The sequence below is a fragment of the Blennius ocellaris genome, assembly GCF_963422515.1.
Source record: "Blennius ocellaris genome assembly, chromosome: 6".
In the NCBI taxonomy this organism is placed as follows: domain Eukaryota; kingdom Metazoa; phylum Chordata; class Actinopteri; order Blenniiformes; family Blenniidae; genus Blennius; species Blennius ocellaris.
The window spans coordinates 12282279-12354367 of NC_137655.1; the positions used below are offsets into that span (position 1 = coordinate 12282279).

At 39.7% G+C, this 72089-nt stretch overlaps 4 protein-coding genes across 4 annotated transcripts; 1 reads left to right on the forward strand and 3 right to left on the reverse strand.

Annotated features, from left to right (window-relative positions):
• Positions 1 to 7897: 7897 nt before the first annotated feature.
• On the reverse strand, positions 7898 to 11249 carry cUnh3orf38 (chromosome Un C3orf38 homolog). Its single transcript, XM_080497599.1, has 4 exons — positions 11113 to 11249; positions 10848 to 11023; positions 9937 to 10163; positions 7898 to 8951 (listed from the first exon to the last, which is right to left on the reverse strand). The coding sequence occupies exons 1-4, from the start codon at positions 11237 to 11239 to the stop codon at positions 8588 to 8590; spliced, it is 894 nt and encodes a 297-aa protein (XP_080353725.1). The 5' UTR covers positions 11240 to 11249; the 3' UTR covers positions 7898 to 8587.
• Positions 11250 to 11916: 667 nt separating this feature from the next.
• LOC308131141 (uncharacterized protein) lies at positions 11917 to 17826 on the forward strand. The gene is made up of 11 exons (XM_080497748.1): positions 11917 to 12038; positions 12789 to 13028; positions 13123 to 13240; positions 14348 to 14500; positions 14604 to 14798; positions 16085 to 16158; positions 16316 to 16513; positions 16610 to 16747; positions 16837 to 16926; positions 17050 to 17193; positions 17283 to 17826. Exons 2-11 carry the CDS (start codon positions 12789 to 12791, stop codon positions 17409 to 17411), a joined length of 1479 nt encoding a protein of 492 aa, XP_080353874.1. The 5' UTR covers positions 11917 to 12038; the 3' UTR covers positions 17412 to 17826.
• Positions 17827 to 20015: 2189 nt separating this feature from the next.
• Positions 20016 to 28916, reverse strand: LOC308131785 (zinc finger protein 654-like). Its single transcript, XM_080498625.1, has 12 exons — positions 28758 to 28916; positions 28051 to 28196; positions 27847 to 27928; positions 27322 to 27457; positions 26773 to 26975; positions 26500 to 26636; positions 26126 to 26267; positions 25047 to 25331; positions 23854 to 24939; positions 22982 to 23736; positions 21669 to 22834; positions 20016 to 21578 (listed from the first exon to the last, which is right to left on the reverse strand). Exons 1-12 carry the CDS (start codon positions 28881 to 28883, stop codon positions 21574 to 21576), a joined length of 4269 nt encoding a protein of 1422 aa, XP_080354751.1. The 5' UTR covers positions 28884 to 28916; the 3' UTR covers positions 20016 to 21573.
• Positions 28917 to 33916: 5000 nt separating this feature from the next.
• htr1fa (5-hydroxytryptamine (serotonin) receptor 1Fa) lies at positions 33917 to 35107 on the reverse strand (the record flags this gene model as incomplete). The annotated part of the gene is made up of 1 exon (XM_080498358.1): positions 33917 to 35107. The coding sequence occupies one exon, from the start codon at positions 35105 to 35107 to the stop codon at positions 33917 to 33919; it is 1191 nt and encodes a 396-aa protein (XP_080354484.1).
• Positions 35108 to 72089: the final 36982 nt, after the last annotated feature.

Consider the following 72089-nt stretch of genomic DNA (forward strand, 5'->3'; position numbering starts at 1 on the left):
GGGGATTGAGTGAGCCAACGCCCAATCCACTGGGTGCTTTATCAATCAATATGACCTTCTAAAGGAATAATTCTTCTCATAACTTTTTACCCTCCAGCGTATTCAGCCTCAAACTGCCCACAGGGTAATGTAGCCCTTCAGCACCCACAGAGCTGATGCAATCTGCACTCATTATCTGGGTGTCCTTTAGAAAGATAGCAGCAGGTTAACATAATGATGTAAAGTAGCCTGGCCTGTCTGCAGGATTCAGCGCAGTCAGGAGTAGAGTACATTTGCAACCCACTGGCATGACATTGAGTTGTTGAGTTGCTCCTTGGTGAACCATTAAAATCAGTCCTCGAAAAATCGCAGGAAAAGGGTTGAAACGAGAAATGGATTTAATAAACGAATACAGCTGTCTTGGGAATTTGACTCCGGAATGTTTTCATTTTCTCCGACTGAGGACTGCTTCACTAATTGGGTTACGTCGGCTCAGCAAGGAAGTTGTCAAGCTTGAGGGGTTTTTATTTGTGCCTGGCCGTCAAATCACAGACCAGGGTAGTGACCCTTGTGGTGATGCCCCCATGAGGCCCTTTAAGGTACAGCTGTGTGAGGAGTCAGTCCAGAAGCCCCACTTTCCCAGGAAACCCTCGGTTCTGAGGTGAGAGGGTGACAGAAGGCAAAGGGCCACACAACATGGCATTATTTGACTGCTCCTTATTGTGATGGTTGACTCGCTCACTGTGTTTTTCTTTCTCAGGACGTGCCATGCATCAAATCTACTGACATATGAGAACAGAGACGCCTACACATGCAGGTATTCACACATTTTCAAACTGTAGGTGACTTATGAGTCTCAGAAAAAACGGTTTTCTCTCTGAAATACTTCTTAAGACTGTATAATAATTTTATGAAATTCATAGCCTTCATCCTGGATAGGCAATTTCCTCTAAAAAAAACTTCACTTAGTGATTTTACATTACTATGATGGAAAATGTTGGCATATGAACTCACCCATTTAATGACAGAGCGGTAATAATGAGGTTTGGCATTGACTATTTGGAGCACTTTTAAACCAAGCCTACAGCTCTTTCAGGCCACTCTACCAGCCCAGATGTAGGGATTTTAGCAGATGTGGTCCACCTGCTGGGATGAGGACACCGATTTATGACCAAGAGGTCAGAGTGACTCTTTGTCCTCACAAAAAGAGTGGTTAATGTAAAAAAAAAAAAAAAACAGACAGCTGCTAATGAGATACAAATGGATAGCCACTGATGACAAAGGGCGATATACTGGATGTGTTAGTGCATGTGACCTCTATGAAATTACCACAAACAAGTGTGTCAGCAGCGTCTAAAAGAGTTATGAGGTCTGCTTACTATTAGTCTGTAATTTACACAACTAAATGGTGGGAAAAAAAACATTAACTAAATGTTTGTACAAACTCTTTGTTATCCTACAAATTTCACAATCCTAAGCAGACTTCCAGCGGCAGGTGAAAGTTAACATCGAGTTGCCACAACATATAAAACCCAGGTATGTGTGATGAGTTTGTGTGCGTGTGCGTGTGTGCGTCTGGGAGCACCAATGGTGGTAGTGGCTTCCAGGGGAATTGAAATTAATGAGTGTAATCAGAAGCAAACAGCGAGTCAGGCAAGGGCAATTAATACAAGCAAAGCGAGCAGAGCTGCTGGTTTGCTTGGCCAGGCATGGATGGAGCTGAAGAGATGAAGGATTAAGATGCAACCACAGACAAACTCCACAGCTTTTCCACTCGCAGCAGATGTCCGCGGAGGGAAGGCACTGGGAGCCTGGCATCGACACGCATCCGCCAACCGGCCACTTGGTCAGCCCGGCCCAATGCAGGCTGACAACCTCCTGGCAGCATTCAGATAACACCATCTTCTCTGTTTAGTTTGAGAGCCAAGGGAAGGAACTCACAGGGGCCCCTGCACTGCATACGAAAGGGACTCATTGCAAAGCTGCACAGTGGAGCTACTATGTGTGAAAGAGAGAGATAGAGGAACATAAAGAGATAAATGGAGGGAGGGAGACATAGAAATGGTGAAAGAGAGAGACGAGGCGAGGGCATTGTTTTCAAGCTCAACTCAAGTACATCTCAATGCGTGGGACGTTTTGGTTACCCCTATGGTTGCCTCCTTGTTTTTCCTGATTGAAACATCCTTGAATGCATGCCTTCCATCAAGCATACATATTTTGTTACAGTCTAAATAAACACATCGGATCCAACTGCCCTCAAAAACATCTCTGCTTGTTGTTTTCTTTAATTGACACTAAACGAGAGTGTCACTGCCCAGGATCTTTTCACTCAGCCCTTGCCTTGTTTTCCTGAATTACGTTTGTCCCCCCCCCCCCCGACCCAACAGTCTCATGTTTCCAGTGTTTACGTGAGATAATGATGCATGTGTAAGGATACACTGCCAGGCCAAGAGAGGGCCCGATATGAACTGTGGCGGCTGCCTCGTCAGTCCAACACAATTTGTGTTGAATTGGGGCAATGATGTCAGCTTAAACATTGAGGAAAGATACAAGGACAGATGCTACAGGGGGTGAATTCGCAATCTGCAGAGGCTCGTACAAGTTAACAACATGGGCTTAAAGGTCAAAAGGTCAAAGGAAATTTAGAGACATCGCTGTGTATTTAAATGCATGCCAGCATTGAATATGTTCTTCAAAAGGAGTTCTTGATATTTTTATGAATTTTGAAAGGTCCGCATGTCAGAAAATACTGTTGAAGGATTTTTATTTTAATTGGCAAAAATTCAACAGAATGCAATGTTGTGCAAATCCTTTACAAAATTACACTTGCAACGTACAATTTCTGCATGTCTATCACTGTAGAAAAAACTGAAGTGAATGTTACACTATATGAAGTGACAATTATTAAATATTGAGCTTCTTTTTCACTACTGAAGACACTTGCCTAGCTTATTAACTTTACTGATGAAAAACAGGGGAACAGTGTAATCAGACACGTACAAATGAACATTAGTGTTATTAGTAGGATATGTGGAAGTCACGTGCGCCTTTCTTTTACAGAAATTATGAACACAACCAACAAAAACCACTTCCGGGTCTCCCTTAGTGTAACTCTTGGTAACTCACCTGCCTCTCTTAACTTTATTGGCGCCACCCCTGGCCTGGTACACTTATGTGTAAAAAAAAAAAAAAAAAAAAAGTTTTTACATCTCATAGATAATTAGACTTAAAGTCAATAACATGTCAACGCATTTGAAATAAACTCGAAAAACCCAATGTGACGATTTAAATAAAAACCTTAAAATAGACCAACAGCCTCTGTCACGCCCATAAACACAATCTACAAGTAAATAATTTATTTAGAAAGTATGTAAAAGGCACGTGAAGAAACAAAGTATTCGAGGTTGGAGAAATGGGTGCCGCAGTTTTAACACTCGGCTGTGCTGACCTCGTTTCCGCCTCTACCAGTCCCGTGGTTGTTGCAGGGTAGTTTTACTGTGTACTGGTTTATGAAACACTAGTGGGTTGGAGGGCAAGTTCAACAACATGACAAAACAACTCTGGCAGATTTTGATTGAATTCCCCTCCAACATGTTTTGTCAGCAGGAGAAATAGCATTGCCTATAGACTCATTCGATGCCTTTCATATTGCCTGTTTGCCGTTGTCTTCAGAATGCAGACTGCAGAGGATATTGAGTTAAAGCCGTCTCGGACACCTTCAGCAGTGGAGATAAATTACTCACACTTCAGGAAATTGTGAAATATGTGTTCTTGTTCCAATGAAAGCCAACAGTTGGACGCGTCTCTCTTTCAGAGCCCCATTACTTTAATGGAGGACAATTCAAACTTGAGAAATTTACAGTTTTCCTCATGATGTAGATGGATAAAAATTGCCTGGTAACATCAGCTCACTCAGCTTGCTCTTAGGAATTGATGAGTTTTCGCAATAAGTGTTAAAAGCTTTTTTTCTTCTTCTCATGAACCTGCATCAAAGTCTTTATTCTTTGTGATGTAGCTTGCCTGCCCTCTTCTGGTGTCATGCTGTCATAAGGTTAAGTCATACTGACTCATCACCAAAAACCTCTACTTACATAACAAGTAATATAGTATTTTTTTCCCATCAAAATACAAATGCCAACACAAACTCTAAAGTGGGGGTGTCACACGTAAGGCCTGTGGGCCAAAACTGGCGTGCCAAACAACCCAACGATCATCAGATGATCTTACAAAGTGTATAAATTACAAATAAAATGTAACTTTGAATCATAAAAGAGGAGAAAGTCTCGCCTTTTGTTACATTTTTAGTTACACCAAAATTTAAAGAGATTATAGTACATTTCATTTTCACTACAGTTTGCACCAGGCAGAAACATTCAAAATGACAATATGTTAAAATGTTACATTTGGTCTCTAAACTTTTTTCAGCTTTAGTAAAAAAATAAAACAATAAAAAAAACACTGAATTAAATTGCCATGTACTGTCATTTCTTTGATCTAAAAGTGAAAACATTTAGATGTGTGGTTGTTTATAAATCATTCATTCATTGTGTTATCATACCAGTCAAAAGGAAGACAATTATAAAGTCACCAGAACAAACAAGCGCACTCGTGTAAAATACTGAAATAATACCAGGCTATCACCAACTACAAGTGAAAAATATATATTGTTGGTATATTTTTTCATTAAATAAAAAAATAATTTAAAAAAAGCTTACAATAACTGATATCATATGAAAGGTTTGAATCATGACATGGACTTGGTAAAGTGCAGGGGGAGACTTGATTATAAGCACTAAGCAGTTAAAGAAGTCATTTCACTGTCAAAGTGCAAAAATGAACAGAAGTAAATGAGCAGTTTCTCCGGTTCACTGCTTGTTGTTCACTTCAAATACAGATGAATCAAGGCTTTCGCATGTTGCTTTATGAGTGCCACCCGTCCCCATTAGAAGAGGGGCAAAGAAAAAAGAAAGAGAGCTCTCTTGAGTGGAGGCCATCACCAGACGCCACTGCAGCGGTATTTTAGAACCCGTGCGTCACAACTGAGGCCTTCGCCAAACCACTTATTAAAACACTGAGAAGCCAAGTGCCATAAAGACAGAAGGCAAGCAGCTTGTTATTATTCTTTCTGCGAGGTGACCGGGCTGAGATCAATGGCTTCAGTGGTTTCTGAGCTCACCACAACTATGGCCCTGGAAAGCACAAAGGGCCATGTGGCTCAGACCCATGCAGTCACAGATATTAACTATTCCAGGGGCCTTTGAAAAAGGCTGCCAAGAATAATTTCCCACATGTAACATTTCCCACCAAAGCCACAGAGTCATACTGGCATACCCTGTACACCGCCATGCCCAACATGCCCTGCCTAGGATGACAAAGTGGAATTAACAGAAAACCAAGATTGAACCATTAACATAAAGTTTGTGAAAAGTACCTAATTCTTTTTAGCCCCATCACTACAAGGAGGCCAATATCTGGCAGCAAATTAGTAATAATCTTTGTTGGGCAAGTTACTGACTTTTATTAATTTGGACTTGATTGTAGATTTTTATTTTAAATAGCAGAGCTACTCCAGTCAGTAATTTTAAAAAATAACTATGAAAGTAACTTCAAAGTAAATTTCAAAGGTGACTATAGGGACTTAACGTAGTTTCTCTCTGATTAGGCCAGTTTTAATTTTGTAGTAATAATAATATTTGTGGTGTATCATTGCTGTGGCTGGGCTGTCTGCACTAAATTGAAAATGTGAAAAAGAAATCGATGTAACACACCTCAGTTTTTCTCAAGGTAATCTATGGAAAAGTTTGGGATTTCTTTAAGTGAAAATTGTGCCAGTGTTGGTAAGAGGATACCTTTCGGTGGACTTTTGAGAACAAGCTTCTCTTACTTGCTTTTTATCTTAACTTCAGATTGTTGCATGCTTTAACAAAATATAAATGAGCACATCATTTTGCAATCAACACAGTTCTTCTGACATACAAAAGTTTGATAATATGTAGGAAATTGTATGAATAAATGTGAAACTGACATGTTTGGTATACATCTTTTAATATTTTGCATTTGTGTTTCTCTTTATTCTATATTTCCTCCAGGACGACAGCTGATACTGGCGTCGTCAAATGTCACAAATATTAAAATATGAATTAAGCTATGCACAAGTTGGCAGGCTGTAAGTTAAAGTCTTTAGCTGCACGTTCAGTAAACAGGAGTAAGAGAATACAATAACTACTGAACCAAAAGCTCAGTTAACACCAACTGAAAAGAGAGAGGGGATCGCAGTCTCATTCCAGCAATTTTCATTTCTTACAAAATTAACTAAGGTGCAGCTGAAATCCTGAATGATTCGAAGTATAAAATAACTGTGATCACTAGTAACGGCTTGTATTTAACACGTAAGCAACTGTGGGTGTTGGAGTGAATCTCAGACACCCAATCAAACCCAATTGAAGAAAACATACATCTCTAACAGAAGCAACAATATAAAGACAAAATCAAAAAATACGATTAAAATGCGTTTTACTCACCGAAAACTTGACCATTTGTCCTTAAAATGCATCTTCTTTGCCTTTCTAGTCACTCTGTGGCGTAAGTCTTCTGTGCATACCAGATCCAGCAATAGATGAGTGTTGATTGTCATGTTTTGACAATATGACACGTGACCACGTGTCCGTCCATCATCCACTAGATGGTAAGAAAGTTGGATGAAAATCATTTATCAGACTCTGAACTGACATCTCAATGTTCATTGCCACTACAAAAGGTGACTCCCATTTTTCCCCAAATGTTTTCTAAATGATAATGGTTTAAATGTGTCATGCTGTTTTTTAGTGTAATGGCGCGTCAATTCGTGAAGGAATCCAGCGTGGCGCAACATACCGACTCATTTCCAGTAGATTCATATTATCTCTCTAAATCCAGCTTTACTTAGAAAGTCAATCGTGAAAATGTTATTGAGTAATCCACGAACAGCGTGTTAAAGCAAAATCCCCACACGCGGTTCTGCGAGAGCGCGAATTCACTCAGGTGTGCCCATACTTTTGTTTTGATTGGTTCTCGCCCCCTCGGACCAGCCAATCACAGAACGCCATTATATGAGCGCGCGTGGCCCCAACTCAATATCCGATTGGATAAATAGTGTAGCTGATAGAGAGTACTTTATTTGTGCCACAAGGAATTTCTTCACAGCACTTAAAACAAAATAATATAATTCGGATAAAATGTAAAATAAATACAAGGCCAACGGGGACTAATAGTAGCATGGAAAAACTGAAATTGTTATATTCTCTATTAAGAATGGCCTTCACATAGAAAGTAAATAATACTGATAAATGAATTTAGCAGAGTTGAAAGTACAGTATTTTCTACATACATATCCATCAAATGGTAATGAAAACCCCTTATTCGTAGAGCTTATTCAAAAAAGAAATAGCCTTATGAACGGTCACAACTCCTTGTCTGCTTTAGTAAAATGATTCCAGTGTTTGGCATCTGCTCAAATCTATATTCAAACACATGAGAGCGTAGGCCAGAGATGGTAGGCGCCTATGCACTCACTGACACCGAGCCATTTCTGACTGGGTGGCTGGTTTCCCGATGGTGGCAACCAAAGTGTGGAAATCCCAGGGAATCAAATATAAACCATATTTACCGCAACAGCCGATTTGCAGCCATGACGTTTCCCTGACTGAACAGAATGCAGGAAACAAACAGTGCATGCACTGAACAACCAGTGTGCCAAGATTTACCACAGTGCAACTATTGAATCATATTGTGAAATGTTATAAAAACATTTTTATGGTACAGAGTAGCAGCTATTTTAGAGAATTGCTGAGAATCAAGGAAGAACCATAAAATCTAGCCATGATATTTTACCCACAAAATATAAATAGGATAAATGCGAGTGAGTCACTGGGATGCATGAACACCACAAAACAGTCTTATATATATATATATAGAATATAATCACTGAAGAGGTGACAGAAATATTGATGAGAGAATAGTTTATCAGGAAATGATGACTTGACAGACCAGTCAGTGAAATTAAAAGTAAATGTAGAGAATTTAGAACTTTGCAACATAAAAAAACCAACAAATCCACTGAAAATGAAAAAAGTATCAGATACACTTGAAAAACATTTCTAACTGTGACTCTATCCATGCAAAGCACGGATCTTACATATTCTAAATCAGTTTTATTTAACTATGATGGCAATGTATAGTCTCTGTAGTGAATCTCCCGTCTGTTGCAAGCAGAGACCTATTACAGGACAGACGTATGATAGAAGTTTTGGTCGACATTCTCATATATATACATTTATGTACAACATCAAATAAGGCACAGGCAGCCAAAGCAAAATGTATCCACATTTTTAAGCTGCATTATAGATGTCAGAAATAGATTTGGGTGTGGTGATATAAAATCACCAATATACCTTAACTGCTGAACATTAATCAGTAGTGGGAACCAGAGTTGCCCCATCACGCGTCACAGCTCCCCTCTCAGTGGAACATTTTCGGGTAAATTAAATAAGCGAGTGAATTCAGAGTGTGTTCTGACAACCTGTTGCTGGGAAAATAATGTCAAAGAAGAAAGTCTGCGTCTTGAAGGTCATTAACTGCAGAGAAGCTGGAGTTCGCTGGAGTTGTAATTGAGAGCCGGTGCCGCCACCTCCGTCCCACCCAGTGCATCCTGCCCTCTGATCTTCAGGTTGAGGAACTTTATCTTCCAGGTGTTGTTCTCCAGCGGGGAGCGGATGAGGCCAAATATTTGTTCGAAGATGCCAAGGCAGGCTGTGTCTCTGTGGATGGTCCCGGCCACGGCCACAATCACCAAGCCGTGCGGGGAGGCGAGGGCCTTCAATCCATGAGGCTCCAAATTGGGACTGAAGAGAAGGCGCTCCTCTCTGCTCAGGGCCAAAAGACGAAGGCTCACCAGTTCAGCTCCAAGAAAGTCCTCCATCTGCTCACTGCCAGCTCTATGAAAGGCACATGTGTGTTATCATTTTTTTGTAGCGTTGTTTCCCTTCTGCAGAACATTTTGATGAGAAAAGAAGAGTAAAGCTCTTGTCTAAGCGCATCCTGATATACACATGTGTATACCCACTATAAAATCAATGGAGCTAATCCCAGCCAGTGGGCGAGGGCAGGATACAACCTGGACAGGTCACCAGTCCCTTACAGACAACCACACACACACTCACATTCACACCAAGATACATTTTAGAGTCACCAATTAACCTCGCATACACGTTTTTGGGCCGTAGGAGGAAACTGGACTACCGAGAAAACACTCACACACACACTTGGAGAGAACATGCAAACTCCACACAGAAAGGCCCTGTAGGTGTTTGAACCCATGACATTTTCGCTGTGACATGAGAGTGCGAACCATTGCATCACTGTGCAGCCCACTTCCTGTTTCTTAGTTAAGAAAAAAAAAAAAAAAAGTGTTGCTCCACAGAGTACCAGTAATTTGCAGAAAAATACATTGAAAAAGAAAACAATTAATAAGTTGCTTAAATATCAAATGTCTCAATTATAGAATAGAGTAACAAAAATTTTTATGAGAAACGTCAGTAAATACAAGCTTGAAATAATGATTTAATACAATAGTTGCACAGAGAAGGGCGTGACAATAAAAAATGATTCACGGCATTAAGGGGCATTGGCTTTAATTAATGGAGATTCTCTCCTTTTTGAAAAACTTAATTGACTTGATATGACTGTGATTTTCATGCTGCAGGAACAAGATGTTGAAAGATGATGAAATACAACTGATATTTGAAGTACAGAGAGACTGAACACCAAAATCTTTTTTAATTTGAAATCGGAAAAAAAAAGTGACAAATAACTTGATCACAAGACGACAACCAAGTTACCAAACCACACCATTTGCACCATTGCAGTCCTGATCATACATTCGTATGCCATTTTTGTGGCCACTGTTGCTGACTCTCTTACCTGGCAAGAAGGCGAAGCTTCACATCTGGCCAGAAGTGTTGTGGTCCCCAGTCTTGAGGCTGCTGGTCTAATGTAGGATTCTGACTGTTTAAAAGTTGGAAGAACCACTGGCAGAACTGCTGGCCGAGGAGGAGAGGGTCAAAGCCCACTCCGGACTTGTTTGTAGGATCAGATGCTTTCTCTGTTGTTTCCTCCGTGTCACATAGAGGGCTGTTGTCGACGGAAACCTTGACAGTGAGAGTAATGAGACAATGCATTTTAAAATTATTGTTTAAGAAGAGCCTTTTTCTAATATTCTGACTACAGTCTTTGTGAATCGATTCTGTACATCTTCAATATTTTGTCAATACTATTTGAGCGGCCAAAGGCTTGGTGTGTGAATTATTGGTCTGTCCAGAATCCTTACAGATGAGCTGAAGTGCGTTAAATTATGCTACATGCATTCACAAAACAAGCGTGTTTGGGGCGAAAGTAGTATGTTGCAGAAGTAATATTATTATCTGATCATCAAATCGCCACTCTACTTCAACTGCTCATTGACATGTGGGTTCTTGTGAAGTTTTTGGTCAGCGTGTTACCTTGTTGGCGAACAAGAACAGGATTCAGAAAAACTTCATGCATTTAGTTTTATATTTTAAGGTCTTAGTGAAAAATCTGATAGAGTTCTTGCCAACACAAGAGGATGGAACACATTAAACATGTGCATCAGTCTCTGATCTGGCTGCCTGTGTGCCAAATGATTTACTTCAAAGTGCACTTCTTATCTGCAAAGCTTTGAATGGTCTCGGGCCGAAACACATCTCAGATGTACCAGTAGAATATGAAACATCCTAAAAATGTGTTTATGAATGTAAAGAGAGCAAAAATTTAAAATAAAATAAGTAAATACACATGCCCTGCCTTGTCCTTACCTTCCCTGACGACCAATACTCCAGAGTCCTCCAGATCAGCTGACGCTTCTCGCTGCTCGGTGGCATGATCACACCTTCATTCGCCAAGTATTTGAAAATTAGGTCTCGGTGAATCTTCTTCCTTCTCAGGAGCTCCTCGGCGTTTTTAGTGAAGGAGAGAATAGTTTCTTTGGCCTCTGCATTCACAGATTGAGAGTAAGAATGAATGGTACAACACGGACGAACCTGAAAGTGAAAACACAACTAAATTGTATTGCTCTCTTACCTGTGACGTTTTCCACAACTATCAGCTTGTTCGTGACAGTGTCACTGAGTGACAGTAAGTCTGAATTAGACATTAGGCTCATAATATCTGTAAAGCCTTCTCGTTCTCTCCCCGACAACCCTTCCATCTTTACATAAACAAATGTCTTCCTCCATTCGTTTCGTCTTACTAAATTGTCCGTACAGGAACACTTACCGCCGGGATAGGGTTCCGTTTGCTGCTGCGTTCATGCTCCTCTGGAATTTTCTCAGTTTGTATTCCTTCACTCCAGTCTCTTCGCAAGCATTCAAAGTTAGCGGTAAGTGGTTGTGCCCACTCTGGTGGTATGACAACCTCGAAAATATGATATTGTTGTTTCTTCATCTTTTGCCAGGTGCTCGTATTTCAGATGCTGACTGTGACTTCCACGCAATCAAGTCTGAACAAAGACGAAAGAAAAGCGCAAACGCAACATAAATAGAGATTTATTATATGGCTGCCTCGTCTTTTAAAACACAGCAGCGATTCTCGGTGTTTCGTAAAGTTGCATTGATTTCGTCTTATTCCTCACGCCTTGTGACATACGTTTTTTCTGTTTGTTTTAGAACAAAAACTTAGTGCATTGTAAATTACAACTATCATTGGGGGAAAGAAAACCAATTATAAATTGTAAGTAGCATTTACAATGCCTATGATTTAATCGCACGTTTTGCGAGTTTAAACGAAGACATTGGAGTTTACGTGGAGCACATGAAGGCATCACGGGGCGAGCTAGCAAAAGAGAGTTAGCCTGCGCTGCGCCGCTCCGCTCAGGACTCCGGGCTCTTCATTCCACCTGCAACATAAACCTTATTTCTCGACATGTTCTAGATATCACTTGGAGCGGATCACTTCTGCGCTTTCACATTGTACTCCCGTGGACAAGAAGGGAACTAAACCCCGGAAAGGTAGCGTCCTGTTATTATTTGCTAATACACCCTACATGTTGTTTAAATCCGGCTTATTGCTGCTATGCGGTTTATTTATAAATAAAATAAGGAATTAAAAAAAAAAAAAAGTGCCTCATGCCACGGTATAACAGTTTGATATCATCTGTGCTGCCAGTCTCTTTCGTCTTGGTTGAGTGGCTGTACACTTGGAAGAACTCCATAAAAAACAATCCTGGTCTGTTATCAAAACAACCTTCAGTTGTTCCATCATGTTCACCTTTTTTCAAACAAATCTCTCATCGAGGTTCATTATAAGTCATTTACAATCTAATGTGAAGATACAGTTCATGACATTCATTAAGTCCCTTCCTTGTCAAGTCATGTTTTGACCTCTGAATCAATCTAAAAATATGATTGATTATAATTGTATAATCATGTCTATGTAACTACTCTTTCCACTCGTGTTGTTAAAGACCTTGTTGTACCAAACTGAGTCAACTAGAACTTGATCAATCCCCCCAAAACAAAAGGAATTATCCTTAAAATGTACACAACTTGTTTGTTTTCAGTAATGGAGTACATGTTACACTTCCACCCGCTTCAATTATGAGGAAATGGCAGTATGATGTCAAAACCAGCTCTTTAAACCCTCATAATTTGGAAGAGGCACTCTTTTGGTAGTCCTTACTTCTATTGGAGCATAACTGCCTATGAGGAGCACTTGATCTTTGTGTGCATTACATATTTGTGTTTCCATTCCTGATTCAGATGGAGGAGTTTGAGAGCGGTGCTCAAGGCCGGGTGACCATATACTCCGTCCAGGGTTGCCCACACTGTGTACGAGCGAAGGCCGTCATCGGGCAGTTGGGAGTACCAGTATGTGACGTAGACATCGGCACACATTCAGAGCTGAGAGCGAAGGTGAGGGAGCTGACAGGACGCAGCACAGTCCCTCAGATATTCTTCAATGGCGTTCATATCGGCGGTAGTGATGAGCTGCAGAAACTGGTGAGAAGTTTCATTGAGAATGTCATTTCTTGGATCATTTAGTGCACAGACTGGTAAGAATCCCCACGTCTTAATGGTCCTTTCTACATTTTAGGCCCCTGAGGAGCTACAGAGGCTGGTGAATGTCGTGAAAAATGAGCCTCTTCCAGTAGATGCTCCACCACTGCCGCAGAAGAATCCGTCAGAGGATACCGCTGGAGAGAATGACGGAGGTGAGGAATTCATTTTGCTCCTGTCTTTCACAATGAAACTAATCGCTTATGTACAGGTTTGGTGTACTGTTCTTTCGGTGTACAGTTCTTACTGTTGGTTGGTTCTTTATTGGGGATCCAGATGGTCTGGTCTGCTCTGCAATGGGAGGAGCAACCATTTAATAAATCATGTTGAGGTGGAGGATCAGCCTCATCTGACTGACAGAAGCGTTCATTAGATTCAACAGGGCTGGTTTTGCATCGTCATTCTTGTTTGGAACTGAGCCAAGATAAATAAGTGGTTATGAAATAGCTGATGTGGTCATAGCGGCACATCCGTCAAGAGCAGAGGTGTGTGTATGTGTGGGCGTGTGTGCACTTGTACGTGTGTGTGTGTGTGTGTGTGTGTGTGTGTGTGTGTGTGTGTGTGTGTGTGTGTGTGTGTGTGTGTGTGTGTGTGTGTGTGTGTGTGTGTGTGTGTACATCTCCTGTTACAAATACCAACAGAGACAGTTGATATGAGGAACTTGATGCTTTGGATGAGCCCGGCAGCACCCAGCTTCCCCATGGTACCTCATTACTGAATGTCTGATTATTTTTGCTCTTTACAGTGCAAATAGAGTCTTTCCCCCTCAGTGGCAAAGACACAGCTGTTTCTGGGGAAATATTCATATTCAGTGTCAGCTTTGCTGAAGTATTAGCAACATCAACATGAGTTGGTAAACAGCAAGATTGAAGTTTGTATTTGAAAAGTGGTTGTGAACTGGATCCCAACTCAATATCATACAATACTTTTTGCAATGAAAACTCAATAAAATGGATAGAATCTATTCTAACTTTACTTTTGGGGACAAAAACTGTATTGAAAGCCTCACTAAACTATCCAGACTCATAGCCAGAGACTTCCTTTGTTTATTTAACGCTTTGAACTGTTGGAACTGATGTTGTAAGCAAGCAAACATCACATATTTCCAACACTACCAACTGTAGGAGCTCTAATAACTCAGCACTCGCTCACTCAGTACAAAGTCGTTATTTTTGTGCCGAGCATTTATTCCAGTATGCGTGTTTGAACATATGTGTTTCTATGTGTTTGTTTATGTTGGGCCTCGGGGAAATCCCTGACAGAGTTTAGCTGTGAGAGAGATGAGTTGGCCACCCTGGTACAGGACATCAAAAATGGCGGTGTGATTGGCAGCTGTAGGAGGGGACTGACCACATACAAAAAGAGCTTCTCAGGCAGTCAGCTGGTTGACTGGCTGCAAAAAGAGAAGGGCATGGGTAAGTAAGGCTGTAGATGTCATCGGCGCAAAGCCCCCGATTCATACAAGATGCGGTGAAATCCATCCCTGTCTGCACCTCACTGTGGCCATGTGTGTGCTAGGCAGGGCTGAGGCCTGTGGCACTGGCCAGGCTTTGTTGCAGAGAAAGTACATGGTGTTTGTACATGGCCCTGGGCAGCAGGATGGAAGTTTTGGTGAAGGAAAAGGCGCCATGGACACATTGTACAGGCTACTGGAGGACGACCCTCATTCAGCCCTCAACGCAGGACAGACTGCCTCCTGCAGCCCCTTACAGGGTAGGTCGGGACCTGAGCAGGCATGATGTTCAGTCTCACGCTGAGTCGTCTCCCTTGACACTCACTAACCACTTTGTTGTGTTTGCTGCTGGCTTGGTGTTTGATCCTTTCCGGTTTGGCGGGGTTCGTTTACTATGCCAATGATGTTTGGGATGCCACATGTTGAAATAGGGATTAATGACATACGAAAAATGGCCTGTCATTGACAAAATATAGAAATGAGTATACCAAAATCCACTAATGGCCTTTATTAAAGGATTAAGGCTAGCTTCATATAACATTGGCACAAACCACAAATATTTGCTTCATTTCAAAAATATGTTCTGGAAATTATTTAAAAAGGCCTGATAAATGCATGTATATCATTAAGCGCTTCTTTACGTCCATGTTTCCCTGTGCCGCAGCTTTATTTCTTCCTTCCAAGGTGGTGGTGAAACACATTGTCTGGCTTTGTGGCGCCATGATTTCAACTGAACGTTACACACTTCTAGAGGCTCACCGCTACTTATTGAGCAACACAGCAGGTCTTAGAGTCACTGCTTATTAAAGCGTTGCTTTGGTACTTATTGAACTAACATATCAAAGCTCTGTGATGATGATCCAAGCCAGTGGTTTTTTTTAGTGTGGGTGGATGAGGCCCCCCCCCCCCTAGCAGAAGTGAAGTCACATTACACCAACCCCCCTCCATAAAAAAAAACCTTCACACTGCATATAGTGTCTCACACCAAGTGGAGATTTTTGGGTGAAGGGTGGATTTCAAAATATTTTTCAGAACATATGATTCATAGGTAATAAACATTTCCTACATTAGCCAGAGGCTTTTGCTCTGAAATGAGAAAGCTTTGCTAATATTAACTGAGTTTTACATTCCGGGTAATTCTCTTCTATCATGATTTCAAAAAGTTAAAAAATGTGGTTTTCCCTTGACTGACAGATTCTTCCTGCTGGCCCACCTCACACTCTGAAAACCACTGGTTTGTCATCTACAATATACTGCGTTTGCCTGATTATTCACAGCCACATCAGTGTTAAACATATTCTATTCTACCTGCCAGAACCAATATCCAGTCATTGTCACAACTCACATTTTCTTGTTTGGAATGTTGATCATGAAATGTGTTCAGGGTATACTGTGTTACATTAAAACAGAAAGTAGGATTCACCTAATAAGCTCTGTGACATGTTTTTATCTGTTTCTGCTTGTGTAGCCATGGTTTTACCACGAGAGTAAGTTTTTGTTTGTCTCAGATGTCAACCATGTCTCTCTCCCTTCTTCTCTCTCGCAGCTTCTGAGCTGTCCTTGATTTTACGGGAGCTGATTCTGAAACTGTTTTCGGAGCACCTCTCCGCCGATGGCAAGGTAGTGTATTCACTGTGCGTGCCTGATTTGTCGCAACCGAGGTTGCGAACAGATCTGTGACGCGCAATCTGCAGCAACATTTTGTAAATCAGACTGGTTTGGATTCCATTTACAGTAAATGGGAGCGTGTTGGTAAATGCGTCGTCCTTCTTCGCAGTCGGTGGACTACAAAGGCATGTCGGCGAGCCCTGCGTTTGAACGCTACTGCGAGCTCGCCATCCAGCTGCAGAGGGTGGAGTTGCTTTCACTGAGCCGGGAGGAGAAGCTGGCTTTCTTCATCAACATCTACAATGCCTTAGTCATCCACGGGTACCTGCGTCTGGGGGCCCCCACCAACATGTGGCAGAGATACAGAGTGGGTTTGTGGAGCTGCATAACAAATACAAACGTACCCGAGCAGAAATGAATGGTCTCGTGTTCAAACGTTGTATTTCTTGCTGCTGTTTTGCAGTTCTTTAATTACGTGAGCTACCTGATTGGAGGAGAAGTGTTCACACTGCAGGACATTGAGAACGGCGTCCTCAGAGGGAACAGAAAAGGCATCGCACAGCTTCGGAGGCCCTTCTCCAAAACAGACCCACGACTCCAAGTATAGCCGCAGAGTGAACTGATCACATCGCTCACTTGGATGACTTGATTTTGTGGCAACTAAATGCAACTCCTCTTGCCGTCCACTAGGTGGCGCTTCCAGACGCCGAGCCGTTGATTCACTTTGCATTGAACTGTGGCGCGAAGGGCTGCCCTCCCATTAAGACCTACAGCCCACAGGTGGAGTGATCGCATTTCTTGTGGCGTCTTTCAAGAATCTGCGGAACGGGCGACAACATTATGAACGTACTGTGTGACAAGTGTGAAAACTCAAATCTGTTTTGATTCAATTACCTGCATCAGGATATAGACAGCCAGCTCCGCACCGCAGCTGAGGCCTTCCTGGAGAATGATGACGCCTGCACGGTGGATTCTGGGACAGGGGAAGTGCGACTCAGTCAGATTTTCAAGTGGTACAAGGGTGATTTTGGAGGCACTGATGAGAAGGTAGTGTAGTACTGAGTTGCTGGATATGTCTGCATCGACACTTTCCATTTGTGGCATATAATGGTGTTTCTTCTTTTATCCTCTCACAGCTACTGAACTGGGTGCTGGAGCACATGGGTGACTCTCCAAAGAAGACCAGCCTCCAGGGCGTCCTCTCTGCTGGGAAGACCAAAGTCAGCTTCCTCCCGTACGACTGGACTTCGAACAGCAGCCACTGAGCACGCAAACGCACGCACGCCCTGCTACTATCTTTTTTTAATATCTGTCCACTTTCTACTGAGCGACTTCTTCTTCACACCAGAGGCCTGGTGTGAATATGTGCACCACATTAAATCAGTCGGTCCTCTTCTATAAAAGTGTGTAAATGCAAAACAAACGTAAGCCCCAGTGATGGTGTGGAGGGGCACATTTGCACTGTATCATAGAACCATACCTCTACCGTAGGCTTTTTTTTTTTTTTTTAGCTTTATGGTCATACTGTTAACCTCTGTTTCCACTTTGGTTGTCATTCATGTGAGAGTGCTATGCCGTGGTTTATCAGTAGTGTTAAAAAGGGAAGAGCAATTTGCACTCAACCTTCCAGCAGTCTAATTAACAGCATGTTAAACATTATTAACCGAAGACCGCGATGCTCTCCAGTCCGTGTCTGTGTCAGCAACTCAGGAGTCATACATCATCATCATCATCATTATTATCAGCATCGCCCTTTCCAGGTAACACTTGGGGGTGTCGGGGATAGGGGGGGGGGGGGGGGGGGGGGGTGTTCATTCATGTGGCCCAAGTAATCAGCAGATAGAGATCAAAATGTAGCCGATCCCAACAGGCTGCCTCTACAAGCCATATGGAAACCTTCTGAACTTACAAACCAACTTACCTTGTGAAGCACAGTGCAGCCGCTCCATCAGATTTTTAACCCGACATATGTGAACAAGTTGATGTGACATTTTATATGAAAACAACAGCTGCTGTGAATATCTGCAGGTTATCCTTCACACACTGAATCTTAAATGTTAAAGTCTCGAGTTTGGTGTGAAAGAGATGTTTGGTTTTGGACGTGATCCCAGTTTCTCATCATCTGGTTTGTGTGTGTGGAGCCATTATAAAGCTTTTCTTCTCAGTGTCCAAATGAAAAGGAGCTCATTGTGTACTCGTCTGTTTATAAAACTAGGACCTTAGCGGTTCTCAGACTTTTTCGCAACACTATGATAAGGTCAGGTTTCTGACCCCCAGAGATGAAGGATCAGTCCTCGCCGTGTGTGACCACTGAACCCGTTGTTATCCAGGTCTTCCATTATGAAATGGAAAAGTGCTACAGCTGATCTGTGTACAGTCTTTAAGTCAGAATTCTTTCAATATTTATCAGAATTACCCTCCTTAGGGATGCACTCTGACACTTTGCATGCTTATCACCAACTTAAAAAAAAAAACAAACACTGAGACATATTTGTACTTTTCCACTTATAATGTATAACCCAATGAAATACTAGTATTTTCTTAATGTCTTTTTGTTCTTGTATGTTCATATTTACTTCACCCAATAAGTTTGGACCTGGCCAAAATCAAGATTCAGTTCATTTCAATGATAAGTGTCTTTTTGTTTTAAGATGTGCCTGTGAAATATGTTCTGTCTTTTCCATAATTTAGCGTTTACTTCTCTCAGGTCAAAGCAAAATTTGAACTACTGAAAACTATTATCCAGGTGTTCCGATGTCATCTCTGCAGTGTACGCTGCATGTCATTTCCATCAATTTCACTTTGTTCTGTCTGGTTTGTGTGTTGAACTCTTGCACACTATTTCCTGTGATATTTCGTCAAAGCTATATGCAGCACCAAAGGTTTAATTAGCATGTGTTAGAGCTGGAATGCACCTGCTGCATGATACTGGGGGAAAACAAGCTCCAACCTTGAACGCTGGCCTGTAGCAGGCCTGTCTCCGTGTCACTGCTTTATTTCTAGCCTGTAAGCTTAGCAATACCAATAAATAATAGGACCTAAAAGTATCACCAAGACCTGAAATTGGAATATAAGAGTACACATCCATTATTTAATGGCTAATAAAAGACACTTTGTACGCCGATGATATTGTGTATACATATGGTCCCTGTACTTTTTCCAAGAAAAAAGAAATTACCTCGTGTCAGGAAAATGTGATGCAAAAACTTTTTTAAACAAGCAATGCTCATACAATTACTCTATTTTCCTCTTTTCCTGTGATTAAGCAATATGTTTATGAACAGTAAATATGCAATGCTGTACTACAAGTGAATTGAGTCTGTTGTCTTCTTTAATTATTCACCACCACTGGTAGTTTCTGCTGTAGAGGGGTGATTCTCAACGTGTAGAAAGACAGTAGCTTCTTTGATTTACAATTGTTAAAAGTATTGGACAGTGTAAGTTTTGTTTGCATTAATTCATAATAAATAATGCATAATGCATTGTATTATACCGAGGACAAACATCAGTGTTCTCTGCAAAGCTTAAAGCCACTCAAACTGAAGGGTGTTGTTCTGCACTACAGAGATAAGCTTTATTTAATGCCGAGTTACAAAAAAAAACAAAAAAAAGGCATCTGAGGTGAATTAAGAGCGTTTTAATTAAGGGCTACATCTTAATTTGATTGTTAGACCTTTTTTGTGTGGTGGTATACTATATTTTGTTGACGTGGGTCATTGAGGGTTTTGAGAAACACTTGTCACCCATGTTTGGTTTCAGTACTTGTTTATTGAAACAAATTAAAATCACCTTTTCTTTAAGAAAAATAGATAGGGAATCATCACCTTTACAAACCAAATCTATTAACATATGTACATATAAATAGCAGGTTGAAGTGCACACCTCCATTAAAAAGTTCAAACGGATCTGAAAAGTTTCTACAGAACGATCCATGTGGAATATTGTACACAGTGAAATACACAATCGTTTAATCAAACACTCGATGCATTTCTTTCTACGGTCTCGACATGGCGATTCTGTCTTGGCACTAATAAAACCATCAATACCTCATTTGCTTGATGGTGTAAAGGCAGATTTACAGGTTTTGTAAGATTTGAATGAGTAAGTGTTATGAAATGGTAACCAGAGGACTACTTTATGAAGGCAAACCCAATCCTGACAACCCTGCTGTGAATACAGACTGCAGCCCCGACACACTGTGGAAAATGTTTCCTCCTTTCGCTTTGAAACAAGCAAGAGTGAAAATGCAGTGCCTCACAACTACCGTTACATTATTTTAACTGTCCAGCTAAATAATGATAAGTATGTGTCCTCTTTTCTTCTTATTGGTGGACTGTTCTTTTGGAAGACTACATGTGGTCAAGATAATCGAGAAATGCACATTGTTACAAGCACAATGTGTTCCAATGGTATACTGTGGGAAAAAAAAAACATCCTGTGAATCGGGCTCTTTGTCTGAGACTTACAAAAGCCAGAACACAGAACCCAACTAGACACAAAGACAGCGCCGACGCCTCAAAGCAAGTCTGGGTATTTCTGTTTTGTCTGCATGTTGTCCTGTTTGTTAATAGGTGGCTCGGAAAATTCTGTTTCTCTGCATTTAGCCCCGCGATGTACCTTGAAGCAGCTGTAGGTGAACCCTCAGATGGTCTTAAGGTCACTTCAACCTCAAATTGGATGAAGTAGGTATAGAGGATGACTAAGAGAACAGGGCAATTGTTTTCCTACAAAAGTATTTCTGATGCCATTAGTCAAGTGACTAAAAGCAAGGATTACAGGAGTGTTGGAGCTACAAAGACGTAACTGTATAACTTACAAGAAGTTTTCAGAGGGCGGAAGAACAAATATTTAGAACTAACAGGCATCAAAATTATTGCTTCAACTGTCTGGAGATGTTGTTGTATGACCTAGTCGCAGCAATTGTAAATCGATTCACCTGTTTTGAGATGTACAGGCCGTTTGGGAAAAGACGACGTCACTTTACTGGCCACAACCCCAAAAGCAGAACAGCAATCCTAAAATCTTCAAGCACAATCAAACGCTCTTTTTCCCCCTTGTAAATCATGAACTTAAACCCTGGCCATTCGTTCTGTAAGTCATACTGTGAAGCTTGAAAGTATCTGACGCAAAACCATAAACAACCCAACCAATGCTGAGATGGCCCTTGAGAGTATGCGCTCCATCTTGAAAACACACTTAAACAATTGGCTTCACCAACATTATTGCAGAAAGATTTCACCAAACTTGCCAACTGCAAATTCTTCTTGTTCTCGACACCTTCTACACATGTGGGAGACTTGCAGGGAGGTGAAAGTTTTTTTTCATATCAGGACAGAGTTTCAGTGCTGACATCTAAAAGAGGGCCCACCCAGAAACGCCAGCCGGAGAACAGTAGTTGTTCCAGTTGCAGCTCCGCCTCACACTCTATTAGCCTTGGGAGTGAAAAAGGAGAAAAGATGGTTCAGAGTTGGGAATGTTTAGTCAGCAATTGGCTCATTATGAAGCGTGTCAAACATACTTACTTTCATCATCTGAATCAAAGCCGAAGAGTGATGAACAGGTGTTCTGGGATTGATGTTTCTGCAACTCATCCAAGCTACTGAATGACGAAAGGCATTTGTCACAGCGATGTCTGCTCTTCTTCCCGGCAGACCCGTCAGCCTCTCGCGGCTTCTTCTCAAGCTCAGGCTCTTTCTTCTTTTTGTGACTCCAGGAAACATATTTCTTGGGAGCAGCTTCACCACTGTATCTCCTCTTGCGCATTGAGAGCAGAGACTCATCCAGGTAAGTGGAGGGTGGAGGCCTGGTGAACGGGGCTTTGACGAAGGTGGCGTAGGAAGGATCTTCGGGCTTGAATGTTTTGTGCTCGGTGATGTGTGGCTCTGCAATGTTCTGTTGAATTCCTTCAGCCAGAGTGGACAAGTCCTCCAGATCGCGAACGTTTATTGGGTCCCATTCAATGACTTTTTTCCGTATCTTCTTGGCGGGAGTGGTTGAAGAGGTGGGCGCCGGCGCCGCCGATACTGATTGATAGGGAGTGGTTGAAGAGGCGTGAGCCAGAGGCGTCGATACTGATTGATAGGAAGTGGTTGAAGAGGCGTGAGCCAGAGGCGTCGATACTGATTGATATAGCACATTTGTTGCTGCAACCTCATGTCCATTTATTGTACTTGTGCTCACGTGTGCGTTTTCATATTCGGACGTTTTCTCCACACAGTTATCAGGCAGAAAAGGACTGGCATCTTTAACACTCGTTTCAGATTCACATCCTTCGGTTTGGACAGTTTCGCTGTAACACTCAAGGTCAGAGGTTTCAACTTTAAGAGTGGGACTCTCCCTCTGCCCTTTTTTATTCTGCAGCCATAACTGTTCAATCTTCACCCTCTGCTTCCACGGAGCTTCATCACTCTGACTGTGCTGCCGAGGAGTCAAATCCACTTCTTCTTTCTGAGGTGCTGGGAGATAATGTCTCCACTCGTGGTCATGCAAACATTGAAGGCTTGCGAAAAGCTTCTCACAATCCACGAATGGACACTGAGGTCTTAAGGGCTGGTGGGTGCTGGTGTGGTCCTTCAGTTCCTGCTGTGTGGAGAACCGCTGCTCACACCCCATGTGGTAGCAGAAGTGTGGAAGGGGAGTACTGTGGAGCTTCATGTGGTCTTTATAATGCTCAAGAAACTGGATCTGCCTGGTGGGAAAAAAAAACAAATATGGAGTCACTACAGTTCTTCGGATGATGCGGAATTTTGAGCAGGATAATTACAAGAAAACCAAGCATGAGAAACATTTTAATCTAAAATTAAACTATGAAAACAGCGTGCGGTGGATTTCTTACCTGTAACAGAGGGTGCACTTGCGCTTGGCCCAAACAAAGGTTTTCTCCAAAACCTTGTCCTCATTAATGTGACATTTGATAGCATGCTTCGTCAGCGTGGTGCTGATCCTCAGAAAAACTCGATCACACGTCTCTGAGGGGCACAAGTGATACGCAACGTCCAAATCATAGCCATTCTTCCTTGTGGGCACGGCGTTCTCCTCCCCTTCTTCTTCCTTCACAACAGTTGGAGCCCTCACAATCACCAAGCCATCAGCAATGACGACTTGCTCATCCTTAAAGTCGACTTGCTTGACTGGATTTGTGTCAGGGTTTTTACATTTCCTGTGAAGCACAGCTGTCTTTTTGATGAGGGTGCGGAGGTTCCTAATGATTCGCTCTTCCCTATTGAGGCTGGACACTTTAAGCTTAATTCCGGGTTTTTGTTCATCTTCTAAATTGGAAGTGTGATTTTCCACATTGCACGTCGTGCCATTGGCAGCTGGTGTCTTGTCATCGCAGAGCTTCTCATCAAGAGGTTTCTCTTTGCTCATTGCCTCAATGTGCTCCAGGACGTGCTTTTTGGCGATGAGGGGTTGTTTGAAGCATTTCCCACAGAGGATGCATTTTAGTCTTCTACTTTTTAGATGTGACAGGACGTGTCTCATAACATTCAAGCCTTTATAGGTTTTCTGGCAAAAGTTGCAGTGATACGTAATATGGGCATATTGTTGAGTACGCAGCACTCTGTCCCTCCATGTTTTCTTGACCTGAATCTAAGAAAAGAAACAAAATGGGAGTCAGTGCTTTGAGTCCAACATCTCCAAAAAAAAAATACAACAGCAAACTGCAAAATAATAATTTAAAGAGTGATATAACAAAAGATGACTGACCTCAGTCTTTGAATCTTTGGTTTCCATCTCAGGCTGGAGCTCCTGTTCCACGTCTCCATTCAGCTTGTCGGGTTCTGTGGTCTCTGGAGGATTCTCATCTTCAGGAGTTTTGGATTTGAGAGAGTAAGTGTGTAACAGCTCGATTGGACAATCCAATAAGTCCAAAGGTTGGCCATCAAGCTCAGAACTAACTTCTACAGCAACTTGATGCTCGGTAGAAGGGTCTTCAGTTAATGTTTTGGATTCCTCTTGTTTATTGATGTTGCTGCTGGAGAGGAATTTGCTACATTCCTCATCTTCTGTCATGATATTCACATGATCTTCCCGATGAGGATCACGCTCTTTGCCTTCCAAGTCCGTTATCTTTTGCAAATCACACTCCTCCATGGGAAGAGAGATTTCATTATCAGGATAAGAGATGTCCAGGCTTGACAAGGGCTTCCGTCCTCGTTTTTTCCCTTTAATCACAAGATTGTTCTCTCTCAAGGTCTGTACCTGATCAAGCCTCGGCACACCCTGCAACCATCTCTTCTTTCGACCTTTCCTTTTGAAAATTTGGCTTTTTACACACCGGGACAAGTATTCTCTGTTGCGATGAAGAGGGAGTGATACAGATGGAGAATTTTCCACATTGGTGTGATTGTGTCTGAGTGAGTATATGGGCTTTTTACTTGTGGATTTTAAGTCGTACGTGACCTCTAGATCATCACCCTGCTCAACTTCATCATCATACAAAGGCCGGCGTTTTCTCTTTCGCAACCTGCTCCGCCAATTTCTTCTCCTGAGAGGAGCGTTATTTGACAATGAAGCACACTTAGTTTCAGCCCCTTGGTTAGTTTCCACTTGTGGAACGATTTGGGGCACATGTGTCTCCTCAGTGTGGCTGTGTGAATTGTCTTGGGTGCAGTAGTCAGTCACAGAACTATTTGTTAAAAGCTCTTCATTGTATTCGTTCTCCTCTTCCTCTTTCATCTCATTGAGAACAGCCGCCTTCATGACTTTGTCATTTATCAGTTCTAAGCAATGATGTCGGAGAGTCAGGAGGTTCCAAAATTCTGGGTCAAAACACAGGCGCTCCTTGAGCATCTGTAAAACAATTACATGAGGAATAGATAAGGAGCGACACCTTGTGGTGCAATTATTTCAAGAACATCATCATGCATATATGCATATATCTCCTCAGCCAAACCAACCTGCAGAATGTGGAAGCGAATACTGGTCCTAACAGGGTTGTTGTTGGGATGCGTCTCCTGGTCTGGATGCATGTAGAGGGAGCAGACAGTCCGGTACGCCTCCAGGCTTCGCTCCTGGCAGAACACGAGCAGGGCACACGCTCGGCAGATCTCCAGGTCGTGAGGCAGCAGGAAAGCGATGGTCTTGCAGACGAGTGACTGGGTTACAGCGTCAGCCTGCGTCTCACAGAGCTGCAAAGCTCTGGCACAGAGCTCCACACACACCTGGACTCCTTCACCACCCAGCTAAAAAAGAAAACATGATGTGTATGAAACATGGCAGAAATGATTTAGTAAATGAAATGACTAAAGTTATTTTACAATTCACATTGTAAGTTTAAAAACAAGCTGGGGTTCCTGTCTATTACACACAACCAATGGCATTATTTCAAAAAGGGAAAAAAAAAATACTGTCAAGACCTTGTTATCACTGTGGTAAAGAAACCCTGAAACTGAATAATGAGGTAAAAACTCCCAGTTCGAATTAAAGAAAATGAAAGAACTGTCAAGTAAATCCCTGTTTAACAGATTTTTCTAGATTGTGACACCATCCGGTGTGATGTGAAGAAATTGAAAATGATGTACATGTAAAAACATCTGCCGGTTATGTTATTGCATTTGATATAATTTGCACACACTTAAGAAGATTGTGTGCAATTGAAATGTTGTGAGCTTTACTACAGAGGTTTACTGAATGTGCATTGAATGGTGCAGTTTTAAGTGTGTACAGTTTACAGGTGTAAAGAAAGGTCATCTCTCTGCGGTGAAGTTGTCACTCAAACATCAGATATCAATGAAATGATTGCTGGAGGTCAGATAAGGTTTGATGTTGATTAGAATTTTATCTTCTCTCTTTTTCAGGATGGAATGATTGCAGCTTCATGTAACTAGTTTAACATCTCTTTCAGTCTCAAAGTCTGAAACTGTAGCTTCTTTGTTAATACTGTCGTGAACTAAAACCTTTAGCTCATGTGCATGATCTTGTAATTTCCCTGAGGCGTGCAATATAGAGAAAGACCATGCTGTGGTGGGGACCCTACCTCTGAAGTGACCAGTTTGATGAAGGGAAAGATGGCTCTGACATTGGTAGCAGAAGAAGCGAGCTGTAAGCATTCAGCCAGGAAGCCTTCTCTGGAAGGATGAGCCCGAAGATGCAACCTGCTCCAGATGAACACCAGGTCCCTGCAAGAAGTCAAAAACATGGAGCTCCAGTGTGAATTAAGAACCAACGAGTGCAAAACTAAAAACAATGAGCCATTAAGTCAAATTACAAACAAACAAAATACAGCAACAGATCCTCTGGTTGGCATGTGCATAAATATTTCCTGCGATACAAAGAATGACTTCCAGCTTTTTTCTACCAGACTTCTAGTGTAGCAGGGTTTGGCAAAGGTTATCCAAAGGTCAGACTCACCAGATGTAATACATGTCTCCATTGTGGAGTTGCTGTGTAAGGAAAGTTTTACACAGTGACAACAAGAGCTCATCTTTCTCAACACTCTCTGTGTTGCAGATTATCTCCACTGCATCACGTCCATCTATCTCTGCCATCTGAGGAAGAACATATAGACATTCTCAACAAGACCGCAAGGTTCAATCAGTTTCTTTTGACCACCTATTCAATTTAACAAATTTGTGTATCAGATCTCATGTTACACATTTGCTAGGAAGGGTCGTCATTTCCTACCTCCTTGTGTAGGTTTTCATAATGAGAAGCCTTGTAGAGGCAGGTCAGGTAGGCTTGGTGGAAGTATAGATGCTTTCCGGTCTCACGACTTTCCAGGCAGCTTTTTGCGAGGGCCATGGCCTCCTGGATTCGTTCACAGGCCTGCAGATATCGAACCCTCAGCTCAAAGAATACGGTCAACTCTGAGGTTAGATATTCTTCAACTGCAAAAGGAAGCATAGCATTTGTTATTAGGAATCGCACTCATTGCATTTCCAAAACAGACATGAGCAAGGTATTAAAAACTGCAAACTAAACCCTCAAATTAATCATATTTCACCCTGACATGACAAGCTGCACTTTAGTCATAATAACTCAATCACAGAAGCTCACTTTTCCCTTCTGCCAATGTCACAGTAATTAGTGAATAAAAACTGGAGCAACACCTGTCACACTTTCTAAGGATGAACTCTATGATCTCTTCACTTCGTTTTTATCTGTATCTTCAGGATTGGAATACCGTTTTTGTAAATATAGCATTCTGTGTATTAAGTATGATTATGAGCTCACTTTCAGTTGGAGACCGTTTCGCCTCCTTCAGGATTCCTTGCAGGACTGGATTCTCCCATGGACCTCCAGCTTTGATGATCTGCTTCACATGCTGGAGGTAGACGTTTCTGTGCCTCAGAAGCTGAGTGTGGCACCACTGCAAACAAGTTCATTCAAAATTATTGTTTCTGTTCAAATTAGTTTAATGGAAGAAAGAAACATCTGTTCAAACTACAAGGAAACACTGAAGAGCACAACCATGAAACGACTGCAGGGTTTTAATATTCACTGCAAAAAATATAAAGTGTGTTTAATTATGCAACACTTTTTCAACCAAAACAAATGTATTCAAGTTAATGTAAAGATTGGGATATATAAATTATAGAGCATAAAAAGGCAATTCAAGTAAAGTTTGTAACAAGTAGTCATTCAAACAACATGAAATTGCTTTCAAGTGTTAAAGAACTGAGGCATTCTGATTGAGTTTACGAATGTGTATAAATATAAATGTGTATACATCTACAACGTGTGTCAGTCTCATCTGACCTGAAATGAATCAAGGATGTTTTTCAAAGGTTCCTCCACAAACTCCTCCTTGCTGAAAAACAGCATGAGTTCAAAAAAACTCCTGAAAGACAAAGTGAGATCATTCATCAAGATGCGAGAGAACAGCTGATTGTGGGAGCTAGTGAAACGACGATATATTGGTCAGGAAAATTAACAGTGAGCTCCAGGAGACAATTTACTCACAAGGCCATGCTGCTGAGAACGTAATGGACGTGCTGACAGTCATCAGGAAAGGCAGCAGTGGCTTTGGTAAAGTTGAGGAGCACGGTCCGCAGCACCTTGAGCTGAGGAAGAGGAACATGCCATTGCCCCGTGTATTCCTCCACCAACTGAGAAGGGAGAACACCACAAACATATCAGGAACGCTGGACGTTTTGCATCGTCTTGCCATCCAATACACCACACATCAGTACAAATAGATAGTATAAATGAGAAGAAATTCTATGATGGAAAATCAAAGAAGTGATACCATTAAAATTCAGGAATAAGAATACCAATATATATATATATATATAATATACCAATTCCAACCAATAATGTAATGCTAAATGAGGGACTATTGTGAACAGTAAGGCTTACAACAGAGCAGCCTGTCTTCAACCCGTCAAACACGAGCTTAGCTCGAGCAGCTAGCTATAAAGCGAGTACATGTTATTCAAAATGCACTGCTATTACATTGCATTACGCAGTTATGAGAACAGTTCGCAGCTGATTGAGTGCTGTGAACTGAAACGGCAGTGTTTCATGGGGACTGTGTCACCGTCGTGGCTCCATCGTAGCTAAAATAACGACTGGAGTCTCCTGGCTAACGTTAGCTGACAAAGCTAGCCCCGCTCGCGATAAACAAACAGCACCTCAGCAAGACGCAGGGCGAAAAAGATTTCACGTACTTCACAAAATGCGGAGCAGTACTCCTTGCTGTTTAGAGCCGCCTCGCTGCTGCAGTGTCTGATACACAGGGTGTCCAGAGCTGATTCTAGCCCGTCTGTTTCCAAATCACTCTCGTTGTCCGCCATACTGGCTGCTGGATCCAGCGCATAGCCAATGTTGCCAGGTTGTCGAGAGACCGTAGCGTCATCCCCGGCTACAAGCCCAATATGGCAACCGCATAATCATAGGCAAGGTAAATTAGCGCCACTCAGACCCGAGGTAATTCACAGTGCTTTACAAGGAAATACAGGGGAGACATACATTAGAACAAGGTGATTAAGAATAGAATATAAAGGACATAATAAATAAAGCAAAAGCGTTATGACGATAAAGGCAAAACAAGTAAAATGTCATGTTCATTGGAAGGCCTGGGTTAATAATAGTGTTTTAAGGCCCAAATTAAAAGAAGTGTGTGTCAACAGTCCTCGGGTGTTCAGGGAGTTTGTTCCACAGGTGAACAGAATAAGAACTAAAAGCTGTTTGCTTCTGACTCTTGTTTCCAGGTGTTTCATATTCTGAGAATACTCTGAAATATATATGGCCCCAAGACCAGTCAAAGCTTTATAGACAAGAGGTAGGATTTTTCACCCTCACACACCACTGCAACACTGTGCTGCCCTACAATAATAGCCTACTAAAAATAAATGCATGAACAACTTAAATCCTTGTGATTCTTCAGATGATAGCTGATTGTGTTAGCTTTTTAATGTGGTTGTTGAATTTCAGGACTGAGTCCATAATTCTACCCAGATTTCCGGCTTATCTTACGACAAGGCTGCTCAGATGTTCTGGGAGCATGATCCCATCATATCCAACAGGAGATGGCAATGTTTTTGGAGGTCCTTGAAGTCCCGAGCCGAGAACATGCAAACTAAATACAGAAAGGCCCTGCCTAGTTTTGAAACCACAATTTTCTTCATGCGAGTTTGAAACTGCCGAAGATCCTACTGCAGTAACCCTAAAGCTCATTGACAAGTAGGGATTGGCAAGTAGCTTATTTGGAGCCTGTTTTCAGGAAGACTCCTAAAGCTTTCATTGGTTTTACCAATGCCATATAATTTCATTGAACAATTGCCTTCAGTCACTCTGGAGCCTCTGGTGGGTCACTTTTGGCACGAAGGGGGTTCATGTTTGACAATCCTTCTGTAAATATTTCAATATTTAGCTGATTCTGTGTTTGCATCTTTACGTATAATAACTCTTGTCTACAAGCTTGACTAAAATAGCTATATCCTTGTATATATGAATAGTCCAATCAAAAGAAGAAAAGAAAAAAATACAGTTTGCAAAATAAGGTATGACAGGCCACCTCCATCTCATTCAATATTTATACCCTCCTTATCTGGATGATAGCGGTTTGATGGGCTGATTCTTGCCTCAGCTGATAATGAACGAAAAACAACACACTGACAATCAACCACCGTTTAAAGGTCGCAAAAGAGCATTCGTAGAGGAAACCTATAGAGAGAAAAAACCCCACAACATATAGCAGAGAAGCTCAGCCTGGCAATAAGCAAAGACCTTCTCCTTTAATGTCCATTCATCCATCATTCCTATGTAAAGCTTAATCCAATTCAAGGCCGCACGATACTGGAATCAATCCCAGATGAGTATGGTTGAAGTCAAGGTACTCTGGATAAGCTCCCAGTTCATGACAGGGTCAAGAGAGACAGCCAACCATAGACACAGTTACATTCTTATTTACTGGAGCATTTTTAGGGTTACCAATTAACTTCAATAGGCTTTCTGTGTGGGAAGAAGCTGCAAATATCATGCTTTCAAAAATTATATTACCAGATTTAACTTCTTAATACAAAGTGTGTTAGATGTAAAGATTTACTGTGACCACTCTATGCTTTCAAGGCAGTGTCCATTTTTCTCAGCACAATTGCAGACAGTTTCTAAAGGAACTAGATGGAAGTTGCAATAAAACATACTGAAGAGATCTTCTGTGGATGTAGTTTTGTTGAGATCTTACTGTCTCTTCATGTCAACCCACATAGACATGATTATCAGTCTTTGTGACCTTCACCATTACTTCCAGGACCCACCGTTCTTTAGCTGAGGGTCATTTGTCTTCACCAGCTGTATGTGCAGGGTTGTTTTCTTCCACTGTACCATAAAATAGAGCCAATCAGAATCCATCCAGATGGTATCAAATGAAGGTTAAATAGGACTTTGGCATTAAAACAACTTTACAGAGTACTGCCCATAACTTTTTAATTGTTCAGTTCTGGTGATGACAGCTTCTTTGGGTCTTCACTGAGAACATTTATTTGATGTCACATCCATCAAAGATAGAGATTATAGGACGAGTCTGTGAAGCCTGGTTCAGTGTCCACATTTGTATCCCCCGAGGAAGGCAAATGCTGCAGTTGTTTTTATTCTAAGGATAAAATCTGTGAACCAAGTTCTGTTCATAGCAGATGTCAGCTTTGTGAGGAAAATAATCACATGTCTGTGTGGACACAGACATCTCTTTTTATAGCCTTTTAGTGCTATATTTCAGGCTCTGTGAAGACTTCTAAAATAAAGTGGGCACTGTCAGGACCATAATGGCTGTTGCAGCTGCAAAACATTTGCCCAGCACTGATGAGACAGCTTCCCTTCCTAGCAGCTGTACTTTTGTAGTAGATTTTTGTTCCAGCAAACACAGTTGGCAAAACTTGCAATGCGATAGCTTTTTCTTCCCTAAACCATCACTTGCAGGTTCTTGTTTTTTCGTGTAAATTTATTGTGAACTTCTTTTCATTCAGCCTCCAATACTGATGCTCCTTACTGACAAATGTAACACTACCAGTGTCTTCACCTGCACCCATCACAACACAAGCATTGAAAAACTAGGAAGTTATAATGATTACAGAAAAGTAGGAAAATGTATCTTTATTGACTTAAAAAACAATGACACAAATGCAGCTATGGCCCTTGAAGAATATCCATTCATCCATCCGTCTATCTTGAATTTATGAACATCCATTAGCCTAAAATGTAGGTTTTTGGACTGTGGGGGGAATAAAAGTCCACACATGCAGGAAGAACATACAAAGTGTCACACAGAAAGCCCATAAGTGCAACCCAGAGTCGAACTGGTGTCATCCTCCTTTAGCAGGTCAGAGTGTGAACCATTAAACCACTATGTGGCTTTTAGAACACAGAAAAAAAGACAATGTGAAAAAAGTTACCGTAATGCTTGGTGAATTTGAGTGGCAATTGGCACTTTATATTTCATTTAAATTAAAACATCAAAACTTATCTCGAACAACATTTCAGACAGGGAATGCACAAACATTCAGATTTGAACTTTTATTAGTTTGACTGATGGAATCAAATTAAGAATATCATCTTTTCAGCTTGTGAATCTCCTTGCTGGGACTGCGAGGGATGCAATGTATCACAAACAACTGGACAGTCGTGAGTCTTTTTTTGGTAGCCACAAGGGGGCACTATTACATCAGAATAGGGAAAAACTCTGATATTTGCATGTAAAAGGTCTGCAGATTGATGTAGTACAGCTCAATAACATTTATTTACACATACAGCTTATCAGGAAGCCATAACTGTGGTATTCCTGCTACCACTGTCCATACACACAAGGGAGTTTGCACTTGTCAAATCTCAATGAAAAATACTTTATATAATAGGAATTTCTTTATTAAGCTGCGGACCATTTATTACTGATAAACCAGACAAGAGACAGACAAAAGAATAAACAGCATTGTTTCTATACTGTTAGAGACATTTACAAGCATATGGCACATATTATATGATCTTACTGGCATACAGCACACCCTCACACCTGACTCATCCACAATGTTTCCATCAACATAGCATGTGCCCTCTTGGAGGCAGTAAAGAAATAGTAGTTCTATTCCAAGGATTCAAGTGGGAGTAATGTAATGAGGATTTCTCCACCAGTGACTCTCACATTCATTAAACTAATGCTGACTGTGCTGTGGGGGTGAACTATAGTGGTTGATGGCTCCATGAAAGGTAAATAAAGTACATTAATAGCTTTAGCAATGACTGAAAAGATGATGAAAGTTTGTGCAAAAATGTCATTTAAAGTGGCAGTGTTGTAAATCTCCTTAAAAAAAGAGCATTTTTCTTTGTGAAAACTGATCACATAGGTCCCCCATTATTGTCATTTTCTGTCAGAATGTTATTAATGCTTTGAATTGATCTTAAAACTGTCTACATTCAGAGCTGTTATTTATAAGCTTCTAAAAGATGGCGTGTTAACTTTATTCAATGCAGGAATTATGAGTCAGACTAAACCATTACCTCATAAAAAGCTTGAACTATCCATAAATTGATATACCATGTTTGTTGGAATGTATTGTTAGGCTGAATGCATACTATCTTAAACATCTAGTTTAGTTGACATTCATTGTGACAATCAAATAATTCAAATAAAAGTCACCCTCTGAAACATTATGGCAACACAAAGTAACATCTTGGTACGCTGTGGTACTTTATACATGTTCTTTATTTTAGCCAGTGGCTTTGACTCGACAAAAGGGAGGTCATCAGATGGAAGTGACAAAATGGTCAACTATTTCAAGACCTTTAAATGGGACTGATCACTAATGCCCAGAACTCAGACCTAAAAAAGGTCAGCAATGACCCATTTTCTCAAAACTGGCATGTCAGTGTCCCTTCACACACACAAACACATACAATCCATTGCGTGCGCACACACACACACACACACACACACACACACACACACACACACACACACACACACACACACACACACACACACACACACACACACACACACACACACACACACACACACACACACACACACACACACACACACACACACGCACCAATTAACGTCAAAGAGATCTCAGGCTGTTCTATTAATAGCAGGACTTGGATTTGAATGTGGAACTTTGCAGTAGATGCTCATTGCTGAGCTGGTCCCATTTCGGTTGTTGAAGTGGCAGATCGAGGGTCTGGAAATGGGTGTCAGTCCTTCTCCTCTTCTCAGGCGCATCACTGTCAGTATTCATTCAACACCTTTGGGCTTCAAGCCATGAGTCTTGCTGCCTGTCCGTTAGATGTGTATGTTGGAGGATAGAAGGATTTAGTGTCATGCATAAATTATCCATCAGAGGTAATGGCTGCAACGAACAAGTCTCTGGAAGGCTTTTTTGAAGTCCTCATTGAAGATTGTGTAGATGAGGGGGTTAATCAGAGAGTTAAGATATCCTAACCATGTGAGAAAGTCAGCCATCTCCACTGAAGTACTACACGAACCGCAAGTGTTGACAATCACCTCCTTGACAAAAAATGGCAGCCAACAAATGACAAAGGCCCCGATGATCAACCCCAGTGTGGATGCAGCTTTGCGTTCTCGTGAGCCTGAGATCCGGGGTCCCTGGTAGAATTGGCTGCGTCGTGACTCACTTCGAGAGTCATTCCGGCGAGACTTGTACTGGAAAGTTTTTGAGGCGCGTGCACGTTCACGTGGAGGTTCCTCATTTGAGGGATCTGAGCCAGACTTTTCCTGCGGGCTAATGGGCTCGGGACTTCGAGGACCTCCATCAACATCGCCATCTCCCGTTGGATAGGATGGGATCATGCTCCCATTGGTCATACATGAGTGACGGCTAGCCCTACTAGCCTCCCGGCGCATGTAGAGCGTCTGAGCAGCCTTGTAGATTTTATAGTAGAGAATGAGGATGAGCAGCAGGGGGATGTAAAATGCTCCAAATGTGGAATACAAGGTGAAAGTGATGTGATGGTGGGTGATGATGCACTGGTCTTCGTGGTCTGAATCTCCGCTATAGTGCCGATACACCATTGTAGGAAGTGAGATGAGGATGGACAAGAACCACACCAGTGCGACCATGGCGCCGGCTCTGGCCCCAGTGCGTTTGCGAGAGTACTCCACTGCGTCAGTGATGGCCTTGTAACGGTCAATGGCAATTACAGCAAGGTGCAGGATGGAGCATGTGCAGCAGGTGATGTCCACACTTAACCAGATGGTGCACACTGCCTGGCCCATGACCCAGGTCTCTTTCTGGATGTACATGATGCTGAAGGGCATGACAAGCACAGCCACCAGAAGGTCGGTTGCTGCTAATGAGCAGATGAGGTAGTTAGCTGGGTGGTGCAACTTGCGAGTGACCGCGATAGCCGTGATCACGAGGCAGTTGAAGAATGTCGTCACAACGGTCACCACAGACAACGTTACGGTGAGCAGAACTTTACTGGGAGGGGGTTTAGTAGTCTCGAGCGAGTCGTAACTGCAGTTGCTCGTGTTGAACACACCGTCAGTGCAGTTGGAGAAATCCATTCTGTAAGTGAAATGGACAGAGCGTTCTTAAGATATAAAATAGATATCTTCTGAAACACTTTCATCAGAGGTCTATTTTGTAAACATTCCCAATGCTTGTTTTGATCTAATATGATTGAAGAGAAAATATGTTGCTGTAAAATTCTTTGCCCACCTCTATTTTTCTTTTAAACAGTCATAGCCAATGACTTGACTTTCTGCACTCCGTACATAAAAGGCATCAATGTGAAAGGAATGTTTTCATTAAGAGAGGTACTTTTAAAGATGATGTTCAAGGTCGTTCAACTTTAAACGATTGACAAAGTTTTGAAAATCATGTCACTCACAAAAGTTCTCAAAAAAAAAGTATGAAAAGTGACAAAATTGAAAATAAATTAAATGGCTAATCTATCCAACCTGTCTAGGCTCTAAAGTCTTGCATCCAATTGGTTCAGTGTGCAGCTGAGGGTCTGCTCTGGTCTGTCCTGCCTGCCAGCTCGGCCATCACATCACCTCCGTCACTCATCAGCTCCTGGGAAAGAGGAAGAGGGAGAGAGAGAGAGAGAGAGAGAGAGAGAGAGAGAGAGAGAGAGAGAGAGAGAGAGAGAGAGAGAGAGAGAGAGAGAGAGAGAGAGAGAGAGAGAGCGAGGAAAGGTACAGGCAGGAGATTAAAGAGTGAAGTGTGGATTCGAAAAAAATAAGAAGCAAGAAAGTAAAGACACAGTCAAGGACGACGCCACTCTTATGCAACAGTAAAAAAAAAATCACGGCAGCTGCAGTGAATAGATTTTCAACAGCTAATAGTTCTATGTGGGTTTGCAATTAAATACATCTAAATTGTAGGAATTGCTCTCTGAGCGTCGCTCCTCTTTTAAGCCAATCAACCGAGTTCTGCAATGTGACGCCTTCACTTCTAATTATTGTAAGCAGTCATTCAGTCCATTGCATTGGTCATTACTGTGATTGAAATGAGTTTTTCTTTTTTAATTAAATAACAGGGTGTTCTCAGTTTGATGAGAACAAGATCCTAAATATATCATAAAAAGCACAAATTGAATTATTTACAAGGGAAAACTTTGATCCATAGATCATCGGATTAATATGTTTGGTGTAGCAGCAGCTTCAAAAATGGAAAATGCCACTAGTAGCGGGTGTGTAACATTCTGTTTACGTGTTGACACTAATTCAGCAGCAGCTTCTGTGATTAAATCAAACTGCTCAGATATGAATGCCATTGCAAGCTCTCCCTTCACTCCCTGCATTGCTCAGTATCCCAAAGATATGAGTGGAAGCTGTTGCTATAGAAACACAAGAACTACAGTACTTTTACTTCATGTGGCGATCTCGTGGAGACAGCCAAACTCTGACTGTCGAGTCTCTGCGGAGATTGTTCGATTCCCAGGAGCTAGGTCCGGTCCTGTGTGGGTGGGTGAGCCAGGTGTCAAGGCTACATAACAACTGACTGAGATAAGAGAGGTTTGGTTCACCAGAGCTGAATATATAGTAAAATATCTGCTCAGTTGAGCATGAGCAAATAAACTGATCTGATCCATACAGGTTTATAGCTTGAAAAACAAATCTAATATCAAGTTTTAAATTGTAACATTTCCTGAAATTATAATTTTGAAAAATTATTGGAAGATGAGTCTAGACCCCTTTACGCCTTGTCAGGATTTCCGCTTATGTGTTGAAGCACTGATAAGCTCTACTGGAATGACATGGTACCACACACGGAAGCGGTAGCAAGCAGTGCAGAATGTAGGTGATATCAGTGTTATATTTTTAAAATACGTAGGTGATTTTTTTTTTCCAAGAAAGGTGCAAAGACATATGACGAATACTGTTCCACTACTTTACTCAGGGTGTGGGCAGTGGCCCTCTTTCAGCCAAACTGAGTCACCTGGATGATCTCTGCCTTGTGTAAACACTGTAGAGAAAACCGATCTCACTTGTATATTCAGGACACTGACACCAAGAGATCCCCCTGACTAATATTTTTAAGTAGTTTCACTGTCCACACAATTTGTGGGCGATATAACTTTTCCCAGTGGACTGTTGACAGTGCCAGACCTCCTGTTGTAAACAGTATTTCTGGGATGTTAGAAAAGGTTTCATAATTGATTTTCAGACTCAATACAAAAAAAAAAAATTACTTCCAAAATGAAGTTTCTCCAAACCCTTTAATAAAACCTGGCTCTTTATAGAGAAAAAGCCATTATGTTACATTGGCCAAAAAATACATTTATTAAACACATCTAATCCTGAACAAATTGCTTTGCCACTCTGACGCAAACCTGTATTTGTTAATTCATCCTATGATTTAAGTCTCAAAACATGATAAAAACCAGCTGCCTCTACATTCCAATGTAATTCTGCATGCAGGGAAGAGTTTTGAAGAAAACCAAATGGTACTTTATATGTAGATTACATTGCACAGACAGATAAATGATTAATTGCTGCCACACTTCTGCAGTAATCCAAGTTCCCGCGGTCATGAAATATAAGCTGTGCATCTGCAAATTGTTTTTTGAGTGTTTGTGCACAAATGACATATAAATCATAGCGGGGAGTGTTTTGTCAGAGTGCATCTGAACATTTGCAAGCATGCATGTGCGACAGACATGGACGTCAACAGTGCCAGCCTGTCATTACGTGAAACAAAGAAATCATCTGCTCTTGTCTTGAGATGTTCTAAAACACAGGCTTTCCGTTCAAGGCCATCTGAAGATAAGCTCCAGTGAGCCGGCTCGAGTCTGCTCGACTCTGATCTGCTTTATCCTTTAAAAATCCGAGTGTCTTCGCGAAAACTCAGAAAACTGGAAAAATGACTTCGTGCACTGACTGATAGCCTCATTGTTTCCAAATTATACAGTAATTTTCCAGTTTGTGTGTTTCTTTACAGTGTTGCTCCATTATTGTCACAGTTCACTAATTATCTGTTTGTTATGAAATGGGAGTGATAAGATAAATGCAGTACCAGCACGGCTAAGGAACTTTTAATGGGCTTCATATTAGCAGATTTACTTCGCATTGAATAACTGTATACATATTCGAAATTGAAAGAAAATTGAGTTGCAAGGTTATTATGTGACTGTAATATCAAGCTGCGGCAATATTGTATGATAATGCTCCTGCAGTCCACAAGCAACATTCAGAATCTGCTGATTACAAAGAGGCTGACAGAGCAGAACTGTGTTAAGATACATTGTCACCATACAGTTCGGTTTAATGTGCTCACAGCTCAAACACACATGCGAACATGAACGCTTCCACAGACAAGCACTTGTGCAGGTAAAAATGTGTATAGACATTCACTTTGCTCTATTCTTCAGAGGGATGGCAAAAAAAAACACGTCAACCCTCTGACTTTTAATCTTTTATTTTTTGCCCCTCTCTCCTGGTCTCCTTGGAGAAGAACAAGGAGGCAACATTTGTCACGCAGACTACAATTTCTAAAACACAAACCGTTTGGCCCAGGCAGGACATCAAGCTGCCAAGTGTTGTTGTGAGGGAGGAGAGTTGTGAAGAAACGGATTGTGTGACTGACATCTCTGGGAAGATGCAAAATAAATGACTAACAGCGGCACCATACAAGGGCACGGCAAACCTCATTCAGTTGCCGGGCGAGCTGTCTGTTTATCTGGTTTCATCTGCTGTATCCGTGTTTAGTTGCAGGGTGGTGGGAAATGACAACGTTGGCCGGCATGAACTGTCGCAAGGCGTGTGATCTGAGGTGATGAAATCCCGATTTATGTGTTTTGGTTTGTTTTTATGTCGTGGAAACAACATGCAAGAGGGAGACATTTATTCAAGCTTTCGGGGACCAAAATGTACTTTGTCATAACAGAGTACATTTAATTTCCATGAAATAACACAGAAAGGGAACAGTGTCTGCTGAATGCCTGTCCCAATATTCCCATAATATTTCAGTCCTGTTTCATGCAACTCTTATTAATTTTTAATTACTGTTTGGCAGATTAGACTAATTTATGTAGATTAAAGACTGCTACTCCCCATTGAGGATTAATACAAAGGTGTTATGGATAAAACCATTAAATGGTGTGTTAATTACCAATGTGTGGCTAATTTCTGACTCGCATTCCGTAACCTGCTTTACACAAAAGCGTGACTTTGTCCTCGTTATTCTGAGAGGGCTAAATTACTGTCATGTCCACTCTGCAGCAGTCATTGTTGTGACTCACTGCCCCACATCCTTGTTTTGAGCCTCAGTGTATCATTTCATATGTGGCACAGCTTGAATTTCTCTGCAAACGCGACTGCACGCCATGTCACCATCATTTGTGTCTACCTGCTCCATGTAGATAGAAGTATTAGCTGGCAAGATGCACCCTGAGGTCTGAAGTTGATGGAACCGGTTCAAGCACTAAGCAGAGCAGCTGCAATGCATTTTTATTGTTATAAGCTGTTGTCTTCATTGTATATCGAGCAATATTGGTTATGGAATCATAACCATGGGACATAAAAAAAAAAAAGATCAAGGAACAAATCAAAGAAAAGTACGTATACATTTGGTGGAACTTACTGAATTGAAATAATAAAAAAAAATGTTACTTTAATATACAATTTTGGCATATGCAAATATTTCATGCTTTAACATTTCAACTATTTATATCTTCAATTCTTTGCGTAATGCCAATCAGAAAATGATGCTAAATAGCAGGCAAACAAAACTATGATCTCCGAGTACAGTAATATATGCGGTAGCTACTATCTTGACATCACAACTTTAAGTTTTAAATAAAAACAAGTTTACCAACTCATACTTAAATGACAATCAAATGACTCTGTTAAGATGCTTCCCATAATTATAATTTTCTTCTTTGAATGTTTTATAGACAATCCATAACCACAGCAAGTACTTCAGATCCACCGAAACAACATGGCCCAAATTCTTCTAAAGCAGTGAAATGCCAGTCAATTCAGAGTTAAACATTTTTAGGTAACTGTGAACATTGTCTGATAGTGACAGTTTCTTTGAAAGACAGAATAAGGGCATTCCCGTTCAACCAATTGAGTGCCTTTGAAGATGTCCCGACTGGTGTTATGTTTGATCTGCATTCTTTAGAGTGAAACTGCTGAATCAAAGCACATTGTTTTTGAATATGTGAATCCACTGTTTACTTTTATCAAACCCCCTATCACACTTTACCATTTTGACATTGTGGAACACAGTCCTCCACATTTACTATATGTACTGTATGAGGGAGTGCAAAAATACACTGTGTTCAGAGGCACTGGCACTCCGATGCATGAATATGTATTTTCCAGTGAACATCATCAGAAACAGCCCTGACAACACAAGTGCCCAGTCCCACCGATTCTCCCTGTGTCCTTGTCCAAAACAGCTAAATCATTCATACCACATGATACACTGTATAGTGGACACTCTGGCAGTTACTCAAGCTGAAATTAATACTGTCAAATGCAACCGTTCGGCAATAAGTCTAAACCCAATAAAGGCTCTGAAGTTGTTCTGAAGACAAAGCAGTATGGAGACTGTGGTTTGTGATTCCATCAAACTGTGCTACAGCAACTTGACTGGGGCTTGGAGTATTAAGCCCTTTTCATATATCAGAGTGTGCAAACAATTAGTGAAGCATCTCTATATCATTTTGAGATTTATAGAGTCTGCAATTCTGTATTCACTATAAATAGTTACGTAGTGCAAATCTGTTGGTTATACAATCAATGCCTAAAGCATCAAACAAATAATTTTGGTCCAGTCAGATTGAATGCATTAAATCTGTGAATGTACAATATATGACACAGGCTTTTTGAAGCGTTATCACATATATTATTTTCTCAGCACTGGTAAGCAGTAGGAAAAACAGCAACACAGTATTCCTGAATTAAAGTACTCGAAATACTGTAACTAATTTATACTATTTTAAACGCTCGATATTTGTGTGATCAGACTGTAAAATGGTGACTACAGTATATTTGGTTGTTTGAAGGGATCAATAATTCCTGTGTTTACGCAGATGACCTCTCGCTGCATGAACAAAAGCATTTAAATCCCAAATCATCTTTTGTGAAAAACATCCCTACACACTGTACTTTTATTATTTGTGCAAAAAGCATTTAAAAAAAGCCACAGTTAAAATTATTCAGACTTCTGCTGGCCTATTTAATTATTCATCCATTCATCCATTTGTCCATCTATCCATGGAAACCTACATGAACAAAAACTGTTTGTTTTTTAACCTTACACACAAGTCGATTTATAGAAGAACTTTGTTGTGTGTTGTTGCACTTATTTTCACATAAACCTTAGCAAAATCAGTTTCACATTTAAAAAAACACATAATTCCACCTAATTGTTTTCTTTTTGAAGCAAAACGATATGTGGTATAATTTCATGGCAAAAATCATTTATTGTACTTTGTCATGATGTTATGCTACATTAAAGCACTTATTCATCTGATACATTTGTCAGATTCTATCAAAAGGCATTGGCATTTTGTAAAGAGGCTTTCCTTGATGTTTGTATTGCAACTTTCAGACATCAATTAAAATATATTTGGCTATAAACTGATTTACATGAGCACAAAAGAAACAACTTGACTTCATGTAATGAATATTTGAATCAGTGTCATAGACTTCATTAAGGGCAACCCAACAAATGAAGATAAAGGGAGACAGTCCTGTCTGGAGAAACACAGGGAACTGTTTTCTCAACCAGTATATCATTTGGGGAAACTAAAACATAACAAACTACATATAAAGAATGAATAGTGACTATGGATCAGTGGAAATAAGGGAGAGATCAAACATAGTAGAAACAGAGCTTCAGTGAGTAAAGTACTTTACTCATGTTCATTTAAAATTAAATATATGTCAGACACCTTGATTTGTTTAAAATTTTAAACAAAAAACAAACAAACAAAAGAACAAAACAAAATCTCATCTGTTGTAACCAGATGGGGTTTTAATCATTACCTCTTGGTTGAACCTCCTGTGTGAAGGGAGCAGTCATACAAACAATCCAACAGATAAAAATTATTTAACTAAAAACTATTTTGAGCTATTTTCAATAAAGTTTGGTTTATTAAAAGTAAATTTGTTTATTAAAGAAATTACTCAATTTTCATACTTAAACTTAACTTTAATTTTAACATAACTTAAACAATTTGGTTACAAGCATTTGTTTTCTAGATTTCAAGTCATAGAGATGGTTTAAGTTTGTTATAATCCTTTCAATAAATGAAGACTTAATATAAACATCAACAAAAATCAAGTCTTTCGCAATCTTCATGGTGTGTTATTCACTCATTCATTCATTTACACTGTGGGCAAATCGTGTAAATCTGCCTTTGGGAAAATTAAATCAAATTACTAGATTATTTTGTGAAGCATGGTAGCAGAGTGAAAATAATGACTACTTACAGATATGATGAAGACATAAATGAAAGTGAAACTATATTTTCATTGTGATATTTAGCCCCAGTAATGAAAAAAAAACCCCGATATCCACATTGGATGTGTGCTGCCACTTACTAGCAGTGCAAGGTTGAATTAGTTCTAGTATCACCAATTTAAAACCTTTATAAAGCCTTTATAAAGATTACTGTACTGATGAGGGATTATTCTGAAACCCATGTATTTATTCTATTGTGCTGGATTGGATTGAATTATAAAATACTGTTTATGCTGATTCCATTTAAATGTGTTATTGCAGTAAATATATTTGCAAAATGATAAAGATGTTTTTTTATGTGACACATAATTCATTATATCACTATAGGGTGTTGCAAGTCTTTACATATACACAAAACACAGTGTTGTTAGAATTTAAGAAAAATATTACATTTCAGTCTAATAATGTTATATTCATCTCTAACAAAATTTTAAGATGAAGTGTCTTGCTTGTCGGGGAGATCATTTTTTCAAGCATGCGACACATGGGCTGTCCTAATAACTACCAAGACTGTTTACCTTCAGCCATCAAGGGAGCCAGGAAGGAAAATGAGCTGATTTCTTTCTGAAAATTAGAGTTAAAGAGCCCCATGGTATCTGTTCAATATTTAAGATAATTGCCCAGTTAGGTTATATAAATTAATCTAATTATTATGTTAATATGCCCACTAATGGTCTAGATCAAGTGAAACTGTGGAGTGGTTATCTATTAAGAGTGAGAAGTTGAATATAAAACATTATGAAATATCTGCAGAAGGAGGCAAGCAGGTTAAATATGTATAATGTTCAATCCAATTCAATTTGACTTCTATAGTGCTGAATACAAAACAGTAACTTCCAGGTACTTTTACAGAGAAGTAAGCATAGGCGATGGCGGAAAGGAAACTTTCTGTTGGAGACTTTCTGCTGTTCCAGTTGGGGTTAGGGGATAGGAGAGAAAAGAACAGGACAGACAAACATATTGTAAGGAGGGTTTCAAACCCTGGTTTAGATTTGCCTTTTTCTGAGTCCTCTGAGGTCAGTGCAATGCCCACCAGCTAATTCACATGTTTTGCCTCTGTGTTGAGATGAATCCTGAGTCAAGTTCTTTAAAGGATTTTTAATTTAGTTAATGTTGATTTTGTCCTCAACTTGCTCAAATAACTCCCAGCTGCAATAATAGCAGAGCTTGCATATTCAGTGTGTTCACGCAATGTACACTGTTGTTGATCATATTGGATGCATCAGACTTTGCATAGTTTAGCTTAATGATTCCCAATCTGTGGTTTGCCAAAGCTCCTCCTGCTTTGTCAAAGTCAGATTTGCCCATTTAAAAAAAACAAAAAAACAAAAAAGGAAAGAAAAAAAACCCAAACAAACAAAGAAAAAGATACTTTTTACAATATGCATCAGATCTTGTTCATGGCCTCATGCATTTTTATAGGAAGATTCTCATTTTTCCATGCTCATGAGAGAAGGTATGTACACTACTGAAGAGCTCTTGCGAGAACCCAATTATTTGCATGTAAAACAAAACCTGTATTTAATAGATGAAACAACCATGATATGTTCACTTTTGACTTTCCACAAACTACCAAAGCGATTTACAGTTACTCTATAGAGGTGGAGCAGAACATTTTGGCTGCACTTCCCCGGCCCTCCAGCCCCACAAACTCAAAGAGCAGCACCTCCCAAAACATGTCCGGCCAAGGACAAAACTTTTTTTAATTGTCATTTGTTAGTCTAGTGATAAAGACTGACCATTTTATTATGTTTAACTAAGTGTAGGATTTATTAGATGAGACAGCATGAAATTTAATGTGCACAGTTCACCCCCAGGCTGACTTTGGCAGCTTGATGGGAGATGCCTTGTTTTGTTTTTTTAACTGTGGAACAACTGTGTGGCCAAACAATGATAAGGTGCAATAAATCCAAACTCTCAACAGCTCTCCTATGAAACCAAGTTAGAAGTAAAGATTTTGATTCCATTGAAATGTTTTCTTTTTTTTAAAGAAAAGAAAAAACAAGAATGAACAATTAGGTTTCCTACACAAATATCTTAAAAAGAACATAATATATAGGAACCTTAATAAGTTTGTGAACATAGTCATGATGTGACCTGAATGATATTTCCAAAAAGTTAATTTAGTATGATAGTCCTGTGCCATCTGTATTTCAGCCACGTTTTGTGATATTAATGATGCTAAACCAATAAAAATGTCACACCTTATCTAGGTAGTCATCTTCTTCTTTTTATAGCACCATTCAGGCACAATGCAATTCAAAATGCCTCACAATAACTTGGATGTACATTTAATGAACATCAGAATTGTGTTTCAGATCAATAAAAAACAAAGATATAGGACCGATGATAAAACCTAACATAATTTGCATTTAAAAAGCAAACTGACCAAAAACAAAAAGGTAAAAGATCAACAATTGAATTTGATAAACAGACAAAAACTGTAGAAAAATATAAACAGTAGCTTCAGATGATCCGCACAGTGAATGCATTTCTACTTTACTGGTAATACTTGAAAGGTGTTGAAAGTTGTGATTGAAATGAAGGTAAGAAGGTAAGTTTTAAAACACACAAGTCTCTTAAAAAATACCACAAGATAAACAAAGTGCAGAAAGACTGTGAGACAATAATTTGCTCTTCTTGTGCAGTTTCTGTGTCACCAATATCTCAACTGGCCATCCAGGCTTTCATGGAGGCTGCTGTGATTTTGTTGTCACGGTGTTCAACACCATTTCAAAACATCTTGGCAATGAAAGAGTTGCTTGCTACCTCTCACACTTTTTCTGTATGACAAATGAGTGGTTTGGCAGGTTCATTGTCAAAGCAAGGCTTTACACAAAGTCAAATTTCAGTACAGTATATGACCTTGTCCTGATGACAGAGCACCAAAACACCACTCAGTGCAGTTACTGTACTTTAATTTTCCAGATTTTTTTTTTTTTTGCATATAGCTATGGCCAATCTAAAATATATATTTAGCAAATTAAGTGATGAAAACATCAAAGATGTAATAAGTTGGAGGACCAGATGGAGCACATTTGAATGACGCTAAAATGTGAGTGTGACAAAAAAAAAGAAAAAAAAAAAAAGAAATGCAGATACTGCAATTAGCATTTGTATAGCAGCACCCCTCTGTGACAAACCTGCAATGCTTAGCGATAGCTAATCTCTTGCGGTGGCTCCAAGCATCTGCAATGAGTGCACAGGCAGAGTGCGTGCAAGTAAGCAGATAGGCGGCTACAAAGACAGATTGAGCATGTTTGTACCAGCTCCCTCTTTTGATACAATCCAGGACCGCAGCTTATCGGACATGTTCTGCATATACTGAAACTTTCAGCATACAAGCAATCTTTTATCCTGGATATGAGCAGTCAAACAACAGTCACCCATGCCTGCATCATAGATCTTTCCCTATATTTAGAATAGATACAATTATCTCTTGACATAATCAGCCATATGAAATGTATTTAAGCGCACCTCATTCGGAGTTCCTCAACCCAGCAGGAGCTAATATTATCTGCTTGTGTTCCTTTGTCTCCACTAGAGTTACCTTATAATGTGAATGGATTGAGCATAAGCAGAGAAGCGAATGGTTAAACTAATGGGAAAACCAATAATTGTGCGGAAATGCAATGTTTATGCTACATCCTTAGTGAGCTGGTCCATTTTAGCAACAACAACCGGAAAACAGTGATACAAAAAGGAAAACAATCTAAAGTTTTGTTGACAACTAAATTTCTGATAGTGAAAACTGATGACAGGTTTTCAAATGCATACATTAAAAAAATGACTAATGGCAAAAGTTCTGCCATTGCATCACACAACATTACAGAAATATTACTGATTTAGTTTAGTTCACTGAAGCAAACGTTGAATACACATGGATATGATAAGGAAAGTAAAGAACAACAATAAATATGCGAAACGCTTTCTGTGTGGAGTGTGCATGTTCTCCCCATGTGGGTGGGTGTCCTCCCACAGACCCAAAACATGCATGTGAGGTTAATTGGCGACTCTGAATTGCCCCAAGTTGTGTGTGTGGTTGTCTCTGTGTGTTTACCCTGTGATGGGCTGGTGACCTGTCCAGGGTGTATCCTGCCCTCGCCCATACTTATAGATGGATGGATGGAATGGAACTCTAATTTCTGTGTTTTGCAGGTTTTGGAAGAGAAGATTCAAAACATTTCTTCTGCAATTAATTCAATATCCTAATAGGATAGTCGTTGCATATCCTTTACTAATCTGTTGATACAAGGAAGCATACACTGAAAAGCTCTAGAAACAGTAAGTGTAATTGCAGCATTTAATTTGATATCCTGCTGACTCAACTTCATGTTCTTCACAGCTGGAAACAGACGAATGATTACAACCTCCAAGGTGAGAGAAAAAGCTCTGAGTGCAGCAGCACACAGATTCCGAGGAGAATGACAGCTGCAGGGGTTGAATAAATTACAAATTACCAATTGATGTACTTCATAACATGTTCAAATTTCTAGCTTTCAAAACTGATTTGTCAGTATTAGACTCAGGAGCAAACTGCCCCTTTTTCTGGTTTTTAAAGCTCCCGATTGCATTGCTTCCTAAAGTGGTGAATTTCTCGGTGGGTAATTATTGCTTTTGTGGAATATCAGAGCTCATTGTAACAGCCTCCGGACAAAACATGATGCAATAATATACACTATATTACTTGTTTTGTAGTTGTTGTTCTTCAAAAAGCTTCAATGTAAGAAGAAAATGAGAACAAAGCCAAATGGAAAACTGCCTCGACTCTGCACATGATACAGATCCAGGGAGTACAAAATATAGGGAAAAAAAGTCTGGATGCGCACTCACTTATGTATGATATAAATTGCTCCTCTATGTTTTCCTTTAACTGTACAGACCTGAATTGTTTTTACAGCTGTAAAATCATTTGAATTTAGTTAATTGCCATGAGGGTTGTATATTCACAAGCATCTGGAAATACAGCCACAGCAAATGCATTTGTGATTCAAAGCAACATAATACATAAAAATAAGAAAGGCAATATATTACAAAGGTCTTAAACATTCACTTATTGATACATTTAGCTGATAATTAAAAATTGTCATAATGTATTTCGAAGAAGTATTGAGTTTTTCCACTTTTTATTCACTTTCCGTTAGGATTTGGATCATTTTATTCCATTGCTTCTTTATGCTCCTTCCTCACAAGAATCTCCTGCATGTCCTCTCTCACTGCATTCATTCATTCATTCATTCATGTTACTTGTCTTCTTCATGTCTTCTCTTGTCTTGGTACAGTCATGTACCTTCTCAACCTTGTTTTTCACTTTCCCATCAAACATTTTAACATAATCTGTCCCTCTAATGCACTCAATCTTAAAGCTGAACCATTTCAGTCATTCCCAGTTTAAACTTCATCTTCAGTTCTGCCATCATCTCTATATCACACAACATCGTTGGTTTCAATATCAACTGAGCTGGGACTCCTGGTAATGTTCTCAATCCAGTTCATTCAGATTTACTTTCTTCTTCATCTCTATTTTGCACCCTCCACAGATTTTCATGGTTTATCCCAAGTGATTAAACTCCTTTCTTTTACTTTTCTTTTCACTGATGATTAATTAAATGTGCCATAGCTACAATCCTTGACGGTAATCATGGACGAATAGCAGGAAATTCAGTACTTAAAACCTATAGGCAATATAAGTTGTGATCAACCTTTTATTAATTTAAGATCCACTGCTTTGCAAAGTTGCAAAATCAAGTGATCTGTGAAAAAAGACACGTCAGTTCCTTCTGTATCTTGTATCAATGCTTCCTTAACTTTGTAATACAGAGACAGGATCAGGACTCTGTGTTACCGTCACCATGGTCAATTATTCTTTATGGTGCTGGATAGCTTTTCACAGTCATTGTAGTACTGCAGATTAAGATTAAGATTTTCCCAGCAGGCATTCTTCAATGTAATTTAGAATTTTGGAGAAGAAATTAGATGAGAATGGACTAAGTGGAGGGTAAAAGTAATCCTAATTTTAATAAACCACATCTTTAAAACTCTTTGGTAAAATAAGCAGGGCAAATGAAAATGCAACACTTACCAGCAATCTAAAGCAAAAATTGTACATTGTCAGATATCAGCATATCCTCTGGACTCACTTCCTATCTGGATATGCTGTGACCTAACTGTAAATGGGTTTCAGGAATGTAATGTATTTCACCACTTCAGGCAATCTCAAGGCACCTTTACACTGTCAGTCACATTCACCCATTCACACACAAACCAATGGTGACGGCTGCAATACAAAGTCCTTGAGTTCCACTGGGTGCAAATCCAGGTTTGTGGTCTTATTCAAGGACAAATAAACAAATAAGATATCTATTTTTTCCACAAACCTTGGGATTAAAGATGACTTTCGCTACCAAAATTGGAGCCACAGTGGGAAATCAATTGTATATCCAACTGTAAATCTGTCTATGGGTATATTATCTTTCAGACAAAAATTATTTGTAACTGTGTGATTTCTTTATAACAAAGATCCTTACCTCACCCTCACTGACAATCTCATAATATTAAGCGTGTGCTTCCTATTGTTACTCTAAAAAGGTCTCGAATGCCTGTAGCAGACACTCGACAACACTCACAAGACCCATTCTGACATTTAAGAGAGAAGACAAACAGGGTGAACTGGAAGTGCTCAAATATTTGCAGAATAGTGATTACCTTAGGAATATATGTCATCAGTTAAAATTTTTGACATTTAATCTTCACTACAGTATTTTCAAACCTGAAGCTAAAAGTGCACCGACATCTTATATCATAACCACCAAGATGTAGTTGACAAGCAGTTGGCCCATGGTTGGTGAAAACAGCTATTCTGGATGGGATCAGGCTAGAACCTCTCTCACCACATTTAAGGATAAGCTGATGTTAAATCACTTGCAGACACAGAGTGATTCTGGGAAAGGGTTCATTCCTTTGCACACACCACCCGTCGCTACTACTGATTGGATAGTTTAGCAAAGTCCTTGGATCAGCCCGAGAATACATTCAAACTTGACTATCTTGATCGGGGGCTTCTAATTCCTGACCGGCGGGTCACTTCTAGCTTTGACTTCTTCTAAAAAATATAATGTATATTTGTGTATGTATATATTGTATATAACAATTTTTTCATGTTAGAAGTTCAGTCAATAAGTATGTTGACAAATAAATAAATCCATGTTTTGTTTAGTTTTTCAGCTAATTCTTATAGCAGTTGGCAAAATTGAAGGCCAAAACAAGACTTTCTGTGCAAATACGGGAGTGAAAAGCGCCATCAAAACAACAGAATAACATCCAGGGGCTTTGCTATCAAGTCAGAGGATTTCCAGGCCACTTTTCTGCCACCTGCAATTATTGTCATCAGAATGAGTTTATACTCTATCAGCACTTCTTTTTTCCTCATGTGGAGTGATATAAATGGGTCTAAAAGCTCAGGGAACAGCATCAGATAGATGTACCAAATTTGTGTCTCCTTTACACACACGCACGCAGGCCTTTACGTGATATTATCATCCAGGGATGCTTGCATTGTTTTTTCCATTTCAGTTATTTGTATAAAACTCACCCTAATTCCAGTCTTAGCCTAATCCAAACCTCAGTGTAACGTTAAAACAACCCCTGAACCAATCCCTCAAACACACAGCATTAATCTTTTTTGTCATTTTTGATCACACTTCAAATGAAGCCCCAAGAAATAATAATACTCACAGTTATGGCATAAATCATAAACACACACCTTCATAGACAAATACTCATGTAATATTATCCTGCCTGCATCTACAAACCTCCTACATACAAAGTTAACAGCTTTGAAAGTGGCTGGTAAGGGTTGCTGAGGTCACGGCAAATTCTCATGGGATGAGTAATGGGCAAGAACTGCACAATCAGATGTATTTTCTTTTCAAACAATCTCATACATGTGAATCAGTTGAGGCTCCGGAATTTTGTGCACCAATTGTGTAACATCAGATCAAGTACTCCTGATTCATCAAGCATTCAGAAAAGCAGATGCAACAACAAGCAAATGGACTTGATAGATCTTTTAAGTGCAGGTTTTTACAACCCAAACAGAAAATAAATATGGGGAAAAGTCAGCGTAAGATTAGTACTCCAATCTGTGGGCGTCCTCATAAGCGTCACTTATTTAAAAAAATGTAAATGACATTCAATGCCGGCGTATGACCTGACCTCAACACCTGCGCAGACCCCCAATTTAATGACTGATTATCAAACACGTTATATTTGAGCTTTTCCCACACATTCAGGAAATGAGCAATAATGTTTGTATGCATGAGACTAGCAGTGCTCACCTAAACAACAGAAGTGTGAAAGGACACAACGGAGCGAAAGTCATCTTCCTGTATATGAAACGCAAGGTTAAATCTGAATTGATGAAATAAGACCAGCTTTGTGTTATCTGATCAAGCGACAGCATTTCTAATACCAGCTTTCATATACGTCAAGCTTGCAATAACATTTTGAGATTAGTTCTTTGTGCAGATTCTATTTTAATGGCTATTTTACATAAAGGCATATGCTGTATGTAGGCAGTGCCCTGCAGCTAATTCCATCTGACAAATAGATTTTTTTTTTTAGTCAGCCTAGCAACAGCTTCAAACATGGTGATGTTAGTTGGTCAGCCAGTCTGAACTTCAAAGACTGCACAAAAATTCAATCTTTTCTACACTATGTACTACACTGCCCAAGCAGCTCTGCAGTTTCTATGAAACATATCAGTACTTGATGGGTGAAGAATGATGGGCAGAATGCAAATGAGGAACGAAGACATACTGTAAATCACTGTCAGCAGTGTGGACATGTTCAAATATTTCCAGCCAACAGCTGATACTTGATAAAAACATGACTACTTATTTTATAGTCCTCACCACGACTGCAACTTCAACACGAGTGCTGATTGGTAAACAAAACAGTGACCCGTTAATAGAAACGCCAAAGTTGTTGTCTAGATAAAATTGAAACAGACTCGTACTACTTCACACCATAAAACTGACAAATCGTTAAGAAAATCACTATTAACAACTTTATGAGGAAAAAACGTGTGCCATCTCGTTGATGAAGGTGTCCCATCTGAATATACTTGTAGAATTCTAGGAAGCAAGGAAAAAAAACAACAACAATGTTTGCAGATATGGATTTAAAGCATAGCAGAAGAAAGAGAGAAGCAGAAAACAATTTAAATTCATTCAGAGCAAAGAAAAATAAAGCTTGATTACAGTACAAAATTGTAACTAATTCCACAAGAAAAGAATCCTCCCTCACAAGCATTTTCCTTTTGGTATCGATGTACGGTATTTATTTGGAAATACAGTAATAGGTGAAACACATGCAAAATGAAAGGCTTTTTTTTTAAACATCTGGTTGTCGACTTATCCAAAAAGCCTATCATTGTGGTGTTTTTATTCCCGTTTTGTAATTAAAGCTGAATTATTTAATGTATGATAGTGATACACTTCTGCTCGACAAGTAGGTTTTCAGTGAAGATTTACGATATCTGTATATCTTCCATTGTACTGGAACCCATCCCAGCTGATATAGAGTGAAAGACCAATTACACATTGCTCGGGCACTCACTCCATCACATGGACAATCTCAATCACACTCATACTGACTGCACGTGGAACGTGTGGTCATCAACTTGTCTAACAAACACATTACAGTCGGAGGAAAAGCATGCAAATTCCACACAGAAATAATCCAATAACGATCTACTCTTGTGGAGACACTGAGTGGTCAAAGCTGTAATATTAGAAGCAAAGCTGGAGGTTATTTTGAATTGTATAAAAGAAACTGGTTGCATGTCACGTGGACTCAAAATTAAAGTAACATATCTACGATGGGAAATTTCAAGTATACACAAATTGTGGAGTTCCAAAGAATTCTACAAAATGAATTTGCAGGCTGCCACAGTTTTCCCTCTCTCCAACCCAAAAAACAGCCTCAACTCCAACAGGTGCATTACGCTCTCCAACGTGAAGATGGGTAAGCTGCTCTGTACTCCTTCCAACACTCAGTGTAATGGACATTAAAGCCTCGAGCTGATGCTAGTGGAGAATCCGCTTCTCTCTTCCATTAGGAGTCAAATATATATAAGATGCCAAGAGACCGTCACTCTGGTACATATAGTCAGATGATGGATTGTTTCTTCAGGTCCAACAACATGAGACCATACAGGTTAGTCAGACATAACAGTCACTTTTGGAAGAGCTGTCACTGTGTAATCCCTGAATTCATTCCACTGATGCCATGGAGTAGTTTCTTCCTCAGCCTGTCCCCTCTTCAATTACCCTGCTTACTGCTCTCTCACACACATCGGCAGAAACACATGCACAAATCAAAACCACTTGATTGTGCCGCTATATTTTTTTCTTTGCAGTCTTGGATTTTAAGAGCTTTCAAATGTCTTCAAAGAATCCCAAAAGAAAAACAATGAGAGCTGTCTAGCAATTGGTTCCCTTTGGCAGCTAATGTTGGCATGGGAGGCCCTCATTTGAATGCTCATCTGCCATGGACTGGTGACAATTAATTAAACACTGATTCCTGAATGCAAAAGGATTTTTTTACGGATGGCATGTGTGCATTTGTGCAATTTTAGCACAATAGGCACTGCAAACATTTGGGTATGCAAAAAAGCTCATTTTCATTATCTGACATCAACAGGTGAGATCTTGTCAGTGTGACATGTTGATAAATACAAGTACATAAGTACAATAAGTACATGAGTTGTGCTTGGTAAGTATGGGGAAGATAATACCATGACGCTCACTTAAAAAGTCAGTCTTAATCTGATACCTTGGACATGTGTACAAATGATCTGGAATCATAAGGTAAAGATTTCTCTATGGAAAAGGACAAATTACATTTTTAACATCAACATTTTTGCCCAGTCATCAACACGAGGCTGTCCAGCAGAACACAACACATCAATCTATGGTGAAAAAAGAGCATTTTGACTGTCTGCATACCAACGCTATAGAATAAAGGTATAAAAAGTGATTTGATACTCAAACAAAGTGACATTTCAAATTAATAAATTCTGGCCTTATCACTGATACCCACAATGCTTCAAGCAAAACTAATTGACCTGCATGAGGCAACACAGAAGGAATGGTAGTTGAATGTCATTGTAAAAATAATCAAACGCATCCTCTATATTAGCAATTTGGCTGGACTGCTGTATCTTGTTTGCCAGTTTCCTGACATATGTTTCTTGGCAGATGTAATTCATCAGTCAAAGTATCGAAAAATGTTCTTATCACAATGTTCCAAATTCAAGGTGAGTCAGTAGGAACATAATGATTTCTTCTGTTGCCCATCCCTTTGGAATAATAAAAATAAACAAAAGCATGCACGCGTTTACCAGCATTACCTCTTAAAATGTCAGTTTCCTCTCATATCTGGAGTCACATCTGATAAAGGCTGCTTTTATCACTTCTCACTTGGACTAGCCTAATGCACTCTGGGGGAATTAGTAGAATGGAGAGCTTTTGTGAATGTCTGACACGTGTTTCTGTTTTTACTGTTGCACCCCTGCGTTTTTATGTTTCCCATTTGTAATCACCAACTGATATTCTGGTGATGTTTTATGTTTGGATTGTTTTATTGCTTTATGGCAAGTTTTCATTTGTTCACTAAAATGAGGATTTTGTGTGCAGGGAAACATGAAGTCCGAGATTGAGGCATGTTGAAATTTTTTTATTTAGCAGGTCCAAAGTGATGCTCTTCTGAGATCCAGTGTGCATTAAAGTATCTTACTTGAGGACACTTGAGGACACGCAAGAGTACCTCAGGACCCCAACAAGGGTGAAACCTACCACTTATTGTTTTTGGTTCAGCAAGAAGACCAAATGCCCACCAGACATCCCACTCTAAAATTTGTCTTCTAGGACATGAAATACATGAGGGAACCCAAGTAAAAAAAGCTGAAAGGATATTGCAGTCAAGTTGAGGCATGCACATTTCCTATGCATCGATCTCAAATAGCGTGGTGTCAGTGGCTGGCTTGCTGCACATTAAAGTGGAAATCAGTAAGTTGTATGTATATTCTGCTGTTCATCACAAGATTCTCCCTCATGTGTCCTTGAGCAAGACATTTTACCACATCTGCTCTTAAAGAAATGCTGTGTTTTACTTGAGTATTCAGGATGCGTAATTATATGCCAAACAGCACTCAGCTGTCATTAACAACGTGGTTTATAGACTAGAGAACAAAACTGCAGTCTGTGGTTTTGTGTTTTGCTGGACTGAGAAAGTCCAATGATTTATGACTGAAAACATGATTCGCTAAAATCCTGCATAAAGCACGCTAAATAGCACACACACTCACATATTGCACTTTCAGTTTGAGTAAGACTAACGTACAAGTAACATCAAACATAAACAGGTGTATTCAAATGAGAGTTTTGCATGCTTTAAACCCTGTTTACAGGAGAATAATCTGCTGGAAACAGTATTGCTTCTGTGTACATTTGTTTGCGTTTACCACAGATTTATCAGAGCCCCCACAAGCACAAAATAAAATGTGATCAAATGGAACTGGGCATGTTGGTGGAAGAAGTTATCCAACATGCCAGATTGTTACAGAAAATACATCTTAATTTGGCAAAAAAAAAAAAAAAAAGTGTTTGTGTGTGTGATTTTGCAACTGATCCCCCCCTCACACACAAAGTCGTGGCTAACAAGCTAATTAATTACCTCTCAGACGTTTTGCATCACCATTTTCAAATGCTTTTTAAAGAGAGAGGCAAACATTAGCAACACGAGTACTTTCAAAGGCAGTCAATGAGATGCCACATTGTAAATTAATATATTGTCATATATTATATTTTTATATTAGTGTTTTGGAACACATGCCTAATATGCCATATTCATGACAAAGATGCTGAATGGATAATGTGTGGTCACGGCAAACTGTTAAAACAGCTTCCACTCATCTGTGCACATGATATGTTTGTTTTTTTGTTTTTTGTTTTGCACATAAAATGTCAGGTCCCAATAGCGAATCAGCGCTGGATATTGTTTCTGTGCAACAGGAGAACATGAAATACATCAACTGTTTTATTTATTTAATAGGATGATATTCTTAGCGAAAGCATATACAGTTTGACTTCAGGCTTTGGGGACTTACTGTGTGTAACAGTAGTGGGTTTGCATTTTCCTCCAGGTGTTCCGACTTCCTCCCACCATCCACAGACATGCGTGCAAGGTTAATTGGCTCACTGGACAAACGGATTTGCTTGTATTTGTACTGCTTGCGCTTTCAATTATGTAGTAATGTGTGACTAGGAGTTAAACAGCTGTGAGGCTTACGCGGATACCATCAGAGATCGGTACATGCTACAGTCTCACTTGCGATATTTGCATTGGAATAGTGAAAATTTATGTTTCCCTTCCACTTTGACAGCGCCCATAGGATGAGCTACACTGAACAGGAGCCGCTCCAACGCCTTAGATCATCATCGGTAACAAAGCTGTCCTTGATCTGACTCTGGTGCTCACCACTGTTCTCCATTATTTTTCATTCCAAGGTAACTCCCCTTCTGTAATTAAGTACTGCGAGTAAATGTATCTCCCTGGCCAAAAAGAGCCCAGAGCAGAGACCTTTTTTAATATTTCAAGTCATTAAATGAGCCGGTCATTGAAACTGTCCTTGTGTCTCCAAGCATGACTAATCTAGTACCCTGGAAATTACATTCATATTTACATCCTGTGCCAAAGTTGATGTCAAGCCCTGAAGATTTATGCCGGGAATGCGTTGAGATGGAAAGTAAAAGTGTGGGGTCGGTCTACTATCTGAAGAGCCAGGACACATACAACATGGTCGCATATGCTCCGAAGAGAATGTTGTTGGTTCAGTTCCCATAATTGGTGGCCATTACTACTTGTTATTCTCCTCCAGTCTTCCCACATGGCCTGCCACTCTCGCATTGTAATAAAGACAAAATGTTCCTTAAAAGTTCTTGGAAAAAAAAAACACACTAAAGGGAGAAGATTGAATGCACATTTTATTCTTGTAATTTATGCATACAAGAACAGGCTGGCAGGTATGTCTGCAGTATGTCACTTTAGTTTCACTCTCACTTCTGTCAATCAGCCTATTGCACTTGAATCTCTACTGTTGTGCCTCTTAAACGGTGCATAGATTTTATCGTGTCACAAGCTATAAAACTCATTTTACGATCATCATCACATCACTTAGTATTTAAGAAGTCACGTACGAAATCATGACAGAGCTAAAACTCAGCTGTTGGAACTCAGTGTGCACGCTTTGCCTGTAGAGTACACTTAAATATTCATCTGTTCGTCCAACAGTGGAAGGTCAAATGAGACAGAAACTACCCAAAAAATTATATTGTGCAATACAGACACATTTGGCTGGCAGTTACAGTCTCCATAAGCATTATGAGGAATTGTTCAACAATGGCTTGAAGGTCAACCATGCTCATGTATGTGAAAGTACTGAACCAAAGCTTTATTGCTCTGCTATTCACTGGCGCCACAGACCCTATCATCAGCTGTGTTGTTTGACCTTAACCATCTATTCGTCGTCCACACCTGCTTTATCCAGACTAGGTTCACAAGCAGCTGGAATCAATCCAAGCTTCCATTGGGGTAAATGCTGAACCCCCACTGGGTAGATCTTATAACTCAATAAAAGAGCAGACACAAAAATAAACTTTAGCCCACTCACACACTGAAACCCACCACCAATTAAGCAGAAGGAAATCTGCTCAGGCACAAAGAAAACATGCAAACTTCATGCAGAAAGGGTCTTGAAAGTCCTCAAAAGGCTCAGACCAGGAATCATCTTGCTCTAAGGGGAAAGTAGTGACTGCATCAGCATGCTACTCTGCATAACCTCAACCTTACTTCATTTTCGATGACCTTCGTCATTTTATCACATTTTCGACACTGCAGCTGCAATGCGTGCTTACTGAATGAAGCAAGACCATCTGATTGTGCTATTGGATTTTAAACATGATGCTGTTTATGTTAATCTTGAGTTTTGCCAAAATACCCCCTTTTGGTGTTCTTGTCTGGTGACAGATTTGCTTGGCCATGCACACTGAGGGATGTGCCTGCTCGCATCCTCCTCATGATTTACATGACAAAACCTGAGAAGCCTCTCAACCCTCACGGGTACAACCAACCAAACGAAACCTGGAGGAGAGATGCTGCAATCCACACACACACACACACACACACACACACACACACACACACACACACACACACACACACACACACACACACACACACACACACACACACACACACACACACACCTTGATTACATTTGATCTCCTGTGAGTTGGTCCAAGAAAGCAACAGAAAGGAACTGTATCTGCTTGTGGTCACTAAAACTAATTATTTTTGATTGATTTCCAGCAAGTATTTGGAAAGCCTATAGCTCACTTTTAATAAAATATTACTGTGAACAGATACAATACCCTATGTGGACATCCAAGGCATTCACAGGCATGCAAGCATCCTCAAGAGAGCCTTCGCGTTTAGATGAGCCCCTCAAAAGGAAGACAAATCTCATCGCTTATCCCTATTGATGAGCCATTTCTATCAAGGCTCCAGTCGAAAGAATATACTGTGTACAAGCAGCAGGTATATGTGATCATCTCTTACATAATTAAATAAACACTCGGATCAGGATGCGCAGAAGTCACTGTCTTGATTCTAAGAACTAAAATTAATAATAAAAAAAATCTAAATCTCAAAGAAATCAATGAAAGTTAAAAAAGTGAAGAGTCACACTCGTTTTTTTCATGTCAGACTTTATGAAATTGGATGCATGGAAACAGTTGTGTCTACTGCAATTGTGGAGGGAAAGTGGGCACTCTTAAGATTGAACTATGCGGAGGGGACAAAATATTTCTGAAAAAGCTCATTAAACAAAGCAGCAAATCAACTGAGCCACAAAATATTCTACCAGCAATTCCCCTCTGTCTTGAAAGTATTTCCCAATTTGGCTTCATGGATTCACAAACTGCACAGCAGCCTGCTTGTCTATAAACGTCAAACCTGCAGGGGATAAAAAAAAAAAAAACAACAACAACTACTTACCCACTCGTGATTAAATGGCAGAAGAAAGCAGATAAAAAAAAAAAACATTTGGGGCGACATTCCCCGTTAATGTCCATTCACAGCTCACCGACGTTCACGCCGACACTCGCTCAGTGTGCCGACGGAAGGAGGCGCGCATACCGGAGCGCGCAGACGGGAGCGCGCCTGCTGGCCGTAGACAGAGCCCAGAGAGGTGCGTCAGTGAGGAGGAGGAGGTGTGAAGACAAGATAAGAGTAATAACAGCCCTCCAGTTACAAAGGAGAATAAGGAGACGAGCGTTTTCTCTAATATGCTATGATGACATTTTCTACTAAACTTGCTCATACGGGATGTAACCTTACATTATATAGTGAGCCACTGATGTGCTGTGACCTTACTTTCACATCACTGAACAGATGTCACGATCAGATATGGAGAAAAAAGGCTATTATTTATGTGACTGAAAATACTAACAAATAACTTATTTGTTCTATTTGTTATTGCAATATATAAATAGTCTCAGCTTGTCCAGCACTGTGGACAAGTGTGGCATTTGCATGTTCTCCCTGTGCCGGAATGAGTTGTCTGTCTTCCAATCACAATACAAAAATATGATTGTTGGCTTAACTGGTGACTCAAAATTGGCTGTAGACGTGTGTGCCAAGGTTGCACCAGTGTAGTGGTCATCATGTCTCAAGTTTGTATGATCTAACTGGGTTTTCAGTCCAAATTATAAGAATGTTTTTTAATAGCTTTAATAGCTTAATATAGTGTGTGAATGTGTTTCAGAATGAAGGTTTTGTTATTACCCTTAACATGAAAAATGGACAAAAAGGTGCTAAAGATTCATATTTTATGTATAGCCTAAAAACTATGGTTGGGGTGACTGGTCATAATAATCGACTATGACTAGCTAGTTCCTGACTCATCGAATTATTTTCTACTAGTCAACCAGTAGGGTAATTTACTCAGCATGACTTTTCCATAATTTAAGGTCAAGCAATTTAAAAAAACAAAAAACAAACCTGTCTAATAACTATTAAGGTGATATACATATATTTATTTAGTTAATGTATATATTTACATTGCGGGAGTGATTCACACTTTATGCCTGCTGACTGTAACAAAATTGATTTACTGCATTTCCTGACTTGACAACCAACATTTTGCAGCTCTGCCCAGCAGCCAGCATTGCCATCACTTAAGACCTTTGTGGTACTACTTGACATGATGCAAGACATTTATTTAAACATTGCCATGTAGGTCACTGTGTTAACGCCATGTTCCATATGCATACTATATGCAATGTTGCAGGTTTGTTCCTTACTTAAAATACATTTTTGAGCTTACCTTTTTAGAGTTGAACTTTGTTACTTACATCAGAATTAGTCGACGACTACATGACGAATGATTTTCATTTGTTGTCCCAATAGTTTATACCCATATCTTTTCTTTTTTTTTTAAGTCAGAACTTGAAGAAAAACATTTTACATCTTAACATAATTACATCTATCTTCTATACAGCAAAGGCAGGGCACACCCTGGATAGGGTCCTAATCGATCACAGGGCAAAACACACAGACAGACAATTAAATGACACCCATGAGCCTCAGATGCAGGTTTTTGACAGACTAGAGAAATCCAACAGGAAGAACATGCAAACTTCCCTCAGAAACCCAGACTTGAACTGGAGACAATCATTCTGTGAGGTGAAAGCACACCTTTACAAAGCTCTTTACCATTTTTGAAAATCGTCATATCAATAGCCCTTCTTTGACAGAAAAAAGGAAAAGGATTCTCCTTAACTGTACTGTTAAGCCTTGTTACAACCAGCAGTTCAGTCAATAAATAGTGATTTTGTTTCAAAATTCGATTCATTTTCAAGAGGAATAAAACACTCCAAACCACTACAAGTTCCTCTCAGTCCACAGGATCTGTTGACAAACCTCAGAGAGTCCCATTTAATGGTAAATCATCATAGCTCAGATCAGGCTGGAGGCTGGCTTCAACTTGAACGTCAGAGAGAAACATACTGTGTGCAGTTGTAGCAGCACAATGCAACATTCAAATTGTGCTCTTTCATCAATTAGCAAGTTATTTAATAACATCACAGTTTGAAATTCACTTATTCTACTGAGGATGTGTGAATTCTGTTCGGGTCTCACGCAGAGTTGGTTAAAAAAAGTAAATAAAAGAGAAGTGGATTCCAGTGAAGAGCTCAAGCAAAGAAGTCTTAACTCGGACAAGAGCCTCTTAACTCGATGTGAATAAAAATAGTGAATGTGGACATAATAAGGGGATGGTTAAACACTGATTATAAAATGAGCTGGCTTGTGATCTGGAGTTGGAGGTGTTGTGTTAGATTCGCTATCAGTCTCTCAACTCACCTCCTTCAGAGCGACGCACTGCAGCGCTCTGCTGTTTATTTAACCTGGTGTTATGTAAATGTGTGGTCTCTGTGTTTCCAGTAAGAAACCACTGATTGATATTCTCATTGTCATGATTGACTGTTGGATGCCGATTGTTTCGTGGACAGTTGGATGTGAGGCATGTGGGCTAATGTGAACTGAGAACTGAGGACTGAGACTTGGCTTTGTTTGATTTAATACAAATAACATAAGGCTGAAATAGAGAATAAATTGGGTATTAAGCTGGACATTTTCTGCAATGCAGTCACTTGTCTTGGCTTGCAGTGATAAAGCAGTATCATGGCTGCTGCCTACATCACTTCAATGAAGCCCAATCTCATATTAGTCACTGGGGAAAAAAAATGTGTGTTGCCAAATAATAGGCTACGTAACCTTCATTTAATCTTGGATGGACCAAGTAAAAGATTGTATCACTATATGGTGTGACTCCCGGACACATGTTCAATATCCTCAGCGATTCAGGTCTCAAAATGAAACTGGGGGTATGTCTGTGACTGCTACAGCTCTATAACATTCAAAATAAATGTTGCTAAACAGGAAAACCTTAAAGCTGACATTCCAGAATGACAAGGACTGTTTCCCAACAAATGCTGGTAGCTACACTCTACAGCTTGACAGCAGCGTATCAGCTTCTAACAAGCCTCAGACAAAGAAAAAAGAAAAAGAAAACTCTTCCCTGAATTTCATCTGTAACAGTGGCTCTCTGGCTCTTCTAGTAGTTATACAGTGGGTGGTAAGAGCCCTTGTTCCCTGAGAGAGATGTACTTGAGTAACTCTGGGAAGCCACAACACGTCCGCAGGGGATGTGTCTTTTTTTTATTTTTTATTATTAAATGCTAAGTGCCTTCCTGAAGGTAAAATGATTTAACTGGTTTGTATAAGATAACAGTAGATTGAATATCAAAGGAATCATGTCATATTTTCCCTATTCTATATGTGTGTGTGTGTATGTGTGTGTGTGTGTGTGTGTGTGTGTTTTCAGGTGAGCATAATTATGTATTCTTTTCCTGTTATTGCATAAATTCAAAAAATATGTTCTCAACACGGTACTCGCCAGTAGAAAATGAGAAAAGTTAAAGTTAAAAATGCATTGTCCAATTTTCTTACATCTGTTTGAAGACAATTTCACGGCTGAAGGGAAGGGCATCCAGTGAATGAGTGACATGATCGTGGGCGGGCAAGTCTTGTGCAACCACATGCAGTAGAAGCTCAAGAGATTTGATCCTACAGACGGTCCACAGTTTGTTTACATATACTGTATATACATACATATATATATATATATATATATATACAAACACACACAAACACACACACATATATATATATGTGTGTGTGTGTTTGTTTGTATGTATGTATGTTATAAGCATGCCACTGCAGACCCTCTGTAGGGTCTGAAAACATGAAAGCTGCTTGTGATGAAAAGATGTCAGAGCACATAGTGCATCACTGCTGGCAACATATGGAGCAGCAAAGGCACCACCATGTTGGAGGTAGATTCTGTCCACAGCTAAAAACACTAATTATAAAGAAAAAATGAGCATCTGTTCTGGAGCATACGACAATAGAAGAAGATAGCCCTTGTACTTGCTTTTATGTGATGCTTACAGGATGTCCTACAGACAGAAAATATTGGGCATCCTGGAAAATGTTTTTTTTTTTTTTTTTTTTTCTGGAAGTAACCACAGATTATGGCATTGATGTGGAAGCTACTTTGACGTGTGCTTTCCAGTCTAACATTTTGCAGATGAGATTCAGTCCTTCATGCCCTTGACAACGTTAAATACTGTTTGAAAATGTTCAGAACTGGTTTTAGAAACATAACAAAGAGTTCCAGGTGTTTACTCAGCCTCCAGATTCCCCACGTCTCAATCTAATCAAGTCTGGTTTGAATGTGAAAAACAAGTCAGATAGCACAACACAGCCTCATAATCCTAATGCTGTGGTGATATAAGAACTCCTTGCCTTGCATCTTGCAATGTCCAATATAACTGTTATAAATGATCGAAACAAGTATAAAAAAAAAAATCGCTTCTGTCTCCTACTATGCAATACATATTCATATTTACATATTTCAAAGTGAGTTTTTTGAAAATTTGCATCAGGGATTAGGATAGCTTTTTTAGTTGGTCAAATGAGTTTGCAAAACATCTTATCATGAAGTGAAATGGACATCAATATTTGAAGGCACGGAACATTTTTGCCTGATCATAAAAAGATCATTTAAATACAAGGAATTGTTGATGATGCATTATTAAACTAATTTGCACCAATACAGAGGTCTACAGGGTTTAATGGCTGAGCAAAAACAATACCTTGAGTAATAATTGATGATCAATAAACAAGTAGTATCAATTAAAATGCTGTTCTGTTCTGGATTTGCCACAAGATAATGAACTATATGAATTACATCTTTTGCTTTATCCAGCCAAAAAGCAGAGCACAGCATCCACATTAATTGTTTTAATTGTTTAACTCTCACAATTGACAGTAACCAGAGGGTTTAAAATGGGAGAGGCTGAACAAAACGATCCCACAATCTCTTCTGTAGGGACTCAACCAGGCAACTGTCTAAAATACTGAGCTTTTCTATTTCCCAAACTGAAAGGAAGGGCATTGAATGGACAGTTCAGGACTCTCGTTTCAGGTAACCACAAGCAGAGGCTTGGAGGGGAATCATGGACTATCACTTAGTCTTATTGGCTGCCCGTGGACCATGAAAAGACTGTCGTTCTATCGCTTGCTGCCATCAATCCTCTCTCTTCATCCATTTCCAAAGTGCTTCTACTAATCTCCCCGTCTTTACTTTTTTTTTTTACGGTTGGAAATGCCAAAGGGCCGTACACACCCCAAGGCTTCATTTCTACACCATATAACAAAGGGACACAATTACGATTGATTAATAAGGAAATCCCAGTCAGGGCTGCTGTTGTTAATTAGCAATGACAGGGTTTTCTTGTCTTGTCACTTTTAGAAGATTAAAGCTCATAATTAGTGAACTTTGATCATGAATCAGTCATGCATGTCCATGTCTCACTGCTTTCAACTGTGAAGTCTGCCGGCTTCAATCCTGTTTTGCCTGTGAACAACTAAACACTGTGGGTTGAACAAAACATTTCTGAATCTTCTGCATTAAGTGTCAATCATTTCAGGCAACGAGCATCACTGAAATAATACATTATCTGTTTCATTTGTAAGTATTAGTATCCATCTTTGCTTAACAGCTTTGAATATCTGTTTTTACAAGACAAGGCTGACAAATATTATACTGTAAGCTTGCAGCAGTGAAATAAAACATACAGTACAGTATTCACTCTACTCCTACTACTGTACCGCATGTTTTACTCACTCTTTTATGTCGCCATGCACATTATGTAACACCGTCAGAGAATAGCCACAAAAACTGCAGGTGCTCTGAAAGACTATAGATATGGTTTGTTGTCTGCTATTTATTTGAGTGAGAGGATTTCTAAACAGCTCAGAAAAAACAAGGGATTACATCGGTCTGACCTTCTCACTGAGAATCTTATGTTTAATTCAATGTTGTTTTCTGGAAACACAATGTGTCTGTATTGTTGTGAGGATCTGAAACAATAAATACAGACTGGAAATTCATCTCAAGCAGCACACATGTCAGAGCTGCATCATGAAGAATGTCCTCGGTAATCAAGGTATTAAAAGAAATACAGTCCCCCCCCTCCCCAAAAGGCATATGTATGTATGTATGTGAAAGACATTTATATCTGCTCACCTGTCAGTCACAGTGGATGCTTGCATTCATTACAATACGGAAGCTGGGAACCTGTTATTGTTTTTTCCCGAACATGAAACCAGTGTATTCCTCAAATGCAAATCTGGTTAAGACCAGAGACCATTTATGACATTATATTTAGTGCATCTACCCCCCATGTTTTTGAATACAGGAAAACAAACTGACGCAAGAGGAGTTTGAATTACCCGTTTTGAACCACTGGCTCATGATGTCACTTACACAAGTACATTTCTTTTCAAGAGGTAAGGAAGGACTATGGCTGTCGTTACCCTGCAGCTGTTTGCCACCATTTCATTTAAATTGCTGGTATCACTTACAGTCCTCAGATTTTACAGGTATTTGATGGTAAGTTGCACTCGGGTGTTTGGATAGAGTCGGATCAGTGAAAGATCTTTTAGTTTTGATGACACTCCTTCAGAGATAGCTCATAATGTGTAACAACATGGCTCTGGGGGTGATAAGGACTCATTTGAAATGTCAGTGTATTTTTTTCCACGCATGTGCCTCGTCATATCTGACCTGGAACATCTGCTGATTATAAATTCTCCACCAGAACACTGATGAATTCACAGTCACTTCCTCTTTATTCCTTTAGTATACAAGTGCTGACTGGAAGCCTTTGAAGATCGGTGCTGCTATTCTTTTCCAAGAGCAATAAATTAGAGGTTTAAGGACGAAGGAGCACTTGGTAGAAGTGCTTTTAAACATTCCTTTATTTTTCTGCTTTATTGAACTGCAGTCCATTATTATCAAAACAAATCAAGGATTTCACCACCTACACAACTGCATATCAGAGGCAACACAAATAATTTGGACCAAATGTTCTGTTCACACTGTGTGAATCGTAGTGAAGATAGACAATGCAAAACTACCTCAGATCACAATTGTATAATATGTGTGCTTTATTTTCTCCACCATCAGCTATTAGTCATTAAAGAGAGACAGATGGATTGCTGTGTGTCTTTAATTTCATCACGGCACAAACATTATCTTAGGATTCCCAGACCTCTTGTGTTTCTACCCTGGTCAGGTCTGCAAACTAATCTGCACTACCGAAGAGCCTTCCTTTCGGACTCTGTGACAAGAACCGATTTTAATCTTTGTCCTTGACATATTTTGAAAAGACTTGAAACATAAGCATGGCATTTTTCTGCATATTTCTCTGTATAGGCACTGTTCAGCAATTGATCTTTCAAAGCCTGTCATTTCCCCTTGAACCAAGATTATTTGTTTCTACAAAAGACATTCAACAAATAATACCAGGAAAGGTTGTTCTGTTTTCAAGACGAACAGTATGTCAAATACCAAAGGGTTGTTGATGCACCACACCAAGTCACCAGACTCTCAAATGTGGCTCAACATGACGTATTGCAACATACTGTGAATGGAGCTGTGAAGGCAGAACAACCATTGCACTAGTACTTAACATGAGAGATACACCAGGCAGGAAATGAATATGATGCGTGCATCATTTACCCGATTATGTGATGAATAGGGAACACTGGAGAAAAACAAGGATTTTAGTAGGAAAATAAATGAGGTTCCCATCATCCATCAGATCTACAATATCCAAGTCCATGATGTATCCCTCATGCTGTGTAGTATGGAATGGCAAAATATTCACTTTTATCACAGAGAAAACTCTAATTCAAATGTATGTATTCGATCTTTGAAAAATGTGATTCATCGTCTGAATCACAATATAGGATCATATCTATCCATCTCCTATACTGCTGTATCCACAACTCACATTCACAGCTCCATGACATTTAGAGCTACTAATTGGTCTCACATGCTTGGCCGATCAGATTTGAACGTACAACCTTGTCACCATGACATAAGTTTGCAAGTTTGCTATGTCACCACCAAACCACTGCAACACTAATAATACAAATAATATTAATTCTATCAGTATAAAATGACAAAAACTAAGATAAAAGTATTTTACTAAGAAACACAAACAGTTTTAAATAGTAAATACATTTTAACATTTTGAACTGACTGATTTAAAATGTGTAATATTTGCAGAGGCTCGGAAGTTTTTCAGTATTACCTCAATATGAGACGAAAAGTCAGTCCATATGCAATTTAATGTGCACCTATTCTGTGTGAACTGTATGAGCAGATTGCTCAATGGATTGATTTTTTAACATGTGCTGCAGCTGGTTTGGATGATCGATTAATTTAAAAAACAATTATGTTTTCTATATATATATCTGTTTGAAGACAACTTGCATAATTACTGAGTTTGACTATATATATGCCATATATATATATATATATATAGTCAAACTCAGTAATTATGCAAGTTAGTAATAAGTTCACAAGTTAAAAGTAAAGTTGTAAATTTCTTCGTGAGAGATGAATAAAGTATTATCTTATCTTATACCAAACCAATCATTAATACATTTCTGAATCTGTAAGGAAAAAAAATCCAATAGGTTTTGATAATTGAAATAAGTTCAGTCATCAGAAAGGATGAGGTCTCAGTTAGAAAATGAAGGTTGCCTCTGCTTGTTAAATCACCTTGGTTGGTTTCTACAGTATGTGTTGGAGGTGTGGGGTATTGGATTAGTAACAAACTTTTTCTATTAGAGGAAGTTTTACCGTGGGAATATTGACAAGCGTGCACGGGACGCATGCGTGCACGCACACACGCACACACATGCAACCCGAGGAAAATAGGGATTCTCATCAAATGATTTGTTACATTTTTAATGATGGCAGTAGTCTCCCAATTATTTCCCCTCGAGTACAAAGGAGGCAGAGGCAGATTAAATAGATCTTGATTTTACAAACAAACAAAGCGCTCTTTTTGATCGCTGGTGAGAATTTAATTCACGAGTGATATGTGTGCTTCAAGGACTGCGGCTCTGAATATGAGGTGCAATATTCAGAGGAAGAAGAATGTTCTTGCTTGAGCAGCCTTCAATTTCAGGAACACTTTACACAAGCAAGCTGAGGCACCACTGCTCAAAAATATTCAGCAAGAGCTTGATTGTACAGAGTAACTGCATCTTAATTCCATTATGCCATGTGGGCATTTACACATTTTCATATGTATAGATATTGTTCTCAGCCTCAGAATAGAGCTATAGGTTTCTATGGTTATTATTTGGGTTAAAACAACTCTTTTATGATCTCATTTACTCAAACCATTGTTTGCTATAATGCACATATACACATTACTAAGCATTACCAAGATTTTGGTGATCTGTAAATTAGTCAATAAATGTACTCATCAAAACATTAAGTGGGACCAGGCTCACGTGTGATTAGGATGTAGATATTACTTTAATTCTGCAATTAAAAACTTTAAATGAGCACTTTACTGGTTCCTTGTGATTTGTGTGTGAGCAGAAATAGATGGCATCCTGAGAAACAGTTTTGTTCCAGGTCGCCCGGGTGCATTTAATAAAATCATGCTTATAGTGGAGCTCTGTTATTAATCCTAACACTTATTTATTCCTTCTGACGGCAGCATTAAAAGTGCCTTGATCAAGAGTAACACCAACAATGCAGTAACAGGGCCAGTCAGTTTTAAAACAGCTACACGCAAGCTGCCAACATGTTTGCGCTCAACTGCTTTATCCCTGCATCTCTGCTTCTATAAATGAGGATAGCTGATCGTGATATCTTTTTCAGAAATCCAACCTGTTCTCCAAATGTACATGGTTTATTGGCAGCATAGACATCATCTTCAAATTTTCATTGAAATGAATGGCTTTACAACGTAAATTTTTTTTTTACATAGTTTAAGCAACACGAGCAGACACAACACAACACTGAGAACCAGGATATAACAAGGTGAACAGCTAGTTCCCTTTTTGTTGTTGTGAAATAGCATCAGCATAGCAAGTGTATGCTGTGAGGGTGAGCTTGTGAGAACCTGCTTGCTGACAGTTGCAGAATTCGTGCAGCCTGGGAAGTGACAGGATTTTACTAACATTAGTCCGAAGAGAATACCAGCGGCACAGAGGGTCTCAGCACTATTTTGAAAGAGAAATTTTAAACCATTTGTAAAAAGTCCAGTCTTATGAGATCAATCGAGGCTACGATGTGGCCGCTGGTTGAATGTCACCTTAACTTCAAGTCTTTACTCAGGGTTTCTGAGAAAGTACTGCTTCCTCTCTGTGTGTGTATACAACTTCAACAAGATTATGTGCTCTGTATCACCTGCAGCTGTCAGGGGAACCCGAACCCAGTGGAATGAAAGAAACAGGCGGTCTGCATTTAAAACTATTTTGGGGGGGGGGGGGGGGTCAAGTCATGTTGTCAATATTATCGTCAGAAATAAGGGAGCATCTGTTATATATTTCAGCTTTTCTCAGACATTTTTTCACCACCACTTCTTACATCATCAGCAGGCAAAATGCTCTGCCAACTCTAAAGCTCTTGAGATATTTCAGTCTGGACCAAAGTGCTGGAACCAGCTTACAGTGCCATCCCTCATCCCTAGTGTCCTACTGCTACAGCAAAAAAAAACAAAAACAACAACAACAAAAAAACCTTTTTAATACATATGCTACGGCTACAAACTTTGCAAAAAAAAACCCAAAAACAATTAACCCCCAAAACACTGTACCTGAACACCTTTCATCACCTAAAATATAGAGATTTTCTAAACCAAGCCAACATCTCACTGGCAGAGTTATGTAAGCAAGGCTGTTCCCAACATTTGCTTCACTGGCAATGCAGAGGCTCACTCTGCATTTATCACACTTGTCTGTGCTGCCTTTGTCCACAACATGCAACTCCACAAGTGCAGCCTAACAACCACAGAAATGCATCTTCTGAATATCTTCTGAATAACAGTTGGCATTTTGTGATAACCACTCGAATCCGTGTAGGAGGTTTTTAGCGAAACCTGTGTCATGTTGCCTTATGGAGCTGCGGGACCCGCGCAAGTGTCTGCTCTCATTAGTGTGACTTTCTCTGGCATGTTAAAGTGTCCTTTGATGGTCCGAAAGCTGTTTCAGAGCCTGCCTGGGCATCCGTATAATTCAGAGGAGCTCTTGGTAATAGGAAAACCCAAATATACTGCATCAGCAGAAACATCCTGACAGCTGCAGTCTAAAAATTGACACAGGTATCAGGCATCTAAAAGCACTTATCCATAAGACCCACTAAAGGTTCATGCCAGTCAACACATTACTGCAGATTGTAGTGGGTTTGGCCTCTGCTCAGTGCTCTCATGGTCTCGTTGAAGAACCCACGGGCAGCTAGAGAAAGTGCCATCTGAGGGTGGGATCACAAATAGGATGATAGAGGTTGCTGGCACTCACTAAAAAGAACACACACATGCAAACACATATGTGCACAAGCCCACTTGAGCAGCAGCCACAAATATGAGTTCATTTGAGAGGAGATGAGTCACTCTTTGAATTGCAGTTGCTCTCACATCTTGATATCGACTGAGGCAGCTTAAAAAAGAGAGAGGCAGATACAGATAACACCCGTCCAATCTGATGAACAGCAATGACAATGCACACTGCCATTAAACACAGTCGCAGAGGCCAACTCAGTGAATGGGGAAATGAGGACATCTTTCACTGATACTTCATAATGGGCAGAGGAACACACAGCTCTGCTTTGAGACAATGGTCCCTCAGCGAGGTGGGTGTGTTGTTCTTCTTCTCCACAGGAGATATAATTATTGCTTAAGCCCAAGTTAAAACCAACTATATTACCACCTGGCATCCTTTGTTTCTAAATCTGGTCATTGGCTCAAGTGTGTGTTTATCCCTCTCACATGCTTCATGTCCTTTTTCTTTTAGCCAGCCTTCGATTGGTTTTGGACACACGCTCTGTCAGGAGTAGAGAGATCAAAATGTTCACTGGAGCTTGTCTGTGAATTTAAAAAAAAGAAGTGAATTTTCAATGTTATTCTAATACACAGAGCCAACCAAATTCAAAGACAATGCCTGTTTGGGGTTTGCCTGCCTGCAATGTATTTTCTATTTTTTCCTTCATTATTGTTTTTTGTTTTAGTTATTATGCTCTTAGACTCTTCAACACTACTGTAATTGCCAATATTTACAGTGTTTTGCAACCTAAAGTGGAAACATATTATGCTCAAACAGAGACACTTTATTAAATGTCTGTCAAGTGTCTATGGGTGATCAATTGTAAGTTACAGATTTATTATGAGCATGGGTGGATGCATACCACATCTGCATCTTGAAGGGAAACTGGTTTTAGTATCATCTGTTTTTGTTTTGAAGAAGTGAATTTCAAAGTGTGGGGTGGGTCTCCCCGGCATTGCAAGAGAGCTTTGGGAATCAGATGCCTTTTTCTTGCGGCACTTTTTTACACTTTATTTTGAACAGAAATAAGGAGTCAAATGTTAAAAGTGTAGTGTTATTTATGAATCATCTCATTAAACAAAAACATAAGTAAGTGTAATGGAGAAAGATATGAATTAGGGAAAATTGTCTCAACAACCAATAACAATCAATCTATCCATCCTCTGTACCACTTTTTCCAGTTCTGGATCACAGAGAAACAGACAGTCACATAAAATAAACAGTTTAGAGTGACAAATTAGCTTCAAAACACATGTTTTTAGGCTGAAGGAGGAAAGTGAATGAGCCAGGGTAAACCCAACACATGTAAAGAAAGAACATGCTAATACCACATGGCAAGATCCAGCCTCAACTTAAAACCACAAAAATCTAACAGTGAGTAGGGAGTGTTAAACCCTATACTACTGTATTACTCAAGCTAGATATGATAATAACTTGTAATGTGAACATCATCACTCACTTCAAAAAACCTTTGTTTTCATGGCTCTTTGTAGAAGCTGTGCTATTTCCCTTCATAATAGTGCATCAATTTGAGCATCTTTGATGAAAAAAAAACAAAAAACAAGGTAAACTTTGAGTTTCTTGAATGTTTTCCAATCTGTGTTATTTGGCTAAAAACAGCAAGTTTCCTGCCTGGGGTTTGCCGTGCCAATAAGTAGAGGCTCTATGTGCGGCAGCTCAAACACGTCATTTTTCAAACATACCAGCAACCTCAGCTTCTCTTATCCTCTAGCAACTCATATTTCATTACTCATCTCTTCCCTATTACAATCACTCACAGAAACATTTCACTCAAGTTTTAATACTCAATGTTCCTCACAACTTTTATTTTTTGCATCCTTCTCCAGATTGTGATGTTCTGTGATGCTATTTTCACTGTTGGGCTGAGGCTCAATGTGGTCACAGCTAGTTTTCTCCTCTAAAAAGCTTTAAAAAAAAAAAATTGTCAGCTCAACGCTC

Excerpts from the sequence above, each read along its gene's own strand:
- cUnh3orf38 (XM_080497599.1), bottom strand. The coding sequence starts at position 11,239 with ATGGAAGGGTTGTCGGGGAGAGAACGAGAAGGCTTTACAGATATTATG. Across the intron at positions 11,024-11,112 it reads AGTTGTGGAAAACGTCACAG|AGGCCAAAGAAACTATTCTC; the intron begins GTAAGAGAGCAA and ends CTGTGAATGCAG. Across the intron at positions 10,164-10,847 it reads AGTATTGGTCGTCAGGGAAG|GTTTCCGTCGACAACAGCCC; the intron begins GTAAGGACAAGG and ends CTCACTGTCAAG.
- LOC308131141 (XM_080497748.1), top strand. The coding sequence starts at position 12,789 with ATGGAGGAGTTTGAGAGCGGTGCTCAAGGCCGGGTGACCATATACTCC. Across the intron at positions 14,799-16,084 it reads CTCCTGCAGCCCCTTACAGG|CTTCTGAGCTGTCCTTGATT; the intron begins GTAGGTCGGGAC and ends TCTCTCTCGCAG. Across the intron at positions 16,748-16,836 it reads AAACAGACCCACGACTCCAA|GTGGCGCTTCCAGACGCCGA; the intron begins GTATAGCCGCAG and ends GCCGTCCACTAG.
- LOC308131785 (XM_080498625.1), bottom strand. The coding sequence starts at position 28,883 with ATGGCGGACAACGAGAGTGATTTGGAAACAGACGGGCTAGAATCAGCT. Across the intron at positions 27,929-28,050 it reads GTTCTCAGCAGCATGGCCTT|GAGTTTTTTTGAACTCATGC; the intron begins GTGAGTAAATTG and ends TTTGTCTTTCAG. Across the intron at positions 26,268-26,499 it reads GGAGACATGTATTACATCTG|GGACCTGGTGTTCATCTGGA; the intron begins GTGAGTCTGACC and ends GACTTCTTGCAG.